Source organism: Oryzias latipes, chromosome 1 (assembly GCF_002234675.1).
Source record: "Oryzias latipes chromosome 1, ASM223467v1".
Lineage (NCBI taxonomy): Eukaryota > Metazoa > Chordata > Actinopteri > Beloniformes > Adrianichthyidae > Oryzias > Oryzias latipes.
The window spans coordinates 17,523,659-17,585,996 of NC_019859.2; the positions used below are offsets into that span (position 1 = coordinate 17,523,659).

General features: G+C 40.6%; 3 protein-coding genes and 3 long non-coding RNA genes across 6 annotated transcripts; 3 read left to right on the plus strand and 3 right to left on the minus strand.

The window, feature by feature from the left end:
* Positions 1-5,132: 5,132 nt before the first annotated feature.
* On the plus strand, positions 5,133-15,908 carry LOC101168523 (general vesicular transport factor p115-like). Its single transcript, XM_023953743.1, has 11 exons — positions 5,133-5,252; positions 5,911-5,918; positions 5,980-6,127; positions 6,315-6,433; positions 6,516-6,697; positions 6,770-6,891; positions 6,985-7,123; positions 8,389-8,543; positions 9,128-9,190; positions 15,252-15,260; positions 15,879-15,908. Exons 1-11 carry the CDS (start codon positions 5,133-5,135, stop codon positions 15,906-15,908), a joined length of 1,095 nt encoding a protein of 364 aa, XP_023809511.1.
* Positions 15,279-18,576, plus strand: LOC111947744 (zinc finger CCHC domain-containing protein 12-like). Its single transcript, XM_023957470.1, has 2 exons — positions 15,279-15,520; positions 15,879-18,576. Exon 2 carries the CDS (start codon positions 16,783-16,785, stop codon positions 18,367-18,369), a length of 1,587 nt encoding a protein of 528 aa, XP_023813238.1. The 5' UTR covers positions 15,279-15,520; positions 15,879-16,782; the 3' UTR covers positions 18,370-18,576.
* A 353-nt stretch (positions 18,577-18,929) lies between these two features.
* LOC111947748 lies at positions 18,930-20,055 on the minus strand. Its single transcript, XR_002873676.1, has 2 exons — positions 19,871-20,055; positions 18,930-19,008 (listed from the first exon to the last, which is right to left on the minus strand). It is a non-coding gene; the product is annotated as an uncharacterized LOC111947748 (long non-coding RNA).
* A 1,112-nt stretch (positions 20,056-21,167) lies between these two features.
* Positions 21,168-21,749, minus strand: LOC111947747. Its single transcript, XR_002873675.1, has 2 exons — positions 21,669-21,749; positions 21,168-21,338 (listed from the first exon to the last, which is right to left on the minus strand). It is a non-coding gene; the product is annotated as an uncharacterized LOC111947747 (long non-coding RNA).
* A 15,439-nt stretch (positions 21,750-37,188) lies between these two features.
* LOC111946307 (general vesicular transport factor p115-like) lies at positions 37,189-47,428 on the plus strand. The gene is made up of 9 exons (XM_023953823.1): positions 37,189-37,579; positions 37,767-37,885; positions 37,968-38,149; positions 38,222-38,343; positions 38,437-38,575; positions 39,834-39,988; positions 40,263-40,325; positions 47,267-47,275; positions 47,321-47,428. The coding sequence occupies exons 1-9, from the start codon at positions 37,502-37,504 to the stop codon at positions 47,426-47,428; spliced, it is 975 nt and encodes a 324-aa protein (XP_023809591.1). The 5' UTR covers positions 37,189-37,501.
* A 9,722-nt stretch (positions 47,429-57,150) lies between these two features.
* Positions 57,151-57,824, minus strand: LOC110014607. The gene is made up of 2 exons (XR_002289605.2): positions 57,725-57,824; positions 57,151-57,606 (listed from the first exon to the last, which is right to left on the minus strand). It is a non-coding gene; the product is annotated as an uncharacterized LOC110014607 (long non-coding RNA).
* Positions 57,825-62,338: the final 4,514 nt, after the last annotated feature.

The window sequence follows — 62,338 nt, forward strand, 5'->3', positions numbered from 1 at the left end:
ATCCTTGACACACCAGCATCCAAAAATTTAAAAAGGAGAAACTCTATGGTCTGTATTGATCTAATGTCCCTCCACAATCTCACTTGCATTTTTGTGATAATTGTGGCAGAAAAAACTGGAAGTTTCAGCTGTTTTTTTCTAAAAGATGTAATAAAAGTTAAGTTGGTTTTCAGTAATAATTTTCAACTAAATTATTTGAAATTTTACCCTCTTCCCCGTTCCAACGGTAAAAAACTGAGGGTTCGAACAGGGAAGTGAAACCTGAAGGAAGATCCGCCTTCCACGGTCAGAAAGGTCATTTCAGTTCATGTTCAACTGCTGTTAGGTGACGGAGGTGACAGTGCGTATGTCCACAGAATCAGCATGCCTAGGGCAGACATGAGGTTCCCCCCAGCCCCCCATCTCCTTACGCTCTTTGGATTTGTTGTCATCATCAATGAAGGGAAAAGACAATTGGATAAGTCGAATGCTGCGTGTCGACATTGTTACACAGAGATAGCGAATGCCACATTAATTTTTTTTCAGGCCAGTGTTAAGTTTTTGATTTCTGGCAGCTAATAGGTTTTCTTATTTTATGAAGCAGATCACCTGAATAAGTCAGTTTTATTTATTTTTATATAAAACCAATAAATGCATTTTGCAAGTAATTTTTTACTGCCTTTTTTGTACTGAAAAATAAAACAAAAATAGATAGAAAAAAACTTTATTAATCTCCCAAGGGAGAAATTCAGGCGTCTGACAGCAAAACACAGACAATAAATAACAATAAAATAATAGTTCATAAATAGCATTCATATCAGATTTGTTAAACAGCCGTACCGAACTAATTACACCCAAATGTGTATAAATACATACATACATACATACATACATACATACATACATACATACATACATACATACAATCTATATTAACAGGCTATCATTCTAACGGCAGAAAGATGATAAATTTGTTATTCTGGGAAATGTATATTACTCTGCAGCACAAAACAAAATCACGTTTTCAGACTTTACAAGCTCTGTTAAGGAACTTAACCAAAGATATCCTAACAGTAATCTCATCATTGGAGGTGATTTCAATATGGTGGAAGATGAATACCTTGACAGATTTCCTTCAGCATTTCAAAACCATCATTATAATCCTCTTCTTCATTTATGTAGAGATTTCAATGTTTCTGATGTCTGGCGCCGTGATAATCCTGATGTTCAAGCGTTCCCCTGGTTTAAACCAGACGGATCTGCTAAATCTAGGTTGGATTTTTGGTTGACATGAAAATCAACAGAATTTTACATCAATAGCTAAAACTTCAGCTGCACCATTAACAGACCATTCTATGATCAAGCTCATTATTCAATCTCGCAATAATCCTAAAAGCAAAGGTTACTGGAATTTCAACGCTAGTCTATTAGAGGAGGAATTGTATTCTCAGGCGATTATAAATGAAATCCAAAGGATAACTAACGACAGACAGTTCACCACTCAGAGGGAGAAATGGGAATTTTTCAAATTCAAAGCAAGACAGATTTCAAAAACTAATAGCAAAAGATTGAGCAGAGATGGTAAACAAAAAGAAATGGAAATGATCAGAGATATGAACTCTATTTGTTGTAAATCTCTATTGAGTGAAGGTGAGAAACAGAGAGTTGCATTCCTGCAAACCTCTCTGGATAATATGAACATCTCTAAAGCCAAAGGTGCTTTTATTAGATCTAGAGCTAAATGGGTTGAAGAGGGAGAGAAAAGTTCAGCTTACTTTTGTAGACTGGAAAAAAGGGGACAAGAGAAAAATGCTGTTAACAGATTGCTAATTAATGGCAGAGAAATTTTGATCATTTGAGATCAATATCCCTCCTCAACAGTGATTATAAAATTCTAACCAACATTTATGCATCTAGATTAAAAACAGGACTGAATCAGATCATCTCAGACACACAATCAGGGTTTTTAAAAGGACGTTCAATTCACAATAATAGTTCTTGATTTGATTGACTATATCAATAAATTGAAGATGATGGCTTCATTTTATTTTTAAATTTCTTTAAAGCCTTTGACACGGTTGAAAATGTTATCAATACTTATAAAAAAGCTCTGGTTTCTGTACACTCAATGTCCCGGGAGAACAGTTAGCCATCACTCAGCTGGCAGACGACACGGCCACATTCAAGAAAGACAGTCATCAAATACCAGAGATCATTCAGACTGTGGATTTCTTCTCTAAAGCATCTGGTTAAAACTAAATCTCAGCAAATATGAATTGTTGCCAGTTCACTATTCTGATCAGTCAGTTCTTCATAACACAGCTGTTAGGACTGTTGTGAAATATCTTGGTGTTCATATTACCAAAGATAGTCAAATAATGGAGGAAATGAACTTATGGAAAACTTTAGAGGAATGTAATGTCAATTTAAACATGTGGTCACATTTCTTTTTTGGGCAGAGTGTTTCTCACTAAATTAGAATGTTTATCCAGATTCATTTATCCAGCATATTCACTCCCAATTCCTAAATCTGCAAAGAAAGCAATAAACCAGGCCAAGTTCAACTTAATCTGGAAAAATAAAAATTATTACAAAAAAAGGAACTATAATTCAGGATTACAGTGAAGGTGGATTTAAAGCCATAGACTTTGAAAGTTTGGATGGTATGATTAAGATAAATTGGCTTAGGTCTTTTCTGCAAAATGGAAGAAATATTTGTTTTCATATTCCTTCAAACATTTTCTCTCATCTAGGGGCCACTGAGTTCCATCTAAAATGTGAAAAAACTTCCTATTAAACTTTCTACTTCTCATCAGCAAGTGTTACTGTACGGCAAACTCACATACAAACATAACTTTAGTCCACATAAAACTCCCACATGAGTGATAATGGAAACATTATCATTCTCTTTCCAGTAACTTTAAAATAAATGATAGAAAACAATAGAACAACGTGATCAAAGCAATCCTTCAGACTTTGATTAAAATGTCCTCCAGTTTGGTTCAAAATGTTCAAGTTCTGCTTTTCTCTCTGCTGTTCGATGGTCGACCGCTTAATTCAAAACTTCGAAGCTCATTTATACGATCTTTGTTTGTTAGATAATTGTTTCCAACATCTTACAAAAATCTTTCTATATCACGGCGTTACACAAGAGAGGAAATAAGCAAGTAAAGATCTCAGTTTATTAAATATCCAATTTTCCCAAAATACAAAGAAATCCATTTTAAAATAATGAATGCAGTCTATCCATGCAAGGAACTGCTACACATACGTTTTGGTTTTCCTGAAAATAACTGTTCTTTCTGTGACATAAATAATAAAACACTTGATAATCTGCTTTTTGAATGTATGTATTTTTACAGTTTTTGGGAGGATTTCTTTTTTTGGTGCTCCTCAAAGTTTCCCTTTGTCAAAGAGATCATGTATTTTTTTGTCTTTCAAGTATGTGTATACAGCTGGCAATGACATGAAGAAGACTGCAGTGTCAATATAAACTACATCTCTATCCTTCCACTAATGAAATAAAGAAAGAAAAAAAGACTACATACAAACATTATGTTGTTAACCAGCATAGATGAAGTGGGATTGCCACCAGTTTCTGGTTGATCTATAATCAGGCTTTTCAATTTAAAATATCACCAGGCTGCAAGGTTTGTTGGTTCTCTTTTCCTTCAAGGCTTTGAAATTCTGCGGCGACTGATGAGAAGTCAACACTACATGTTCCTGTTGAACCTTCACACTTGCAGAGCTTTTTTGAGGGAGGCTTAGCACCTTGAAGCTCTCCACTCTTTAGTAAAAGTGAAACCTTTGGGTGAAGTCAAGACATGTTTGTCAAAACATACAACTTCAGCCAATCCCCACCACCAACTTATACACAGAGATTTCTTATCTAACACAAGTTTATTATCTATGAATTGAGGGTTTTTTTTAACCCCGAAGGCAGCACACCTTCAGGAAGCCTTTATTTGCAATACCTCTTTGTGCCACGAGAGGTCCCTCTACACCAACTACTCAACCTGTTTACAGAATGAAAGGATGTAAGAGCTCCAACATTTTTTGGCCAAAAGTTTTCTTAATTCAGAATCCTTTTTGGGTTTCCCATTTTATTGCAGCAATAATCAAATCCAGCCATGGGGTTCCTTTGAATAAAACTCCTCTTCTAATCTTGAGAAAAGTGTTCAAAAGAACACCCAGACAGACAGAATTCATTCATTCATTTATCTTAACCGTTTTTTCCCTCACAGGGTCACGGGTCTGCCGGAGCCCATCCCGGCCACTTGTATATGATATGGCTTTTGTGTATTGTTATGCCATTGGTTAAACATAATTCTGTTAAAGAACTACAGGGTCGCATTGTTATGACGTCACAGCGGTGCGGGGGGCAGCGGGAAGGAGATGCTAAATGTGTTGACAGGGTGCACAAAAGCAGCAGAAAGTTTAAAACCAAATCACATCCAGACGTCAAACAGAGCAAATCGTGGAGGCCTCAACACAGTAAACCAAATGCACAGTGTCATAAGTGCGGCAGCTCATCACCCCATCCAAAACGTGAGTGTCCAGCTAATGAAACAGTATGTCATGCATGTGGAAAAAAGGGACATTACATGAGAGTGTGTAAAAATAGGAAGACTTTGAGTGAAGTGGAGGAAGATGTCAATGCCTTATTCCTTGGCAGTGTTACCAGCAACGGAGAGTCGTGGATGGTAAACATAATCATAAACAACAAAAGCGTGTCATTCAAAATAGACACAGGAGCTGATGTCACAGTATTGCCACTTCAGGTGTTCAAAGAAATCTTCAGAGACAGTTGCCCACCCACTCTTCAAAAACCAACCAAGCCTCTGTTTGGACCTGGAAGAAAGCCGTTGGAAGTCCTCGGGTTCACAGAGATGAGACTAAGGAAATGAGCTAAAGAAGCAAGAGATGATGTGTACATCCTGAAACACCTGCACACAGCATTGCTGGGGAGACCTGCTATTCACAAGTTGGAGTTAGTTACTCGAATAGACACTCTCAGCATCGAAACACTAAAAGTCAGCTACCCAAAGCTGTGCAGCGGTCTTGGTGAAGTGAAGCAGCCATACAACATCAAGTTAAGACCAGATGCTCAGCCCTTCTCATTAAAGACACCTCGGAGAGTTCCATTGCCGCTCATGGACAAAGTGAAGCAGGAACTGTCCCGCATGGAAGACTTAGGTGTGATAACCAAAATAGAGGAGCCAACAGACTGGTGTTCTGGCATGGTGGTGGTACCCAAAAAGAAAACAGACAAGGTGCGTATTTGTGTTGATCTCACACACCTCAACCTTTCTGTGTGTCGAGAAAAATACATCCTGCCATCAGTGGAAGAGACACTAGGCAAATTGGCTGGAGCCAGGATTTTCAGCAAATTGGATGCTAATATGGGATTTTGGCAAATTCCCCTTACAGAAGAGTCAGCCAAATACACCACCTCTATTACACCTTTTGGCCGTTACTATTTTAGGCAGCTACCTTTTGGTATTGCTTCTGCTCCTGAACATTTCCAGAACAGAATATGAAATGGTTTTTTTTTTTTGCATGTTTGGTTTTGTTTTATTCTTTAAAACATCCAAACTGTTTGGTGTTGGCTGTAATGGATACTAACACTTGGCATCATTTGACTGCCATAACGATGATTTCAAAACATTTGTTTACATTTATTATTTATAGGTGTGTTTATTATTTTTTGTTTGTTTGTTTGGCCTTCAGATGCTTATTAAGGCTAATTTCTTTCAAATATTTCCTTTTTCTGCTTGTTTTAGGGTTAGTTGTTAGTTGTTTTGTGCTTGAGCGCTTTAAAAAACCAAGGAGTTCATTTTGGAGTGTTCTGTGGTTGTGATTCGGTTGAGGTTTAGATGAACTCTGAACCCGATCGATTTTAACCCTTCTAACTTCCACTCCTGTGTTTAGTTCTTTGGGTCTGAAGTCTCTTTGTGTGAGCTGTCTAACATGCTTTTGATGCCTCTGCTCGCGTGTCAGAAGCTCCTCGTCAGACTCACTGTTTGGTTTTCTGCAGGGCAGCAAAGTCCAGACCAGGGTGGGCCTCCTCATGCTGCTGTGCACATGGATCAGCAACTGTCCCATTGCTGTCACGCACTTCCTGCACAACCAGGATAACGTTCCCTTTGTATCCTTCATCAAGACCTTTTTACCTTCTCCCCCCTTTGACCTCTGAGTCTACATTTCTGCTTAAATGCATCTTCACATCAAATCCGACCTCTGAGCGTAAAGAGGACCCATGTGTTTATTGCTGGGGAGGGAGCCCCTGTCCTCCACTGGCTTCTCTGCATGAGCCTTGACTCTGAGTCCTGCAGCTGACGGCTCAGATCTCTGAGAACCTGGGAGAAGACGAGAGGCTGGTGCAGGGCCTTTGTGCGCTGCTGCTCGGCATCTGTATCTATCATAACGATAACTCACTGGAAAACTACACCAAGTACGTGTCTTTGAGTCACTTTAACATTCTGTTAGACTCGATGTTTGAATGAAAACACAGATTTTCTTCCCGTCGTCTTCAGGGAGAAGCTAAAGCAGCTGATTGAGAAGCGCATCGGAAAGGAGAACTTTGTGGAGAAGCTGGGCTTCATCACCAAACATGAACTGTATTCGCGGGCGGCCCTAAAGCCGCAGCCCGTCTTCCCGTCGCCGGAGCAGATGCTGTTCGACCACGAGTTCACCAAGCTGGTCAAAGAACTGGAAGGTAAGGGAGGCCGCCGTCCTCATGTGCAAGTGATGGTTTGAGTCCCAGTTGACGTAACGCTGCTCATCACAGGGGTGATCACCAAAGCGGTTCACAAGTCCAGCGAGGAGGACAAAAAGGAGGAAGAGGTGAAGAAGACGTTGGAGCAGCACGACAACATCGTAACTCGATACAAGGAGCTGATCAGAGAACAGGTTTGTCGAATTTGGCTTCTAAAAATGTTGCCCATTAGTCGTGGATTTGCTGTAGTCTCCAGATAACATCAGAGTTTGGACTGTGTGACTCAGGATGCTCAGATCCAGGAGCTGAAGGAGCAGGTAGCAGCGCTGTCCTCCCAGCACGAGCAGATGCAGGCCACTGTCGCACAGCAGCTATCCCAGATCCAGCAGCACAAAGACCAGTACAACATCCTGAAGCTGAAACTAGGTCAGTCCTCGTCCAACACGCAAAAGCTCACTCTGACACTTTTACAGTTTCTATAACCTTTTTGTTGGTTTAGAAATGATGGAGACATTCATGTCTGATCCTTTTTGCGCTAAAGAGCAGCTTATGTTATTAAAGGAAATTCATTTTCTTGTCTCTTATCTGCCTTTGAGGGAAAAGCTTCCACTGTAGCTGAAGACTGGATTTGTAGGGTTTTTATTTACACTTTGAAAGGTTTGAGTCACACGTCCCACAGAAAAAGTCACTTTTCCCTGAGCTTTTTTCAGATTTTTAGTTTTTGATGATGGCTTTTGGTATGAAACGTTGCTGATTACTGTAGTCTATTTTATTTTTTCCTGTTTTCCAGAAATGTAAAAGAAAGTCACTTCTTGGTTTTCAAAGCTTAACTTTGTTCCGTCTGTCGTGTTGCAGCAGAAGCTTTTTATTGCAGTTAAGACACAAACATGAATAACAACACAATTTGCCATCAACTCCTGTGACCAATCACCTGCTTCCTGGCCCTTCTAGGCATTCTGGGTAGTGTAGTCATATCACATTACATGATATTTGTTACTGTGCCTGATTGGGAAAAAAAACAGCCAGTAATCTTAAAATATTTTCTTGATTTCCTTTGATGGTAAATAATATTTTCAGTCTGTAAATTCTCCCAATTGCCTTAATGGTGGTGTAGTGGTTAGCACTCTCGCCTCACAGGAGAAGGTTTGAATCCTGGCCGGGTTCTTTCTGTGTGGAGTTGGCATGTTCTCCCATGCATGTGAGGGTTTTGTGGCTTCCTCCCACAGTCCAAAAAGCGTCTTCATAGGTTCACTGATGACTCTAAAATGTCCCCAGGTGTGCTTGTGTGAGTTTGTGTACCTGCAACAGACCGGCGACATGTTCAGGGTTTTAACCGCGCCTTTGGCTTGTGACCCAAAAAAAGGTTTAGCAGCTTCTGATGATGGAAGAAAATTCTCCAAATCAAAGACTTGTTTAGCCTTTTAGAGTTCAATGAGACAATTTTGAGCAGACATTTTGATTTGAGAGATAAATCTTCATGTCTGCGAACCACAGCAGGTCTATAGTGCTGAATCAGCAGCTTCTATCTGACTCTCCTGTTTGTTTAAACAGAAACGGTGTTCCCGTCAGCCCTCTATAGAAATGAGACTCGTTTTACCTCAGAATGTAATCGATGCTTTAAGAACAGGTGTGTGGTATGTCTGAAGGGTTGGAGTGTTTTGGTATGTAATCATGTGTATTGTCATCTTCAGGTAAGGAGAGTCCGAGTCAGGGGGACGGCTCCCAGCAGAACGGACTGCAGACCGAGGAGCTCTCTCAGCTCAGAGAGGAGCTGGACGAGCTCCGCAAGCAGCACGCAGTCCTGCAGACGCAACTCGCCGAGCGAGACGCACTAATCACCACCCTGGTTAGTAGATCTAGAAGATTGAGTGAGTGAGTGAGTGAGTGAGTGAGTGAGTGAGTGAGTGAGTGAGTGAGTGAGTGAGTGAGTGAGTGAGTGAGTGAGTGAGTGTGAGTGAGTGTGTGAGTGTGAGTGTGAGTGTGAGTGTGAGTGTGAGTGTGTGTGTGTGTGTGTGTGTGTGTGTGAGTGAGTGAGTGAGTGAGTGAGTGAGTGAGTGAGTGAGTGAGTGAGTGAGTGAGTGAGTGAGTGAGTGAGTGAGTGAGTGAGTGAGTGAGTGAGTGAGTGAGTGTGGGTGTGGGTGTGGGTGTGGGTGTGGGTGTGAGTGAGTGAGTGAGTGAGTGAGTGAGTGAGTGAGTGAGTGTGTGTGTGTGTGTGTGCTGGGATGAGGAGGATTCTAAAAACGTCATGAAATAAACCAGTAAATAAAATAATTTCTGCTGATTTGAAAAGTGACATTTTTGTTCAGATCTGAAGAAAAACCATTGCATCCGTTTTTGTCACCAGCTGTAATCTACTTCAATTTGAAGGTTTAAATGTCTTGAAATGTGATTCCTGGTATTTAATGTTTATTTATTTCATTGTAACTGTAGCAGTCGAGCTCCCAGACGACAGAGAGCCCGGCAGGAGGATCAGACAACACAGAGCTGCTGCAGGTGAACTGGGACTTTTTTATGTGCTGATACGAGTTTGCTCCAGTTAGTACATGAGAACAACGCCAAACTGTAAAAAGATCCGGTTCATGTCATGTCTGTCATGGAGACTTTAAAAAAGCACGAATACAGATACGCCACAGGGCAGTGTGCTGAGCCCTCATCTTCTTCACTTTGCTCCCTGTTTTTACTTTGAAAGTCCTAATGGATGTGGACCATCAGAGCAAGTGGTGCTCGGACACAAACCTCATGGAAAAAGCCTTCAAAAGCAGACCTGAAGGATCTCCTGGTTCAGATCATTGCAGATCCAGTCTTGATGGTAGAAAGAAGAGTTTGCTGACTATCACAAGCTGGTTAAGACTTTTCTGCAATAAAGGTGTAAAAAACACAAACAAACCCCAAACTGCCTCCCTCCATCCTGTGAACATCTGCAGGAGCTCAGTTCCTCTTGACTGTTTGTCTGTCCGCTGCTGAAAGACCAGATCTTTCCCTAGAATTGTTGGAGTTGAGCATTTCAAACAATCTAAAAAGAGACGATCAGAACAGATGAACAGTTTGAACCGTTTCCATCTGGCAAACCGTTCAGAGCGCTAAAGTCTGGGACTAATGCTTTCTAAAGTCGTGCATTTTAACATAACTAAAATACTGCTATATTTTTCTCAAGTGATCGTTTTTTGTTAAGTCGCAAAGTCGGTTTGGTGAGATTTTTTTATCATTCTCACTGATCAGCTATCAGCTCAGTTTCAGTTTAGCTGTGTGGGACTTTGATCTCAGAGCTATTTAATACCCCGCCTGTGGTTTTTACACAAACCACCTGGGGCCTGTTTCAGAAAAGAGGTTAAGTGTAAACTCTGAGTGCATTAACCCTGAAATCAGGGAAACCCTGGGTTTTCTGTTTCAGAATGGGAGGTTTGTTAAACCAGAGAAAGCAGATTAAGTCAAACCCGTTTCTGAAAGAGAGGTAACTTACTCGGAGTCAGTGTCTATGGTTACTTATGCTGTGAACCTAACCTGGTCGGGAGCAGGTTTTACTCTGTAAACTAAAGGTTTCTGCCGGTCCCCTCCCCTTTTTAAAGACGAAGCGGTATGTTTCGCTTTAACCTTCATTGCCCACATTTCCGTCACACAGAGACGGTCTAAGTGACAAGAATGGCTTGTTCTTTCTTGGAGGACCCAATAGACGAGGAGGCTGCATTAATTCGTAGAGAATTATATTTACCTCGTACGAGGATTTTGAGAAGACTCGATTTTTTGTCATTTCCCCATACGTTTTTGTTTGAGCGTTACCGTTTTTCGTTGCAGTCAATTACATATATACAATGAAAACAACATTAGATATGTATTGCTATGTAGATGTTTCATATGTCAAATATTGTCAACAAAGCCTACATCCATGACATGCTCAAATTTGACCTGATTGAATCATGTTTTTATACTTCATTTTTAGCTGCTGCCATGTTCTTTTAATTCCTGCAGGATTGCATCTACATGAAAATGAAATCAGGGACATTGAATTAGATTAATGTAACAATTACTTTTTGGAAACACAATTTGCTAGTACTGCTTACTTTCTTATTCCCATATAAACCTATACCACTTGATCAATACAAGGGTAGTGTTGCAGCGTGTGTGTGCTGAGCGGGGTGCGATCCACGAGAGAGAAGGGGAGGGGCGATTGCAGGTGCAGATGGGGGGGGGGGGGTGAGCACGGAGCGGAGGTGTGTGCGTGGTATGTATTGTGTGTTCGGAGGACGGAGCACTTAGTTAAATAAAGAGAAGGTGTCATTCCTAGAATATCTGTTTTGGAGTCATTCTTAATCCGCTCTGGAGTTTGAGGGTTTCGAACGGAAGTGAACCCCGAAGGAGAATTCCCTTCGGCCCTGAAGGAAATCTCCCCTGCGCTTCTGACCACGGTCGGTCGGAAAGACGAGAGAAAAGAAAGGAGAAGTTTTCGCGCAGCGAAAGGTTCAACAGTAGACAACAGTTCACTTTTAAAAACACAATTGCATGTATTAATATTAAACTGACCAACGTTTGCAAGAGGGGAAGGTTAACAAAAAAGTCCTCTAAACATTACCGACGTTAAATGCATTTTCCCCCCAGATTGATTCTGTACACTATGCAGCATTTCATGCATTTACACCAGGAATGACACTTCAAAGGTACACCTAAATATCACCATTTTTTATTTCACTCCTTACGCTATTTAAAAAGTTATTACAGCCAATATTTTTTAACAATGATTTAAATGCAAACTTAGGCATTAACTTGAGCAGCTATGTTGTCCCACGCTAACTGTCTCTGTTTTGCAGATGCAGCGGTGTTGCTTTTCTTCTGGAATATATGCTCATATTCACTGTAACTCTGCAGCAGCACGTCAAGTTCAGCTGGAGAAAAATACGCAGACCTCTTTTTTTCACGGTTGCCATGGTGACTCGTGATATCTGCGCTCCATTGATAATGGCTTCTTATAGTCGCGGTGCGCACGCTCAACTCCGAATCAGTCCACTCAGAGTTGATTGACCTAACGTGGATCAGCTTCTCTGAAACAGAAAACTCAGAGTTGTTAATCTCCCGATTGACCAACTGAGTTTAAGTTCAACCTCAGAGTTGGTTGAACCTCCTTTCTGAAACAGGCCCCTGGTCTGAGAAAGTCTGTAGTTGTTCCAGCAGGAGGAGTAAACTCACCGCCTGTGAGGCATGACTTACAGAGGTACCTTTGGTGCTGAACCTTTATTTAACTCTCAGGAGTCTAAGGTGGAATTCAAAGTTTTTGTCTCCTTTGGAGTTTGATGTTTTCACCTTAAAAACTGTTGGTCATTTTTTTTCAGTACGACTTTACCAGGGTGTTTTAGTTGTCATTTTGCTGTATGGTATTAACGCATTTGACCTGAAATCATACTAAAAGAAACCCAAACTCATGCAGATTTATTTTTTTAGCTTGAAAATACAAATGTTTTGTATAATTTATGATTAACTATGTAGACATTGGGCAAAGCGTTCAATGCAAACAAACTGTCAGACCTTTCAGTACAGATATGGGTTCAACCAACTCTGAGGTTGAACTTAAACTCTGAGTTGGTCAATCGGGAGATTAACAACTCTGAGTTTTCTGTTTCAGAGAAGCTGATCCACGTTAGGTCAATCAACTCTGAGTGGACTGATTCGGAGGTGAGCGTGCGCACCGCGACTATAAGAAGCCATTATCAATGGAGCGCAGATATCACGAGTCACCATGGCAACCGTGAAAAAAAGAGGTCTGCGTATTTTTCTCCAGCTGAACTTGACGTGCTGCTGCAGAGTTACAGTGAATATGAGCACATATTCCAGAAGAAAAGCAACACCGCTGCATCTGCAAAACAGAGACAGTTAGCGTGGGAAAACATAGCTGCTCAAGTTAATGCCTAAGTTTGCATTTAAATCATTGTTAAAAAATATTGGCTGTAATAACTTTTTAAACAGCGTAAGAAGTGAAATAAAAAATGGCGGTATTTAGGTGTACTTTTGAAGTGTCATTCCTGGTGTAAATGCATGAAATGCTGCATAGTGTACAGAATCAATCTGGGGGGAAAATGCATTTAACGTCGGTAATGTTTAGAGGACTTTTTTGTTAACCTTCCCCTCTTGCAAACGTTGGTCAGTTTAATATTAATACATGCAATTGTGTTTTTAAAAGTGAACTTTTGTGTACTTTTGAACCTTTCGCGGCCCGAAAACTTCTCCTTTCTTTTCTCTCGTCTTTCCGACCGTGGTCAGAAGCGCAGGGGAGATTTCCTTCAGGGCCGAAGGGAATTCTCCTTCGGGGTTCACTTCCGTTCGAAACCCTCAACCTCCAGAGCGGATTAAGAATGACTCCAAAACAGTTATTCTGGGAATGACACCTTCTCTTTATTTAACTAAGTGCTCCGTCCTCCGAACACACAATATATACCACGCTCACCCCCCCACCCCCTCCTTTCTGAAACAGGCCCATGGTATCAGAAGAAAAAAGCTCTACAAAACATTTGTTGCCCTCCCTAAAGTGTTTTGTTTTTAATCTGAACACATATTTGGGAGTGTTCCGGTTCTGGGTTACACAACAGGACATGTGGCGTGCCTCTCTGCGAATACAACTATCTTCAAATTACTTAAAAAGTTGATTTTTCTCCAAAAAAGAATACGAAGACCTCAAAAAGTCTCTTGACATTATTCAAGAAACGCTGAAAAGTTTATGGATCAAGTGTCGGCTAAGCTAACGCCACTTTGGGATATGATGGAAGAGTTCCGAAGATTTCGGGCTCAAAACGAGCAGCGAGAAAACCGGGTCGAGATTCTGGAGAAAAGACTGGACGATGTGGAACAGCAAGTAAGGATGAATAATGTCCTTCTCACTGGAGTACCAATCAAGCCTCGAGCGAAGCTGAATACAGCTGGAGCTAGCACTGCTAATGCTAGCGCTAGCGTAGCTAGCAGTGCTAATACGGAGATCGGTGCAGAGTCTCTGGTGCAGCAAATACATTCATTTCTCACATCTAAAGGAATTTCCCTGGATCTCAATACCATCGAGACCTGCCACCTGCTCCCCAGGATAAAGGAGACGGATAAACCAGCGATCCTCATCAGGTTTGTGAATCACAAACACAAGCTAGCTTTGATGAATCAACGCAAAAATCTCAGAGGATCTGCTGTTTATCTGAACGACTATCTGACTAGAAGGAATGCTGCAATCTCAAAACATGCACGGCTTCTCAGGAAGCGTAAGCAGATTGAGAACACTTGGGTTAAAGGCTGCAGGATTTACGTCAAACCACTCGGTCCACTGGACCGGGCCAAGGTTGTGGTTGTGAACATCATGAAGGACTTTGAGAAGTGCTTGATTACGGTTGTCTGAAACAACGTGGAGTAATAAATCAAAGAGCCAAATAATTTCAAGAAATATGACGCCTGGATTCCTCACTTTCTCCATACGTCTGACGTCACCTGAATAACAGCAGAGTTCTGACCTGCAGACAACTTGACCTCAACTTTCACCGCAGCTGATATCAGCTGAAGGATATGGACCTGAATCTAATGTCTGCAGACATAGCATCGAAGAGAAATGTAAACTGTTTAAACCCAGAAGATCGGCTGTTATCAATAAAAGAAGAAATGCCAACCTTGGACAATTCGACAGTTTATGGACCCTTTTTATTTTTTCCCCTACAGCATTACTTTATTATAAAAAAAAATAAAAAAAAACAAAAAAATATATAAAAAGAGTAAAACAAATGATTAATCACTTTTGAAAATTGTTAAATTGATTGACTTTTGATATTACTTCACTAGCTCCTAAAATTGATAAATTGATTCAAAAATCTTTCCTAATGTAGCATAACTTTGCACGTTTTTAACTTTTGATACTTGATGAAATTTTGCTATGAAATTTCCTGAAACAGTGTTGTGTCTATTTTACTGATATAGTATTATGTTTTAAAGCATATGAATGACTTTTAAAAGTAACATAATTTGCATATATTTCAGATGACTGATCTGCATTTGTCATGTTGATTTCTAAAATAGTTATTTTTGACGTAGTACTTAAGTAATTCATCTTTGGCATGTGCTTTATTGATACCTTATGATTGTTAATTCTGTCTGATAAAACCTAGGAACCGGATATTGATAAATCATGTAATAAAATGGTTATAGTATAACGGGGTGGGATTATATAAGTTCGCTTCCTTCCACTCCCTTTCAAGCAATATTTATTAATTATGTTTAATTATCCTAAGTTTGATTAGTTATTGTATGAATGTATAACTGATGATTATATTGCTTTTGTGTATTACTTCTATTTGATTGCTTGAAATAAACCATTTCAAATCAAAATATTTGGCGAACATTAAAGCCATTTTTAAGCAGCCAGAAATGCCTTCTCAAATTCTCTGAAATTCACAGACTTTTACCCATAATCCTTTCATCAATCCCTTTCCAAGAAAAGACTGGTTAATGCTAGACGTGTCAGGTTTTAGACACAAATAGTTGTATTTCTTTACAGTCATCAAGGCGCTAATGGGAGTTCCTTGTTTGTCTTCTGTTGCTGCAGGAGCTGGAGGCTATTTTTGTTTAAAAGGAGAAATTGTTTTTTTTGTCGATAAAGTTCAAGTTTTTTCAAGAGCCCTCCCCAACCTGTGCGGCGCGTAGCGGAGAGATAGGCCTGTTTAGGGCAGAGACAGCAAGCACGCGCAGCAAAGTAGCCATTAGCTGAAAAACTACGGTGAAAAACTAAAATAACGGTGCAAACCTGTTGTCTAGCTAGACCGGAAGAGGGGTGTGAGCCAAATAAGATTTTATGCCATTACGAGACGAGTTTTGGTGAGTTTTGTTTTGTATTTTGCCTACTTTTGTGGCGTGGGTTTTGCCGTGATGAGGCGAGCCCAGTTGAGACCAATTTAAGTTGTGAAAAGACGACAAAACAGTACTTTTGAGTTATTTATAATTTTTTTTTGACACTTCGAAACATGAATGTATTTTATTTGATGTATTTTGGGTATATTTTGTGTGAAAAGAAGCTAATTTTGCAAGTAGAGTTGGATGTATGAAAAAGAAAAAAGAGCAGCCGCCATTTTAAGTTCTAAAGAGTCACGTAGCCTTCTAGTGCGGCTCCGCTTTCATTTTGGAGTGGTTTTATTTTGCATATGGACTAAAATTATTTTTATGGCCTGTCCTGCAGGCCAGGTTTTTGATTCCCCCCCGAGAGTAATTGGGAGATGGTTCCGGACCGGATCGTTCTGGACTTCTCCTGATCCATGGATGGCGAGCCTACCCAAGGAGCACAATAATCCGGACTGGCTGTAGAGCATCACGTGGTCCTTTACTTTTCCTCACTACTACAAAATCTCTGCCAAGGTCGCGGTAGGAGATTGAACACTAACTGTGGATCCAATACACTTTAAAGGAGCACTACCAAAAACTGGATACATCTGCTAACAAACTTTAAAGGGTTTTGCTAAGCAATTGGACATTTAGAAAAACAGTTCTTTGTTTGCTTTGCATATTGAATTGTCTTTTGTTTGATATCTGATATTTTGTAACTTTAAAGGATACTTTTGGTGTAAATTTAAAGTGACAAAACTGATTTTAAAAAAAAGTGAAAAGGGTAAATACAGTGAACTCAAAAGAAAGCTTAAAACTAAATTTAAGTTAAATAAATTTAGTTCTGTAACTAAAATCCCTTTAAACTAAATGACCGGTCATCTTTAATTAAAATAGATTGAAACTGAAATTAACTTGAACAAAACCTTTTATTTGAACTTTAACTGAAAAAGTAAAGGAACAAAACAACATAAAGGGTGTTTAAGAGGTGTCTTAACATTACTTAAGAACCATATTTGTATGTTTATTGTTGTTTGTCAATTGTTCAGTAAACTGCCGGCTTTTTCTTTTCCATTCTACCTTTTATATTGATTCTTGGCTCTTTTATTCAATACACACCACTCCGTGCGAACCTATATCTGGTCCAGTAGCTTGACTACCTCTGCCTAATAGCATAGGTGCTACAAATACTTGGCGAGCCAGCCAGGAGTGGTTCGTATATAATTTTCAGAGCTCAAATTTGACTAAGAACTGAACAAAAAATGGAAGCCGTGCAACGAAGTAATGTTAAGATGCCAAACTCACTTCTTATTACTGGTTTAACTGACACTGAATCTGATGAAGAGCTTTTTGACTTCCTCAAACAATATGGGTCCATTCAGACAATGGTACCTGTAGATCCCCCGTGTCCAGAAAAGGGCAAGCAGTCCTTTCTTGAGTACGCGTCCAGTGCACCAGTGCAGGCATTATCTAGCTTACTGCCATACAGATTCTCACCCAAGAACAAACCTGACATACTTTACCTTGTCGAGGCATTAAGCTCAGTTTACAGCCCCGTAGTTAGCAAGGCAGCTACTCAGACTTACCTGACTGAACTGAGAGACATTGCAAGACTGATAGGTAAAGACTTTGCAGACTTACTAGACGAACTTTCCTCTACAAGCCAAGTAGTTAACCCTGACGAAAATGACTCAGGTGACCGCCAGGACTCACCCCAAGTCCCTGACACGAATGCTCCTCTCAGTCCTCTGCAAGAGAACCCACCAACTCTTGAACCAGTCCACCCACTGATCCAAGCTCCAGTTGAGAATCCCCCACAAGTGCAGGTCAATGTTAAGACACCCACTCTCAAACCTTCTGAAGTAAACCCACCAGAGCTTCAGAAAGTAATAGTGGAACATGTGCTGAGAACTGAAGACTTCAATGCTCAGATGAACACTCCTTTCAGATTGAGACCCTTTTCAGGGCGCTGTCCCCACCCAAACAACGAAGTCGACTATGAGAGCTGGCGCTCGAGTGTGGAACTCCTTTTAAAAGACCCCAGACAGCCTGATTCATGCAAATCCAGGAGGCTCTTGGAAAGTCTCTCTTCACCTGCTGTCGATCTGGTAAAGCACATACCTACCGAATCACCTCCTTCCACCTACTTGAAAATACTCGACTCTGCCTTCGGTACGGTTGAAGATGGAGACGACCTCTTTGCCAAATACTTGAACACTGTGCAGAATAATGGTGAGGCACCATCGTCTTACCTCCAGCGTCTTCAAGTCATGCTGAACACCACGTTCATAAGAGGTGGTGTTCCTGCTGGTGAACTGGACAAGCAGAAAAGGCAAATTCCACCTAACTTTTCCGAACTTCTTCTCATGCTCCGGACTGCTGAGAAACAGCACTTGAATACAACAAAACCAAAAGTGTTTTCCAACTACCAAGGCGCTCAGTCCCAAAGTCCAGAGCGAGATACATCAAAAACTGTTGACCCCCTTTCTGAAATACAAGACCTCAAGAAGCAGATCGCCAATCTGCAGTCCCATCTTGCATCTCTAAAGAACAAAAAAGACTCAAACAGTAAAGTAAAGTCAAAATCCACAAACTCGACCAAGACAAAAGTCCCCCCTGAAAGCCTTAAAACTCCAAAGCCACAGCCTTCAGAACAAAAATCAGAACCTCATCCAAGAAATCGTCCAAAGCCCTGGTACTGCTTCAGATGTGGGGAGGACGGGCACATCAAGCCCCAGTGTGAAAATGAGCCAAACTCTCCCCTAGTTGCTGAAAAAAAGAAACTCTTAAGAGATAAGCAGATAGCATGGGACAAAGTGAATGGACAAGAACCTACTTTTTTAAACTAAAGAGGGCTCCAGTTGTGGGACAAATTGGAGCTGAACCAAAGACAAAGAAAAAGAAACGCGTCTTGAACTTCCACACACAAGCTGAAATGTCACTTTCTCTTCCAAAAGGTCTTGTTGGAGCACTGCCCAACAAGACTGCCCAAGTAGCCATTGACGATCAAGTGTGCAGCTGTCAATTTTTTTTTCAAATTCAACAACAAAGATTTTTTTTTCCAATTTCTTTTTTTCAACTTTAACGACAAACAAAGATTTGTTTTTCAAATGTTTTTTTTCAAATTCAACAACAAACAAACAACAACAAAGATTTTTTTCTTAACATTTTTTTCCAATTTCAATAACAAAGATTTGTTTTGTTTTTTCAAAACAATTTTTTTTTCAAATTCAACAACAAACGAACAACAAAGATTTTTTTCTTTACATTTTTTTCCGGTTTCAACAACAAAGTTTTTTTTTGTTTTTTCAAAAATAAAAATTTTAATTTCAACAAAATGTTTGTTTTTTAAAAACATTTTTTTTTTCAAATTCAACAACAAAGATTTTTTTTTGTCCAATTTTTTTCTTAAAGCGGGCTGTGTATTCAAATCGGCGGCGCCTCTCCTTGTCGGTTGTCGCTAAGGCCAGGAGCCTTCGAAGGAGAGCCTGACGACAGAATAAAATCAACAAATGACTTCACAAGGAAAAACTGGAAACAATCTGCGTGTATAAAATTGTTTAAATAAAAAAATGACTAGAATTTTTTTGGGGCTTCACACAAAGCATTTCCATTGTATTGATTTCTATCATTCAATTCAAACTTACAGGAAAAAAGTTTCCAATGAGATTATGTTTCCATTATCATTCATAATATGTAATAATGACCAAATACCATTATCGATCTAATTTTTGTAAAAATGTTGATTTGTTCCTACATAAATTATACCGGCAGCTCCATATGGGAGTGTTATGTGGACTAAAGTTATGTTTGAATATGAGTTTGCCGTACAGTAACACCTGCTGATGAGAAGTAGAAAGTTTAATAGGAAGTTTTCTGTAATCAAAATCACATTTTAGAAGGAACTCAGTGCCCCCTAGATGAGAGAAAATGTTGGAACAAATAAGAAACCAAATATTTATTTCATTTTGCAGAAAGACCTAAGTCAGTTTATCTTAATCATACCATCCAAACTTTCAAAGACTATTAAGTCCACCTTCACTGTAATCCTGAATTATTGTTCCTTTTTTAATATAATGAGTTTTGTTTTTCCAGATGAAGTTAAAATTGGCCTGGTTTATTGCTTCCCTTGCAGATTTAGGAATTGGGAGTAGAACTGTGACTGTGTCTGCGCGTTGCGTCTTGTGTAGGACTAGGAGAAAGAAGCGCGCACACGTGTGTTGGGGGGTGCGTGTTGATTCTTCTGCCCTCTGGCTGCATGTGAGGCTTCGCCTGTGCTCTCTGGTACAGACATCTTCCCAGAATATTAGATATTGCCCAGTAATAAACAGACTGCAGACACTTTGTCACCTCTCCGGTAGTCGTGAAGCCTGACACCCATGAAGAACGCGGGGCAGGAGGCTCCGCCGTTGTTTATTCAGACACGTAACTTTGCTGCAAACAAAATAGTTCCCAACAAGAAAATGTAGTGATATTCATGGAAATCTAACAGCGTGTGTTCATGTTTGGTGTTACAGAGTGACTGAGATCAGTAATCCCCCCCCCCCCCCCCCCAACACAAAATCCTCCGTTGGGCGGCCGTGTCGCGCACTCAAGAATGCACGCAGCTTGTAATGGAAATGAATACAATGGAAATGAATAATTAGAACGCAGCAAATATGTCGTATTTCCTCGCAAGACACAAACTTATGTAGAATGAGGACATGTGTGTTTCTGAAACAGCGCACGTGCCGCGTGCTTCTCTGAGACAGTGACAGCCGCGGGCGCGCGCAGGCGGGTGCGACGAGGAGAGAAGAAGAGTGATAAAAGGTTTCCCATATAGAAACCATGGAAGCGATTATGTAGCATATATAAAAAGCAAAGTCAAAACCAGAAATGCTTTTTAATTTTCAAAATGAAGCTGCATTTTTTGACTCAAAAATAAAATGAAAAAGCAATATTTCAAAATGCTTTTTCATTTCTTTCCTCAACACAGCTTATTCTGTCACTTAATTAAAATTAAAATGAAAATGTTATTTGACATTTCATTTTCAAGACGTTCTCTGGTAAATGTGTAGCATAATTCATTTAGAAATGTCTAATTTGACAGTTAAAATGGACCTCATTTTGATGACCTCATCACCGCGTTGATGCGGTTATCGTCACAGCCCTAGATCTAACATAACTTTTTTAAGCAAAAAATGACAAATGTTTCTATTCAAAAAAATGAAAAATGTTTCTATTCGTACATAAACTCAATTAAAAAGGTGTTCAAATCAGAAATATACATTTCTAATTATTACTGAAACGTCCACATGCAAATTGTTTTTTAAAAATGAGACAAAAATGTGTTTTTGAGTAAATAATAGGAATTCGTTGATTTGAAAAACCTAGTTTTTCTATTTTTTTCAAATGTGTAATAATTACTGGTGATGGTTCTCTCATGCGTTTATTAATAAATTGTATGAGTATTTGGCAAAAACCTTAAGTTGGTTTCAGGCTTGAAGTATCCAGTAGAAACAAGAAAATCTATCGTTTTTTGACTTAAATAAAATGTTGATTTCTTTAAATGAGCTAATAATATCATAAAAGAGAACAAAAACTGTAGGTCAATCCTTTCTTTGAATTATTATTTAATTATTTTCTATTTTGTTTTGTTTTGTTTTTGGATTTCTTTTTTTTAATGCACATTTGATTGAAAAATAACATCACCGACTCATCTGTTCACACACAACAAGCAGGAGTCAAACTTACAATTTTAGTTGGAACCGTAAATTCTCAGGAGGCGGCGCCTCTCCTCCTCGTTCCGCGCCAATGGGAGCAGCCTCCTCAGAAGAACCTGACGACAGAATAAAAAACAATATTTGACTTCACAAGGAAAAACTTCAGACAATCTGCGTGTATAAAATTGTTTAAATAAGAAAATGACGTGAAATTTTAAACGTTGGGCCTACACAAAGCATTTCTACATAGGTCAGTGTAATAGACGGGAAAAGTTTAATGATGAAAACTCTAAAAAGGCTAAAATGTGTCTGTTTTCATTTGAAATCAATTTTAAAAGAGTATTTGTAACTATAAATTGTACTTCTTTGAAAAAAAATCGTGGAGAAATGAGGTGTGTCGTATGTGAGAAAGATGACATGTTTTTGAGCAAACACTTCCAACTCACCTGATTTTCCCACGCGATTCTTTGGTCGCGCCTCGCCCGAAGTATGGCGGAGTGCCAGACTAGGGGCCTGGGGACAGGGTTGGGGGCAGGTTGGGGGTTCCTTGGAGGGGGTGGGGGTGGGGGTTATCTTCCTGGGGGGTGGGGGTGGTGGGGGGATTTTGATGTTCCATTTCTTTCTGTTATTCTGCAAAAATGCATGAAACGGTTAACGTTGAAGTATCTACAAGCTGAGTGGTTAGCTTACATTTTATTGTACAATGGGCAAAGAAAAAAAACACTGAAAGCATATTTATCTAACAAACAATGTATCTAACTATAGTTTGTTTCCACACACAACAAATTGTAATATCAAGACAAATGTCTCACCTTGACGGGGTTCTCTTCTGTGATTTGCGTCCGTTAGTTTGAAAAGAAAACAAATATATTGTTAGCATTGTCGTTATTAATTGTAACTATGGATGTCACATCCAGCAAAATTATATCTATTGTAATGATCCGGCCGGACCGTCACTTTAGTGGGGTAGCGAAAGCCAACTGCTCATTTGGATGGCTTCGTTGGAGAGCTGTCCGTGCCCCATACACCGCACGACCCCGGACAGTCTCAAGCAGAATAAACAGGAGGAGAGACAATGTTAGCTTTTAAGCAACAAGCAGTAAGCAGTAAGCAGTAATACCCCCCAACACAAAATCCTCCGGCGGGCGGCCGTGTCGCGCACTCAAGAATGCACGCAGCTTGTAATGGAAATGAATACAATGGAAATGAATAATTAGAACGCAGCAAATTTGTCGTATTTCCTCGCAAGACACAAACTTATGTAGAATGAGGACATGTGTGTTTCTGAAACAGCGCACGTGCCGCGTGCTTCTGAGACAGTGACAGCCGCGGGCGCGCGCAGGCGGGTGCGACGAGGAGAGAAGAAGAGTGATAAAAGGTTTCCCATATAGAAACTATGGAAGCGATTATGTAGCATATATAAAAAGCAAAGTCAAAACCAGAAATGCTTTTTAATTTTCAAAATGAAGCTGCATTTTTTGACTCAAAAATAAAATGAAAAAGCAATATTTCAAAATGCTTTTTCATTTCTTTCCTCAACACAGCTTATTCTGTCACTTAATTAAAATTAAAATGAAAATGGTATTTGACATTTCATTTTCAAGACGTTCTCTGGTAAATGTGTAGCATAATTTATTTAGAAATGTCTAATTTGACAGTTAAAATGGACCTCATTTTGATGACCTCATCACCGCATTGATGCGGTTATCGTCACAGCCCTAGATCTAACATAACTTTTTTAAGCAAAAAATGACAAATGTTTCTATTCAAAAAAATGAAAAATGTTTCTATTTGTACATAAACTCAATTAAAAAGGTGTTCAAATCAGAAATATACATTTCTAATTATTACTGAAACGTCCACATGCAAATTTGTTTTTTAAAAATGAGACAAAAATGTGTGTTTTTGAGTAAATAATAGGAATTCGTTGATTTGAAAAGCCTAGTTTTTCTATTTTTTTCAAATGTGTAATAATTACTGGTGATGGTTTTCTCATGCGTTTATTAATAAATTGTATGAGTATTTGGCAAAAACCTTAAGTTGGTTTCAGGCTTGAAGTATCCAGTAGAAACAAGAAAATCTATCGTTTTTTGACTTAAATAAAATGTTGATTTCTTTAAATGAGCTAATAATATCATAAAAGAGAACAAAAACTGTAGGTCAATCTTTTCTTTGAATTATTATTTAATTATTTTCTATTTTGTTTTTGTTTTGTTTTTAGATTTCTTTTTTTTTAATGCACATTTGATTGAAAAATAACATCACCGACTCATCTGTTCACACAACAAGCAGGAGTCAAACTTACAATTTTAGTTGGAACCGTAAATTCTCAGGAGGCGGCGCCTCTCCTCCTCGTTCCGCGCCAATGGGAGCAGCCTCCTCAGAAGAACCTGACGACAGAATAAAAAACAATATTTGACTTCACAAGGAAAAACTTCAATCTGCGTGTATAAAATTGTTTAAATAAGAAAATGACGTGAAATTTTAAACGTTGGGCCTACACAAAGCATTTCTACATAGGTCAGTGTAATAGACGGGAAAAGTTTAATGATGAAAACTCTAAAAAGGCTAAAATGTGTCTGTTTTCATTTGAAATCAATTTCAAAAGAGTATTTGTAACTATAAATTGTACTTCTTTGAAAAAAAATCGTGGAGAAATGAGGTGTGTCGTATGTGAGAAAGATGACATGTTTTTGAGCAAACACTTTCAACTCACCTGATTTTCCCACGCGATTCTTTGGTCGCGCCTCGCCCGAAGTATGGCGGAGTGCCAGACTAGGGGCCTGGGGACAGGGTTGGGGGCAGGTTGGGGTTCCTTGGAGGGGGTGAGGGTGGGGGGTTATCTTCCTGGGGGGTGGGGGTGGTGGGGGGATTTTGATGTTCCATTTCTTTCTGTTATTCTGCAAAAATGCATGAAACGGTTAACGTTGAAGTATCTACAAGCTGAGTGGTTAGCTTACATTTTATTGTACAATGGGCAAAGAAAAAAAACACTGAAAGCATATTTATCTAACAAACAATGTATCTAACTATAGTTTGTTTCCACACACAACAAATTGTAATATCAAGACAAATGTCTCACCTTGACGGGGTTCTCTTCTGTGATTTGCGTCCGTTAGTTTGAAAAGAAAACAAATATATTGTTAGCATTGTCGTTATTAATTGTAACTATGGATGTCACATCCAGCAAAATTATATCTATTGTAATGATCCGGCCGGACCGTCACTTTAGTGGGGTAGCGAAAGCCAACTGCTCATTTGGATGGCTTCGTTGGAGAGCTGTCCGTGCCCCATACACCGCACGACCCCGGACAGTCTCAAGCAGAATAAACAGGAGGAGAGACAATGTTAGCTTTTAAGCAACAAGCAGTAAGCCAGTAATACCCCCCAACACAAAATCCTCCGGCGGGCGGCCGTGTCGCGCACTCAAGAATGCACGCAGCTTGTAATGGAAATGAATACAATGGAAATGAATAATTAGAACGCAGCAAATTTGTCGTATTTCCTCGCAAGACACAAACTTATGTAGAATGAGGACATGTGTGTTTCTGAAACAGCGCACGTGCCGCGTGCTTCTGAGACAGTGACAGCCGCGGGCGCGCGCAGGCGGGTGCGACGAGGAGAGAAGAAGAGTGATAAAAGGTTTCCCATATAGAAACTATGGAAGCGATTATGTAGCATATATAAAAAGCAAAGTCAAAACCAGAAATGCTTTTTAATTTTCAAAATGAAGCTGCATTTTTTGACTCAAAAATAAAATGAAAAAGCAATATTTCAAAATGCTTTTTCATTTCTTTCCTCAACACAGCTTATTCTGTCACTTAATTAAAATTAAAATGAAAATGGTATTTGACATTTCATTTTCAAGACGTTCTCTGGTAAATGTGTAGCATAATTTATTTAGAAATGTCTAATTTGACAGTTAAAATGGACCTCATTTTGATGACCTCATCACCGCATTGATGCGGTTATCGTCACAGCCCTAGATCTAACATAACTTTTTTAAGCAAAAAATGACAAATGTTTCTATTCAAAAAAATGAAAAATGTTTCTATTTGTACATAAACTCAATTAAAAAGGTGTTCAAATCAGAAATATACATTTCTAATTATTACTGAAACGTCCACATGCAAATTTGTTTTTTAAAAATGAGACAAAAATGTGTTTTTTGAGTAAATAATAGGAATTCGTTGATTTGAAAAGCCTAGTTTTTCTATTTTTTTCAAATGTGTAATAATTACTGGTGATGGTTTTCTCATGCGTTTATTAATAAATTGTATGAGTATTTGGCAAAAACCTTAAGTTGGTTTCAGGCTTGAAGTATCCAGTAGAAACAAGAAAATCTATCGTTTTTTGACTTAAATAAAATGTTGATTTCTTTAAATGAGCTAATAATATCATAAAAGAGAACAAAAACTGTAGGTCAATCTTTTCTTTGAATTATTATTTAATTATTTTCTATTTTGTTTTTGTTTTGTTTTTAGATTTCTTTTTTTTAATGCACATTTGATTGAAAAATAACATCACCGACTCATCTGTTCACACAACAAGCAGGAGTCAAACTTACAATTTTAGTTGGAACCGTAAATTCTCAGGAGGCGGCGCCTCTCCTCCTCGTTCCGCGCCAATGGGAGCAGCCTCCTCAGAAGAACCTGACGACAGAATAAAAAACAATATTTGACTTCACAAGGAAAAACTTCAATCTGCGTGTATAAAATTGTTTAAATAAGAAAATGACGTGAAATTTTAAACGTTGGGCCTACACAAAGCATTTCTACATAGGTCAGTGTAATAGACGGGAAAAGTTTAATGATGAAAACTCTAAAAAGGCTAAAATGTGTCTGTTTTCATTTGAAATCAATTTCAAAAGAGTATTTGTAACTATAAATTGTACTTCTTTGAAAAAAAATCGTGGAGAAATGAGGTGTGTCGTATGTGAGAAAGATGACATGTTTTTGAGCAAACACTTTCAACTCACCTGATTTCCCACGCGATTCTTTGGTCGCGCCTCGCCCGAAGTATGGCGGAGTGCCAGACTAGGGGCCTGGGGACAGGGTTGGGGGCAGGTTGAGGGTTCCTTGGAGGGGGTGGGGGGTTATCTTCCTGGGGGGGTGGGGGTGGTGGTGGGGATTTTGATGTTCCATTTCTTTCTGTTATTCTGCAAAAATGCATGAAACGGTTAACGTTGAAGTACCTACAAGCTGAGTGGTTAGCTTACATTTTATTGTACAATGGGCAAAGAAAAAAAACACTGAAAGCATATTTATCTAACAAACAATGTATCTAACTATAGTTTGTTTCCACACACAACAAATTGTAATATCAAGACAAATGTCTCACCTTGACGGGGTTCTCTTCTGTGATTTGCGTCCGTTAGTTTGAAAAGAAAACAAATATATTGTTAGCATTGTCGTTATTAATTGTAACTATGGATGTCACATCCAGCAAAATTATATCTATTGTAATGATCCGCCGGACCGTCACTTTAGTGGGGGTAGCGAAAGCCAACTGCTCATTTGGATGGCTTCGTTGGAGAGCTGTCCGTGCCCCATACACCGCACGACCCCGGACAGTCTCAAGCAGAATAAACTGGAGGAGAGACAATGTTAGCTTTTAGCAACAAGCCTGTTTATTCCAGCACACATACATCCCAAACAGCATGGACGGTCACTTCAGCTTCCAGCCCTCTGACTCAAGGTTTCACCCTTAAGGCCCGTACACACCGGGACGAATATTCGCCAGGCGTTATTCGCCAGCGTTTTTCGCCACGTTTTTTGTGTTCACACCCAGGCGATTTTCGCTGACGATGAGTGGAGTGAACATGCAATTTCATTCCCTGACATTAGATGGCGCTTAATGTAAAACAGAAATACTCCTGTACACAAGGTGGCGCTGCGCAACTTTACGCTTCTGAAAGTCGCTTTTCACTCAGAAGAAGAGAGCAAGTATTTACACGCTTGTCAGAATCAAACAAAGAAAACATGAATATTTCAAGCACCAGTAGCTCCAACTGGTGCTTGGTTCGGGATATTTTAGAATGTCCGTCATTATTGCTTCGCGGCTGTGTGTAGACGCTACTTGGCGCCTTATCCTTCGCTGGTATGTGTGCTCAGCAAGGCAGTTTTGTGTTTGAGCGCCCCCAAGTTGTGTTTTACTGTAACTTCAGAAGCTCCAGACACGTGAGCAAAAGCGCCATTCTCATTGGTCGAGTAGATTTCGACGCGATGCGTCGAAAAAAAAAAACGAACCCGAGGCGTTTTTTTTTTTGACGCTTTAACGCCTGGCGTTTTTTCGCGTCGGTGTGCACACTCTCGTTGGTGCCCTTTGTTTAGTCACGAGGCGTTAAACGTCGGCGAAAATCGCCGGCGAAATTCGTCCCGGTGTGAACAGGCCTTTAAGCTCCCCACTTCCCATGAGCCTTTGGGGCTGAAGGCAGCGCTAACCCCCGGGTCGCTACACTATCTATATTTATTAGGGGTGTAACAATAAGCTAAAATTCTCAATAATTTGGTTGGATTCAGAGTTCGGTTCCATGCGGTTCGGTACAGGCCACGGCTGTTAACAAATCCGCTTGATAGAAGTTACTATTTGGGAACCATAAATCTTAACTCTTTCTATTTTCCATCTAACAATCTAAGCATAGTTTACACACACAAAAAATTGTAATCAATGAAACAGAAAAATATAGCTCACCAACTGTATGCCTGGGATGTCAGTCTGACTCTGAATCGTTTTTTCAGCCGTTGGTATTTTATATATAACTGACAAAATACCCGCGTGCCGTTGATTCGGAACATACCATCTGCACGGATATGACTGCTTTGTAACTGTATCTGAAGGATTACAAATCCCGGGTAACATTTCAAATAGTTTAGTTGAAAATTATTACGGAAAACTAATTTGGAATTTGTTGCCCTCTAGTGATAAAAGTCATTAGTAACAGGAAGATTTGTTTTAACCCTTGTGCTATCTTAGATGACCCCACCCTTACATTGACCTGTTCTCCCTACCATGACAAAGGTGGATAAAGGTGGAAAGATTTCATGTAATTCATGGACACCAGTGAAGATCACAAATCATTGAAGAAAAAAGGTTCAGAGCACTGTCCAGTGGGTCTAGAGGCCCACTCCCGATGGTAAAGTGATAGCACAAGGGTACCAAAAACAACTATTTTATTTTTAATTAAATCCAGCTTTCTAGTTTAGCATTACTTTGCCTTTTTTAAGTTCTTGCTGTTTGTTATGCAACAATTGTGATCAAATTAAAGATGTTTTACTTTTCTTGATAGTCAGAGCGCTTCTAGACACACCTGTCCACACTGGAAGTTATGAAAGAAGTCCGACGACCCTGGACTTCTTTTTTTAAACACTGCAGAAGAGAAGAAAATTAAAACGTTTTTGCTATGGAACCGTCCTACATAAATGAATCTTCATAGATAAGCTGCAGTAGAGGTTTCCCCTGGAGGAAGACATTTATTTGAACTTGTTTTAAAAATAAAATACTGTTTATCAGGCCTGACCTTAGTAGATTAATATATTCTTGAATATACCGGTAGTCAGATTCAAGAAAGGCTCTTCAGAAGCATCATAGCTAGAACAAAAGTCTTTTAATGGCGTTTCTCAAAACCTATTACTGGGCCCCCTTTGTATTCATCTACAAACTCATGTAGGTGCTTCAAGTAAGAACTGAAACATTAAACCAATAAAATATTATTTGTTTTATACATAACCCCTTAAAAGAAGACTGGGGCTGGGGGTTAATTTAGACAAAAATGTTTTTACTAAATTAATCAAATCAGATGGAAAAATACCATTATAAAACATGAATGATGTATTAGACATTTTTTAAGTAATCCTTTGAAATACAAATAAAAAATGGAGAGAAAAAACAAACATAAGATGTTCTATTAGATGTATGAACTGCTTTGATAATCTTAAATCAAGATACAGTCAATATAAGTCTCACTTTGGATTTATTAAAATTTAATAAACAAATAATCCTCCATAGGGCCCACATTTAGATTATTTTATTCATTTCAAGGTGGCTCGTAGATTGATAAGTTACACAATATCATACAGAAGCTGGATACCAGTACTGAACAAGAACGCTGCAAAAAGAATCCATTTCTCTGACTGGTGGGTGTTTGCAGCATGTTGCAGAGCGGCTGGCCTGAGCTATGAAGGGGGATTGCAACTCTATGCTTGGAATGCCGACGTCACCCCGACAACGAGGGCGGAGCAATCCAGGATGCAGAGGCGTGGCGTGTCGCAGGTAATCCTCACCGGCGCATCCGTCACTTTTCTAATCTGGGCTCATAAATTGGGCATCATGACGACCCTTCTGTGTTAAAATGAACACTTCTGCTCATTTACTTGATTTTATAATGAACAAAAAACATAATGAATAAAGTCGATGAGATGAAAGCACTGAAATTGCTAAACGGCACAGAAAGTGGAACTGTTGGCAAACTTTAACAGAAAAAACAAGTGCATGTAATGCGCCAAGACAAAGGAAAATGAAGACAGCGCGGCAGCTGGGAAAGAAACTGCTTCCATGACTAGTGTTGAGTTTCTTCTGATGCGTTTCTGCAAAGTCTTTTCTCCCTCCATTCTTTGTTATTAATCATCTTCATCCTCCTCCTCGTCATCATCATCTGACGTCTGGTCCTTGGTGTCGAGGTCGTCTTCATCTTCCACCTGGAAGGAGAGAGTCACGGTCTAACTACAGCAGAGACGACACAAAGCTGAGTGACATCTTTCACCAGCTGAAACAGCTCACTGAAAGTCAGAAGAAAACCTTCAATGGCGCTGCTGAACACTGACGCCGACCTAAAACCACCATGTGCCTTGCCCAAGGGAACTTCGACAGATGGGATGGCAGACCGGGAACTGAACCTGAGGCTCTCCAATCAGAGGTCGACCACTACAAACCGTTTTCAGGAGAAATGATCCGAAGCGACGTTTAAGTTTGGTTTACTGCTCGAGTTAACCAGGAAGTCGACAGAAAAACCGCTGAGTGTGACTTTGTTTCAAGTGACAGATATCTTTATTGTATTTTAAAATCTTTGTGTTTTGCTGATTCTGATCTCCTGTTTTACATTAAGCTATAAATGTTGGTGATTAAATGCTTATTTGCATGAATAATAAAATTCATTTATTTTATTATTTGCATTTATTTTTATTATTATTACATTCTTTTTACTTTGTTTATTATTTTAACCAATATAATATATATATATATATATATATATATATATATATATATATATATATATATATATATATATATATATATATATATATATATATATATATATATATATATATATATATATATATATATATATAAATAATCCCAGTGAGAAATTTTGGTGGAGGAGGAATTATGGTGTGGGCCTGTTTTTGCAGGACTACTTAGACTACTTTCCTTCCTCTTTATTGTTTTTTGTCAGAACGGGACGTTTCATCTGGAGGAGGAGGCGTATGTGACAGTCTTTACTTCCGCATTGGTGTTTGGATGACAGGTTCACGACGTAAGGTGACAAGGGTGTGTGAATGAAAAGGAGAATAAAGGCTACACCCAAACACAATGAGTTATATCGCCAGAGGAGACCACGTGGCTCCTCATGGGAGGAGAGCACCGTCATCTTGGAGTTACTGCTGCAGTGCATGCATGGGAACATTGCTCCACCACCTTCAGCCAGGCTTCCCAAGTGGGCGTTTCTCCTCTAGCTCAGTGTTTTTCATCCTTTTTTGAGCCAAGGCACACTTTATCCTTGACAAAAATCCCGTGACACACCAGCATCCAAAAATTAAAAAAGGAGAAACTCTATGGTCTGTATTGATCTAATGTCCCTCCACAATCTCACTTGCATTTTTGTGATAATTGTGGCAGAAAAAACTGGAAGTTTCAGCTGTTTTTTTCTAAAAGATGTAATAAAAGTTAAGTTGGTTTTCAGTAATAATTTTCAACTAAATTATTTGAAATTTTACCCTCTTCCCCGTTCGAACGGTAAAAAACTGAGGGTTCGAACAGGGAAGTGAAACCTGAAGGAAGATCCGCCTTCCACGGTCAGAAAGGTCATTTCAGTTCATGTTCAACTGCTGTTAGGTGACGGAGGTGACAGTGCGTATGTCCACAGAATCAGCATGCCTAAGGCAGACATGAGGTTCCCCCCAGCCCCCCATCTCCTTACGCTCTTTGGATTTGTTGTCATCATCAATGAAGGGAAAAGAGAATTGGATAAGTCGAATGCTGCGTGTCGACATTGTTACACAAAGATAGCGAATGCCACATTAATTTTTTTTCAGGCCAGTGTTAAGTTTTTGATTTCTGGCAGCTAATAGGTTTTCTTATTTTATGAAGCAGATCACCTGAATAAGTCAGTTTTATTCATTTTTATATAAAACCAATAAATGCATTTTGCAAGTAATTTTTTACTGCCTTTTTTGTACTGAAAAATAAAACAAAAATAGATAGAAAAAAGCTTTATTAATCTCCCAAGGGAGAAATTCAGGCGTCCGACAGCAAAACACAGACAATAAATAACAATAAAATAATAGTTCATAAATAGTAGTTCATATCAGATTTGTTAAACAGCCGTACCGAACTAATTACACCCAAATTTGTATACATACATACATACATACATACATACACACACACAATCTATATTAACAGGCTATCATTCTAACGGCAGAAAGATGATAAATTTGTTATTCTGGGAAATGTATATAACTCTGCAGCAAAAACAAAATCACGTTTTCAGACTTTACAAGCTCTGTTAAGGAACTTAACCAAAGATATCCTAACAGTAATCTCATCATTGGAGGTGATTTCAATATGGTGGAAGATGAATACCTTGACAGATTTCCTTCAGCATTTCAAAACCATCATTATAATCCTCTTCTTCATTTATGTAGAGATTTCAATGTTTCTGATGTCTGGCGCCGTGATAATCCTGATGTTCAAGCGTTCCCCTGGTTTAAACCAGACGGATCTGCTAAATCTAGGTTGGATTTTTGGTTGACATGAAAATCAACAGAATTTTACATCAATAGCTAAAACTTCAGCTGCACCATTAACAGACCATTCTATGATCAAGCTCATTATTCAATCTCGCAATAATCCTAAAAGCAAAGGTTACTGGAAGTTCAACGCTAGTCTATTAGAGGAGGAATTTTATTCTCAGGCGATTATAAATGAAATCCAAAGGATAACTAACGACTGACAGTTCACCACTCAGAGGGAGAAATGGGAATTTTTCAAATTCAAAGCAAGACAGATTTCAAAAACTCATAGCAAAAGATTGAGCACAGATGGTAAACAAAAAGAAATGGAAATGATCAGAGATATGAACTCTATTTGTTGTAAATCTCTATTGAGTGAAGTTGAGAAACAGAGAGTTGCATTCCTGCAAACCTCTCTGGATAATATGAACATCTCTAAAGCCAAAGGAGCTTTTATTAGATCCATAGCTAAATCGGTTGAAGAGGGAGAGAAAAGTTCAGCTTACTTTTGTAGACTGGAAAAAAGGGGACAAGAGAAAAATGCTGTTATCAGATTGCTAATTAATGGCAGAGAAAGTACAAATATGGAAAACATGAAGAGAGATATTTTCCAGTTTTACAGTGGGTTGTACTCTTCTTCTTATTCATTTCAGGATGCTGATCGCTTCTTCAACCACATCAAGGGTTTGGCTCCGAAAGTGGATGAAAATTTTAAACAAGTGTGTGAAGCAGAAATCACTATGGAAGAAGCAGAAAAAGCCATGAGAAGTTTAGCTGTAGATAAATCTCCAGGATCTGATGGGCTTATCATGAACTTTTACAGACATTTTTGGGAACACTTGAAAGAGCAGTTTTTGTTGGTCATAAGTTGAGTTGAACATCCTTCCAACTACCATGAAGCAGGGTGTCAGTACCCTGATTCCTAAACCTGGGAAAGACGCCAGACTAATTGATCATTTGAGATCAATATCCCTCCTCAACAGTGATTATAAAATTCTAACCAACATTTATGCATCTAGATTAAAAACAGGACTGAATCAGATCATCGCAGACACACAATCAGGGTTTTTAAAAGGACGTTCAATTCACAATAATAGTTCTTGATTTGATTGACTATAATCAATTAATTGAAGATGATGGCTTCATTTTATTTTTAAATTTCTTTAAAGCCTTTGACACGGTTGAAAATGTTATCAATACTTATAAAAAAGCTCTGGTTTCTGTAAACTCAATGTCCCGGGAGAACAGTTAGCCATCACTCAGCTGGCAGACGACACGGCCACATTCATGAAGGACAGTCATCAAATACCAGAGATCATTCAGACTGTAGATTTCTTCTCTAAAGCATCTGGTTAAAACTAAATCTCAGCAAATATGAATTGTTGCCAGTTCACTATTCTGATCAGTCAGTTCTTCATAACACAGCTGTTAGGACTGTTGTGAAATATCTTGGTGTTCATATTACCAAAGATAGTCAAACAATGGAGGAAATGAACTTATGGAAAACTTTAGAGGAATGTAATGTCAATTTAAACATGTGGTCACAGCGTGACATTTCTATTTTGGGCAGAGTGTTTCTCACTAAATTAGAATGTTTATCCAGATTCATTTATCCAGCATATTCACTCCCAATTCCCTAAATCTGCAAAGAAAGCAATAAACCAGGCCAAGTTCAACTTAATCTGGAAAAATAAAAGTTATTACAAAAAAAGGAACTATAATTCAGGATTACAGTGAAGGTGGATTTAAAGCCATAGACTTTGAAAGTTTGGATGGTATGATTAAGATAAATTGGCTTAGGTCTTTTCTGCAAAATGGAAGAAATATTTGTTTTCATATTCCTTCAAACATTTTCTCTCATCTAGGGGCCACTGAGTTCCATCTAAAATGTGAAAAAACTTCCTATTAAACTTTCTACTTCTCATCAGCAAGTGTTACTGTACGGCAAACTCACATACAAACATAACTTTAGTCCACATAAAACTCCCACATGGAAGTGTCGGTTTAATTAATGTAGGAACAAATCAACATTTTACAAAAACTGGATTGATAACGGTATTTGGTCAATACTACATATTATGAATGATAATGGAAACATTATCTCATTGGAAACTCTTTCCAGTAACTTTAAAATAAATGATAGAAAACAATAGAACAACGTGATCAAAGCAATCCTTCAGACTTTGATCAAAATGTCCTCCAGTTTGGTTCAAAATGTTCAAGTTCTGCTTTTATCTCTGCTGTTCGATGGTCGACCGCTTAATTCAAAACTTCGAAGCTCATTTATACGATCTTTGTTTGTTAGATAATTGTTTCCAACATCTTACAAAAATCTTTCTATATCACGGCGTTACACAAGAGAGGAAATAAGCAAGTAAAGATCTCAGTTTATTAAATATCGAATTTTCCCAAAATACAAAGAAATCCATTTTAAAATAATGAATGCAGTCTATCCATGCAAGGAACTGCTACACATAGTTTTGGTTTTCCTGAAAATAACTGTTCTTTCTGTGACATAAATAATAAAACACTTGATAATCTGTTTTTTGAATGTATGCATTTTTACAGTTTTTGGGAGGATTTCTTTTTTTGGTGCTCCTCAAAGTTTCCCTTTGTCAAAGAGATCATGTATTTTTTTGTCTTTCAAGTATGTGTATACAGCTGGCAATGACATGAAGAAAACTGCAGTGTCAATATAAACTACATCTCTATCCTTCCACTAATGAAATAAAGAAAGAAAAAAGACTACATACAAACATTATGTTGTTAACCAGCATAGATGAAGTGGGATTGCCACCAGTTTCTGGTTGATCTATAATCAGGCTTTTCAATTTAAAATATCACCAGGCTGCAAGGTTTGTTGGTTCTCTTTTCCTTCAAGGCTTTGAAATTCTGCGGCGACTGATGAGAAGTCAACACTACATGTTCCTGTTGAACCTTCACACTTGCAGAGCTTTTTTGAGGGAGGCTTAGCACCTTGAAGCTCTCCACTCTTTAGTAAAAGTGAAACCTTTGGGTGAAGTCAAGACATGTTTGTCAAAACATACAACTTCAGCCAATCCCCACCACCAAGTTATACACAGAGATTTCTTATCTAACACAAGTTTATTATCTATGAATTGAGGGTTTTTTAACCCCGAAGGCAGCACACCTTCAGGAAGCCTTTATTTGCAATACCTCTTTGTGCCACGAGAGGTCCCTCTAACACCAACTACTCAACCTGTTTACAGAATGAAGGATGTAAGAGCTCCAACATTTTTTCCCCAAAAGTTTTCTTTATTCAGATTCCTTTTTGGGTTTCCCATTTTATTGCAGCAGTAATTTAATCCAGCCATGGGGTTCCTTTGAATAAAACTCCTCTTCTAATCTTGAAAAAGTGTTCAAAAGAACACCCAGACAGACAGAATTCATTCATTCATTTTTCTTAACCGTTTTTTCCCTCACAGGGTCACGGGTCTGCCGGAGCCCATCCCGGCCACTTGTATATGATATGGCTTTTGTGTATTGTTATGCCATTGGTTAAACATAATTCTGTTAAAGAACTACAGGGTCGCATTGTTATGACGTCACAGCGGTGCGGGGGGCAGCAGGAAGGAGATGCTAAATGTGTTGACAGGGTGCACAAAAGCAGCAGAAAGTTTAAAACCAAATCACATCCAGTCGTCAAACAGAGCAAATCGTGGAGGCCTCAACACAGTAAACCAAATGCACAGTGTCATAAGTGCGGCAGCTCATCACCCCATCCAAAACGTGAGTGTCCAGCTAATGAAACAGTATGTCATGCATGTGGAAAAAAGGGACATTACATGAGAGTGTGTAAAAATAGGAAGACTTTGAGTGAAGTGGAGGAAGATGTCAATGCCTTATTCCTTGGCAGTGTTACCAGCAATGGAGAGCCGCGGATGGTAAACATAATCATAAACAACAAAAGCGTGTCATTCAAAATAGACACAGGAGCTGATGTCACAGTATTGCCACTTCAGGTGTTCAAAGAAATCTTCAGAGACAGTTGCCCACCCACTCTTCAAAAACCAACCAAGCCTCTGTTTGGACCTGGAAGAAAGCCGTTGGAAGTCCTGGGGTTCACAGAGATGAGACTAAGGAAATGAGCTAAAGAAGCAAGAGAGGATGTGTACATCCTGAAACACCTGCACACAGCATTGCTGGGGAGACCTGCTATTCACAAGTTGGAGTTAGTTACTCGAATAGACACTCTCAGCATCGAAACACTAAAAGTCAGCTACCCAAAGCTGTGCAGCGGTCTTGGTGAAGTGAAGCAGCCATACAACATCAAGTTAAGACCAGATGCTCAGCCCTTCTCATTAAAGACACCTCGGAGAGTTCCATTGCCGCTCATGGACAAAGTGAAGCAGGAACTGTCCCGCATGGAAGACTTAGGTGTGATAACCAAAATAGAGGAGCCAACAGACTGGTGTTGTGGCATGGTGGTGGTACCCAAAAAGAAAACAGACAAGGTGCGTATTTGTGTTGATCTCACACACCTCAACCTTTCTGTGTGTCGAGAAAAATACATCCTGCCATCAGTGGAAGAGACACTAGGCAAATTGGCTGGAGCCAGGATTTTCAGCAAATTGGATGCTAATATGGGATTTTGGCAAATTCCCCTTACAGAAGAGTCAGCCAAATACACCACCTTATTACACCTTTTGGCCGTTACTATTTTAGGCAGCTACCTTTTGGTATTGCTTCTGCTCCTGAACATTTCCAGAACAGAATATGAAATGTTTTTTTTTTTTGCATGTTTGGTTTTGTTTTATTCTTTAAAACATCCAAACTGTTTGGTGTTGGCTGTAATGGATACTAACACTTGGCATCATTTGACTGCCATAACGATGATTTCAAAACATTTGTTTACATTTATTATTTATAGGTGTGTTTATTATTTTTTGTTTGTTTGTTTGGCCTTCAGATGCTTATTAAGGCTAATTTCTTTCAAATATTTCCTTTTTCTGCTTGTTTTAGGGTTAGTTGTTAGTTGTTTTGTGCTTGAGCGCTTTAAAAAACCGTGGAGTTCATTTTGGGGTGTTCTGTGGTTGTGATTCGGTTGAGGTTTAGATGAACTCTGAACCCGATCGATTTTAACCCTTCTAACTTCCACTCCTGTGTTTAGTTCTTTGGGTCTGAAGTCTCTTTGTGTGAGCTGTCTAACATGCTTTTGATGCCTCTGCTCGCGTGTCAGAAGCTCCTCGTCAGACTCACTCTTTGGTTTTCTGCAGGGCAGCAAAGTCCAGACCAGGGTGGGCCTCCTCATGCTGCTGTGCACATGGATCAGCAACTGTCCCATTGCTGTCACGCACTTCCTGCACAACCAGGATAACGTTCCCTTTGTATCCTTCATCACAACCTTTTTACCTTCTCCCCCCTTTGACCTCTGAGTCTACATTTCTGCTTAAATGCATCTTCACATCAAATCCGACCTCTGAGTGTAAAGAGGACCCATGTGTTTATTGCTGGGGAGGGAGCCCCTGTCCTCCACTGGCTTCTCTGCATGAGCCTTGACTCTGAGTCCTGCAGCTGACGGCTCAGATCTCTGAGAACCTGGGAGAAGACGAGAGGCTGGTGCAGGGCCTTTGTGCGCTGCTGCTCGGCATCTGTATCTATCATAACGATAACTCACTGGAAAACTACACCAAGTACGTGTCTTTGAGTCACTTTAACATTCTGTTAGACTCGATGTTTGAATGAAAACACAGATTTTCTTCCCGTCGTCTTCAGGGAGAAGCTAAAGCAGCTGATTGAGAAGCGCATCGGAAAGGAGAACTTTGTGGAGAAGCTGGGCTTCATCACCAAACATGAACTGTATTCGCGGGCGGCCCTAAAGCCGCAGCCCGTCTTCCCGTCGCCGGAACAGATGCTGTTCGACCACGAGTTCACCAAGCTGGTCAAAGACCTGGAAGGTCAGGGAGGCCGCCGTCCTCATGTGCAAGTGATGGTTTGAGTCCCAGTTGACGTAACGCTGCTCATCACAGGGGTGATCACCAAAGCGGTTCACAAGTCCAGCGAGGAGGACAAAAAGGAGGAAGAGGTGAAGAAGACGTTGGAGCAGCACGACAACATCGTAACTCGATACAAGGAGCTGATCAGAGAACAGGTTTGTCGAATTTGGCTTCTAAAAATGTTGCCCATTAGTCGTGGATTTGCTGTAGTCTCCAGATAACATCAGAGTTTGGACTGTGTGACTCAGGATGCTCAGATCCAGGAGCTGAAGGAGCAGGTAGCAGCTCTGTCCTCCCAGCACGAGCAGATGCAGGCCACTGTCGCACAGCAGCTATCCCAGATCCAGCAGCACAAAGACCAGTACAACATCCTGAAGCTGAAACTAGGTCAGTCCTCGTCCAACACGCAAAAGCTCACTCTGACACTTTTACAGTTTCTATAACCTTTTTGTTGGTTTAGAAATGATGGAGACATTCATGTCTGATCCTTTTTGCTCTAAAGAGCAGCTTATGTTATTAAAGGAAATTCATTTTCTTGTCTCTTATCTGCCTTTGAGGGAAAAGCTTCCACTGTAGCTGAAGACTGGATTTGTAGGGTTTTTATTTACACTTTGAAAGGTTTGAGTCACACGTCCCACAGAAAAAGTCACTTTTCCCTGAGCTTTTTCAGATTTTTAGTTTTTGATGATGGCTTTTGGTATGAAACGTTGCTGATTATTGTAGTCCTTTTTTCCTGTTTTCCAGAAATGTAAAAGAAAGTCACTTCTTGGTTTTCAAAGCTTAACTTTGTTCCGTCTGTTGTGTTGCAGCAGAAGCTTTTTATTGCAGTTAAGACACAAACATGAATAACAACACAATTTGCCATCAACTCCTGTGACCAATCACCTGCTTCCTGGCCCTTCTAGGCATTCTGGGTAGTGTAGTCATATCACATTACATGATATTTGTTACTGTGCCTGATTGAAAAAAAAAACAGCCAGTAATCTTAAAATATTTTCTTGATTTCCTTTGATGGTAAATAATATTTTCAGTCTGTAAATTCTCCCAATTGTCTTAATGGTGGTGTAGTGGTTAGCACTCTCGCCTCACAGGAGAAGGTTTGAATCCTGGCCGGGTTCTTTCTGTGTGGAGTTGGCATGTTCTCCCATGCATGTGAGGGTTTTGTGGCTTCCTCCCACAGTCCAAAAAGCGTCTTCATAGGTTCACTGATGACTCTAAAATGTCCCCAGGTGTGCTTGTGTGAGTTTGTGTACCTGCAACAGACCGGCGACATGTTCAGGGTTTTAACCGCGCCTTTGGCTTGTGACCCAAAAAAAGGTTTAGCAGCTTCTGATGATGGAAGAAAATTCTCCAAATCAAAGTCTTGTTTAGCCTTTTAGAGTTCAATGAGACAATTTTGAGCAGACATTTTGATTTGAGAGATAAATCTTCATGTCTGCGAACCACAGCAGGTCTATAGTGCTGAATCAGCAGCTTCTATCTGACTCTCCTGTTTGTTTAAACAGAAACGGTGTTCCCGTCAGCCCTCTATAGAAATGAGACTCGTTTTACCTCAGAATTTAATCGATGCTTTAAGAACAGGTGTGTGGTATGTCTGAAGGATTGGAGTGTTTTGGTATGTAATCATGTGTATTGTCATCTTCAGGTAAGGAGAGTCCGAGTCAGGGGGACGGCTCCCAGCAGAACGGACTGCAGACCGAGGAGCTCTCTCAGCTCAGAGAGGAGCTGGACGAGCTCCGCAAGCAGCACGCAGTCCTGCAGACGCAACTCGCCGAGCGAGACGCACTAATCACCACCCTGGTTAGTAGATCTAGAAGATTGAGTGAGTGTGTGAGTGAGTGAGTGTGTGTGTGTGTGTGTGCTGGGATGAGGAGGATTCTAAAAACGTCATGAAATAAACCAGTAAATAAAATAATTTCTGCTGATTTGAAAAGTGACATTTTTGTTCAGATCTGAAGAAAAACCATTGCATCCGTTTTTGTCACCAGCTGTAATCTACTTCAATTTGAAGGTTTAAATGTCTTGAAATGTGATTCCTGGTATTTAATGTTTATTTATTTCATTGTAACTGTAGCAGTCGAGCTCCCAGACGACAGAGAGCCCGGCAGGAGGATCAGACAACACAGAGCTGCTGCAGGTGAACTGGGACTTTTTTATGTGCTGATACGAGTTTGCTCCAGTTAGTACATGAGAACAACGCCAAACTGTAAAAAGATCCGGTTCATGTCATGTCTGTCATGGAGACTTTAAAAAAGCACGAATACAGATACGCCACAGGGCAGTGTGCTGAGCCCTCATCTTCTTCACTTTGCTCCCTGTTTTTACTTTGAAAGTCCTAATGGATGTGGACCATCAGAGCAAGTGGTGCTCGGACACAAACCTCATGGAAAAAGCTTTCAAAAGCAGACCTGAAGGATCTCCTGGTTCAGATCATTGCAGATCCAGTCTTGATGGTAGAAAGAAGAGTTTGCTGACTATCACCAGCTGGTTAAGACTTTTCTGCAATAAAGGTGTAAAAAACACAAACAAACCCCAAACTGCCTCCCTCCATCCTGTGAACATCTGCAGGAGCTCAGTTCCTCTTGACTGTTTGTCTGTCCGCTGCTGAAAGACCAGATCTTTCCCTAGAATTGTTGGAGTTGAGCATTTCAAACAATCTAAAAAGAGACGATCAGAACAGATGAACAGTTTGAACCGTTTCCATCTGGCAAACCGTTCAGAGCGCTAAAGTCTGGGACTAATGCTTTCTAAAGTCGTGCATTTTAACATAACTAAAATACTGCTATATTTTTCTCAAGTGATCGTTTTTTGTTAAGTCGCAAAGTCGGTTTGGTGAGATTTTTTTATCATTCTCACTGATCAGCTATCTGCTCAGTTTCAGTTTAGCTGTGTGAGACTTTGATCTCAGAGCTATTTAATACCCCGCCTGTGGTTTTTACACAAACCACCTGGGGCCTGTTTCAGAAAAGAGGTTAAGTGTAAACTCTGAGTGCATTAACCCTGAAATCAGGGAAACCCTGGGTTTTCTGTTTCAGAATGGGAGGTTTGTTAAACCAGAGAAAGCAGATTAAGTCAAACCCGTTTCTGAAAGAGAGGTAACTTATACTCGGAGTCAGTGTCCATGGTTACTTATGCTGTGAACCTAACCTGGTCGGGAGCAGGTTTTACTCTGTAAACTCAAAGGTTTCTGCCGGTCCCCTCCCCTTTTTAAAGACGAAGCGGTATGTTTCGCTTTAACCTTCATTGCCCAATGTCCGTCACACAGAGACGGTCTAAGTGACAAGAATGGCTTGTTCTTTCTTGGAGGACCCAATAGACGAGGAGGCTGCATTAATTCGTAGAGAATTATATTTACCTCGTACGAGGATTTTGAGAAGACTCGATTTTTTGTCATTTCCCCATACGTTTTTGTTTGAGCGTTACCGTTTTTCGTTGCAGTCAATTACATATATACAATGAAAACAACATTAGATATGTATTGCTATGTAGATGTTTCATATGTCAAATATAGTCAACAAAGCCTACATCCATGACATGCTCAAATTTGACCTGATTGAATCATGTTTTTATACTTCATTTTTAGCTGCTGCCATGTTCTTTTAATTCCTGCAGGATTGCATCTACATGAAAATGAAATCAGGGACATTGAATTAGATTAATGTAACAATTACTTTTTGGAAACACAATTTGCTAGTACTGCTTACTTTCTTATTCCCATATAAACCTATACCACTTGATCAATACAAGGGTAGTGTTGCAGCGTGTGTGTGCTGAGCGGGGTGCGATCCACGAGAGAGAAGGGGAGGGGCGATTGCAGGTGCAGATGGGGGGGGGGGGGGCGTGAGCACGGAGCGGAGGTGTGTGCGTGGTATATATTGTGTGTTCGGAGGACGGAGCACTTAGTTAAATAAAGAGAAGGTGTCATTCCCAGAATATCTGTTTTGGAGTCATTCTTAATCCGCTCTGGAGGTTGAGGGTTTCAAACGGGAAGTGAACCCCGAAGGAGAATTCCCTTCCGTCCCCTGAAGGAAATCTCCCCTGCGCTTCTGACCACGGTCGGTCGGAAAGACGAGAGAAAAGAAAGGAGAAGTTTTCGCGCAGCGAAAGGTTCAACAGTAGACAACAGTTCACTTTTAAAAACACAATTGCATGTATTAATATTAAACTGACCAACGTTTGCAAGAGGGGAAGGTTAACAAAAAAGTCCTCTAAACATTACCGACGTTAAATGCATTTTCCCCCAGATTGATTCTGTACACTATGCAGCATTTCATGCATTTACACCAGGAATGACACTTCAAAAGTACACCTAAATATCACCCTTTTTTATTTCACTCCTTACGCTATTTAAGAAGTTATTACAGCCAATATTTTTTAACAATGATTTAAATGCAAACTTAGGCATTAACTTGAGCAGCTATGTTTTCCCACGCTAACTGTCTCTGTTTTGCAGATGCAGCGGTGTTGCTTTTCTTCTGGAATATATGCTCATATTCACTGTAACTCTGCAGCAGCACGTCAAGTTCAGCTGGAGAAAATACGCAGACCTCTTTTTTTCACGGTTGCCATGGTGACTCGTGATATCTGCGCTCCATTGATAATGGCTTCTTATAGTCGCGGTGCGCACGCTCACCTCCGAATCAGTCCACTCAGAGTTGATTGACCTAACGTGGATCAGCTTCTCTGAAACAGAAAACTCAGAGTTGTTAATCTCCCGATTGACCAACTCAGAGTTCAAGTTCAACCTCAGAGTTGGTTGAACCTCCTTTCTGAAGCAGGCCCCTGGTCTGAGAAAGTCTGTAGTTGTTCCAGCAGGAGGAGTAAACTCACCGCCTGTGAGGCATGACTTACAGAGGTACCTTTGGTGCTGAACCTTTATTTAACTCTCAGGAGTCTAAGGTGGAATTCAAAGTTTTTGTCTCCTTTGGAGTTTGATGTTTTCACCTTAAAAACTGTTGGTCATTTTTTTTCAGTACGACTTTACCAGGGTGTTTTAGTTGTCATTTTGCTGTATGGTATTAACGCATTTGACCTGAAATCATACTAAAAGAAACCCAAACTCATGCAGATTTATTTTTTTAGCTTGAAAATACAAATGTTTTGTATAATTTATGATTAACTATGTAGACATTGGGCAAAGCGTTCAATGCAAACAAACTGTCAGACCTTTCAGTACAGATATGGGTTCAACCAACTCTGAGGTTGAACTTGAACTCTGAGTTGGTCAATCGGGAGATTAACAACTCTGAGTTTTCTGTTTCAGAGAAGCTGATCCACGTTAGGTCAATCAACTCTGAGTGGACTGATTCGGAGGTGAGCGTGCGCACCGCGACTATAAGAAGCCATTATCAATGGAGCGCAGATATCACGAGTCACCATGGCAACCGTGAAAAAAAGAGGTCTGCGTATTTTTCTCCAGCTGAACTTGACGTGCTGCTGCAGAGTTACAGTGAATATGAGCACATATTCCAGAAGAAAAGCAACACCGCTGCATCTGCAAAACAGAGACAGTTAGCGTGGGAAAACATAGCTGCTCAAGTTAATGCGAAAGTTTGCATTTAAATCATTGTTATGAAATATTGACTGTAATAACTTTTTAAACAGCGTAAGGAGTGAAATAAAAAATGGCGGTATTTAGGTGTACTTTTGAAGTGTCATTCCTGGTGTAAATGCATGAAATGCTGCATAGTGTACAGAATCAATCTGGGGGGAAAATGCATTTAACGTCGGTAATGTTTAGAGGACTTTTTTGTTAACCTTCCCCTCTTGCAAACGTTGGTCAGTTTAATATTAATACATGCAATTGTGTTTTTAAAAGTGAACTTTTGTCTACTGTTGAACCTTTCGCTGCGCGAAGACTTCTCCTTTCTTTTCTCTCGTCTTTCCGACCGTGGTCAGAAGCGCAGGGGAGATTTCCTTCAGGGACGAAGGGAATTCTCCTTCGGGGTTCACTTCCGTTCAAAACCCTCAACCTCCAGAGCGGATTAAGAATGACTCCAAAACAGTTATTCTGGGAATGACACCTTCTCTTTATTTAACTAAGTGCTCCGTCCTCCGAACACACAATATATACCACGCACACACCTCCGCTCCGTGCTCACCCCCCCCCCCCATCTGCACCTGCAATCGCCCCTCCCCTTCTCTCTCGTGGATCGCACCCCGCTCAGCACACACACGCTGCAACACTACCCTTGTATTGATCAAGTGGTATAGGTTTATATGGGATTAAGAAAGTAAGCAGTACTAGCAAATTGTGTTTCCAAAAAGTAATTGTTACATTAATCTAATTCAATGTCCCTGATTTCATTTTTATGTAGATGCAATCCTGCAGGAATTAAAAGAACATGGCAGCAGCTAAAAATGAAGTATAAAAACATAATTCAATCAGGTCAAATTTGAGCATGTCATGGATGTAGGCTTTGTTGACAATATTTGACATATGAAACATCTACATAGCAATACATATCTAATGTTGTTTTCATTGTATATATGTAATTGACTGCAACGAAAAACGGTAACGCTCAAACAAAAACGTAAGGGGAAATGACAAAAAATCGAGTCTTCTCAAAATCCTCGTACGAGGTAAATATAATTCTCTACGAATTAATGCAGCCTCCTCGTCTACTGGGTCCTCCAAAAAAGAACAAGCCATTCTTGTCACTTATACCGTCTCTGTGTGACAGAAATGTGGGCAATGAAGGTTAAAGCGAAACATACCGCTTCGTTTTTAAAAAGGGGAGGGGACCGGCAGAAACTTTGAGTTTGGAGAATAAAACCTGCTCCCGACCAGGTTAGGTTCACAGCATAAGTAACCATGGACACTGACTCCGAGTATAAGTTACCTCTCTTTCAGAAATGGGTTTGACTTACTCTGCTTTCTCTGGTTTAACAAACCTCCCATTCTGAAACAGAAAACCCAGGGTTTCCCTGATTTCAGGGTTAACGCACTCAGAGTTTACACTTAACCTCCTTTCTGAAACAGGCCCATGGTATCAGAAGAAAAAAGCTCTACAAAACATTTGTTGCCCTCCCTAAAGTGTTTTGTTTTTAATCTGAACACATATTTGGGAGTGTTCCGGTTCTGGGTTACACAACAGGACATGTGGCGTGCCTCTCTGCGAATACAACTATCTTCAAATTACTTAAAAAGTTGATTTTTCTCCAAAAAAGAATACGAAGACCTCAAAAAGTCTCTTGACATTATTCAAGAAACGCTGAAAAGTTTATGGATCAAGTGTCGGCTAAGGTAACGCCACTTTGGGATATGATGGAAGAGTTCCGAAGATTTCGGGCTTTAAAACGAGCAGCGAGAAAACCGGGTCGAGATTCTGGAGAAAAGACTGGACGATGTGGAACAGCAAGTAAGGATGAATAATGTCATTCTCACTGGAGTACCAATCAAGCCTCGAGCGAAGCTGAATACAGCTGGAGCTAGCACTGCTAATGCTAGCGCTAGCGTAGCTAGCAGTGCTAATACGGAGATCGGTGCAGAGTCTCTGGTGCAGCAAATACATTCATTTCTCACATCTAAAGGAATTTCCCTGGATCTCAATACCATCGAGACCTGCCACCTGCTCCCCAGGATAAAGGAGACGGATAAACCAGCGATCCTCATCAGGTTTGTGAATCACAAACACAAGCTAGCTTTGATGAATCAACGCAAAAATCTCAGAGGATCTGCTGTTTATCTGAACGACTATCTGACTAGAAGGAATGCTGCAATCTCAAAACATGCACGGCTTCTCAGGAAGCGTAAGCAGATTGAGAACACTTGGGTTAAAGGCTGCAGGATTCATGTCAAACCACTCGGTCCACTGGACCGGGCCAAGGTTGTGGTTGTGAACATCATGAAGGACTTTGAGAAGTGCTTGATTACGGTTGTCTGAAACAACGTGGAGTAATAAATCAAAGAGCCAAATAATTTCAAGAAATATGACCCCTGGATTCCTCACTTTCTCCATACGTCTGACGTCACCTGAATAACAGCAGAGTTCTGACCTGCAGACAACTTGACCTCAACTTTCACCGCAGCTGATATCAGCTGAAGGATATGGACCTGAATCTAATGTCTGCAGACATAGCATCGAAGAGAAATGTTAACTGTTTAAACCCAGAAGATCGGCTGTTATCAATAAAAGAAGAAATGCCAACCTTGGACAATTCGACAGTTTATGGACCCTTTTTATTTTTTCCCCTACAGCATTACTTTATTATAAAAAAAAATAAAAATACAAAAAAATATATAAAAAGAGTAAAACAAATGATTAATCACTTTTGAAAATTGTTAAATTGATTGACTTTTGATATTACTTCACTAGCTCCTAAAATTGATAAATTGATTCAAAAATCTTTCCTAATGTAGCATAACTTTGCACGTTTTTAACTTTTGATACTTGATGAAATTTTGCTATGAAATTTCCTGAATCAGTGTTGTGTCTATTTTACTGATATAGTATTATGTTTTAAAGCATATGAATGACTTTTAAAAGTAACATAATTTGCATATATTTCAGATGACTGATCTGCATTTGTCATGTTGATTTCTAAAATAGTTATTTTTGACGTAGTACTTAAGTAATTCATCTTTGGCATGTGCTTTATTGATACCTTATGATTGTTAATTCTGTCTGATAAAACCTAGGAACCGGATATTGATAAATCATGTAATAAAATGGTTATAGTATAACGGGGTGGGATTATATAAGTTCGCTTCCTTCCACTCCCTTTCAAGCAATATTTATTAATTATGTTTAATTATCCTAAGTTTGATTAGTTATTGTATGAATGTATAACTGATGATTATATTGCTTTTGTGTATTACTTCTATTTGATTGCTTGAAATAAACCATTTCAAATCAAAATATTTGGCGAACATTAAAGCCATTTTTAAGCAGCCAGAAATGCCTTCTCAAATTCTCTGAAATTCACAGACTTTTACCCATAATCCTTTCATCAATCCCTTTCCAAGAAAAGACTGGTTAATGCTAGACGTGTCAGGTTTTAGACACAAATAGTTGTATTTCTTTACAGTCATCAAGGCGCTAATGGGAGTTCCTTGTTTGTCTTCTGTTGCTGCAGGAGCTGGAGGCTATTTTTGTTTAAAAGGAGAAATTGTTTTTTTTGTCGATAAAGTTCAAGTTTTTTCAAGAGCCCTCCCCAACCTGTGCGGCGCGTAGCGGAGAGATAGGCCTGTTTAGGGCAGAGACAGCAAGCACGCGCAGCAAAGTAGCCATTAGCTGAAAAACTACGGTGAAAAACTAAAATAACGGTGCAAACCTGTTGTCTAGCCAGACCGGAAGAGGGGTGTGAGCCAAATAAGATTTTATGCCATTACGAGACGAGTTTTGGTGAGTTTTGTTTTGTATTTTGCCTACTTTTGTGGCGTGGGTTTTGCCGTGATGAGGCGAGCCCAGTTGAGACCAATTTAAGTTGTGAAAAGACGACAAAACAGTACTTTTGAGTTTGTAGCCTGGCGAATTCAAGCCTGCACAGGACACAAAACTGTCTTTGGGTTCTTTATTCCAAAACAAAAATGTAACTCAGGATTTCAGATTTAAAAAAAATGGTAATCAGGAAGATAAAAAAAAACAAAAACAAAATGTGGATCTATTATGCCATCTAGATGCTTCTTTTAGCCAGTCACTTTCCGATCTTCCAAAATCACGAAAGAAAACAAGTGTAAACAAAACAAAAATGGAGAAAAAGATCAAATTTAAGAAAAAGAGTACACAAGAATAACTACAGCAGGTGCTCTGTGGCCCGAACTGTAACAGGAATGACGGCAAAGTTGATCACCAGTCACAACATTGGCTCCGTCGAGCACTGCTGTAAAACACACGTAAAATGCAGCGACAATTGTACAAATCAAATTACTAATTTCATCAAATTTCTTAAAACAGAATACTTTTACAACAATTACAGTAAACACAACTTCTTTTTTTACCTTTTTATGTTTGTTTACCCTCTTAACGACTCTTCACGCCAGGTTTCAAGCGCCTTTAATCCGCAGATCAAAACAACCGTCAAACAACTGTCAAATAACGGTCCCCAGAACACACCACCTCCTCACTGAACTGTTCACCGAAAACCCAGGAAGCGCCCTCTAGTGACACAACCCTGTACCTACACCTTCTCCACCTGGCTACATTCTCCCCTGCTTTCCAGGCACCGCCCTCGGTGACCTAATTTACACACTTTCCTTCATTCATTGCTTCTCTGAAGAATGCTGTACCCACATTGATCAACAGCTGTGACAATACATCAGGACTTAAAGAAATAGCATTACAGGTTGATCTGGGGAGATGATGTGGATTTGAATGTAATCCCGCGGTTGCTCTCTGACTCCGGCGAGGGGCTGGAACCGGCACCTCGGTCTCAGCATCTCTTCCAGACATGCTGTTTGTCACAATGTCCTTTAGTTCTGAACCTGGGAGAGGTGTTCCACCATCAACCGTTCCACCAGTGCTCCAGGACTCCAAGACCTGGCAATCAGGAACACCATCAGTGTCTGTGTTCAGTTCTTGGTCCAAATGTGGATAAGTTGTTTCCTCCAACAGTACATAATCTGGGTCTGACTCCAGATTCTCTTTACGAACTTCCACAGGAGCAGCTAAAGTAGAAGTGGAAGTGTCCTTTTTCAATTTCCTTGGTGCTGGAACTGGGCCTGGACAGGGTCTTAGGTTTACTCGATGGACCCTTTTGATGGGACCACCCTCCAATGGCTCCACAGTGTGTGTGCTGTCTTGCACATCCAGGACCCGGTAAATCACTGAACTCCAGGCATCCTGAATTTTGTTTCTACCCTGGGGCCACTGACGGAGATAAACTAATTGACCTATTTCCACAGGAGGACAGTAAACTTTGCTCTTCTCCAGTTCAAGCCGTTCTGCAGCTTTTTGTTCAGAATACTGCCTAGTTCTGTTATGGGCCTCATGCAGACGTTCCTGATGAACCACCAACCAGTCATGTTTTCTATCTACCACCTGATCTTGATTTAACAACGCATCTACAGGGAGGTGTGGATGTACCCCATACAGGAGATAGTACGGTGAGTACCCCGTGGTGGCGTGTGGAGTTACATTGTAGGCATAAATCAACTCTGGCAAATACTCAGGCCACCTACGTTTTTTCTCTGGTGGGAGCGTACGCAGGAGGTCATGCAGAGTCCTATTAAAACGCTCACACTGGGCATTACCCTGGGGATGATGGGGTGTGGTGCGCGTTTTCTTAACTCCATACAATTTACACAGTTCCTGAATGACCTCACTCTCAAAGTTCCTTCCCTGATCGGAATGTAACCTCTCAGGTACCCCATACTTCATAAACCACTCTCTGAGCAAGACCTTCGCAGTGGTATCAGCTTTTTGATCTCGTGTTGGAAACGCCTGTGTAAATTTGGTGAAAACATCAGTTACAACTAACACATTCTCTCGACCATCGGAAGCTGGCTCCAACAACGTAAAATCCACTGCAACTACCTCAAGAGGGCGTGTAGCAAGAAAATGTTTCATAGGGGTACGTATGTGAGGTTGTGGCAGTTTGGTGAGTATACATCTTTCACACTGTTTCACCCACCGCTCGACATCTTCATACATCCCAACCCAGAAACACCTCTGTTTCAAAAGGTTCTGCGTGCGCTCTATTCCTTGATGACCCATCTGATTATGCACACTTTCAAGTACTGAGTCTTTCAAACATTCAGGCAAAAGAAGTTGTTGACACTCAAGTTTGTGATCATCCTCAATAACACGATATAACAATCCATCTACATCTATAATTCTTGACCACTGTCTGAGCAGGGAGATGACGGGTTTAGCTAAACTCCTCCTTTGCTGATAAGTGGGTTTTGTCTTCTGATCCCAAAACTGACAAAAGGACTTAATGGTTGGGTCTGTTTGTTGAAACTGCCTCAACTCCTCTTTTGAGTAACCTGGCAGAGTTGGCGTGTTACCTTGAAGATCTTTGTTCTCAACAACCTGCTCAGCAGCTGTAGCCCGCATCTCTCTAACCTGACAGCACTTGATACCTTCACACACTAAATCTGGGTCAAGGGATGTGCCTCTCTGAATCATGTTGCAAATGGATATACATCCATCAAACTCATCGTCACCATTTGTTTCCGGCTCCCCTGCTAACGGCTGCCTAGACAGTGCATCTGCTGCTGCGTTACATCTCCCAGGGCGATAACGAACGTCAAAGTCAAACGGGGCCAACTGTGCTATCCAGCGCTGTTCAACGGCGCCCAACCTTGCTGAGTCGAGATGACACAGGGGATTATTGTCTGTCATCACAGTAAATTTGGCCCCCAAAAGATAACCTCTGAACTTTTCAGATACAGCCCACTTTAAAGCGAGAAGCTCAAGCTTCATGCTGCTGTAATTCCGATCATTCTTCTCTGCACCTCTCAGTCTCCTACTGGCATATGCTATAACACGCTTCTCCCCATCTTGAATCTGATAGAGGACTGCTCCTAGTCCTAAACTGCTGGCGTCTGTCTCCAAGATAAATGGGAGGGAAAAGTTAGCATACCCAAGTAGAGGGGCACTGGTCAGTCTCTCTTTAAGCTCCTCAAAGGAATCTTGACATTCTGCAGTCCAAACACTTTTAAACAGATTTTTCGACCTAGACATGTTACTCTGATTCAGGCAGGTATTGACCGCATCATGTAAGGGACCTGCCAGTTGCGAAAAACCCTGCAAAAACCGGCGGTAGTAACTGCAAAAGCCCAAAAATGATCTCAACTCTTTAACGGAAGCTGGAACTGGCCATTGCTTAACCGCCGCCACCTTATCTGGATCTGTGCCTATTCCATCAGCGGAAATCTGGTGGCCCAGAAACCGCACGCTTGATTGGAGGAAATTACATTTTTCCACCTTCACCTTTAATCCTGTTTCCCTGAGCCTCTGAAACACAGTCTGTAACCGAGTCAAATGCCCATCGAACGTTGGTGAGTAGACCAAAATGTCATCCAAGTACACAAGCATGATCTGGAACACTAAGTCACTCATAGTAGCCTGCATGAGTCGTTGAAAAGTTGCTGGCCCATTGCAGACTCCAAAAGGCAGTCTAGTGTACTCAAATAGCCCAAAAGGTGTTATAAAGGCTGTTTTGTGCCTGTCATTCTCATGTACTGCAACCTGATGATAGCCACTAGCGAGATCGATGGTTGAGAAAAATTTTGCCCCGTGCAAAGCATCAAAGCACTCATCGATCCGAGGCAATGGAAAGGCATCGCGTCGGGTTTTGGCATTGAGGCGTCTGTAATCCACACACAGTCTCAAGCTGTTGTCTGCTTTTCGCACTAGTACAATCGGGGACGCATAAGCACTGGTACTTTCTTGGATTACCCCCTTCCTTAAAAGTTGTGCAATATGATCTTTGACCTCCTTGTACTGAGTGGGTGGTACCCGCCTGTAGGGCTGAGTAACTGGGACATCATCGGTTAAGTGAATTTCATGTTGTATCCTGTCAGCATAGCCAAGGTCCTCATCACTCAACGCGAACACATCAGTGTACTGAGAAATAAGTTTTGCCAGCCTGGTCTGCTGTTCCGTGGTGCCACCAATTTTCAGGTGATCCAACAACAGATGTGGTGCATCTTCCGAAACACTAGCCTCTTTCTGTTCTATCGTTACTTCCTCATGATCTGCAGAGATGCGATTGAAAGACACCTCAGCTGCTGGTTCAACACACTCCACTTTGGAAAGGATCCCCAGTCTAGTTTTCGGTGATAACCATAAGTCCTCTTCAGAGAGGTTCACCACTTGTACAGGAAACACACGTTTAGCAACGTCCACCAAGGTAGGGATCACAATCAGGCCACTGGGCATGGGTGTGTTCGTTGGCTCAAGCAACAGCAGCCCATGAGAGTGTTTTGTGCCCCTTTTAGCATACACGGTGGCTACCGAAGCTGCTGGCACATGGGTGGCATTTTTACTTGCCACCCTAGCTGCAGAAACTTTTTCTGCCCCATCATCCATTTGCAACTTTTGCAGCGTTTCTTTCCAAGCTGAATCTAACTGGCCTCCAAGTGTGGAGTCCAAACTGGCAATAGACAACTCTTTGCATCTCTTTATCACATTCATCCCTATAAGCAGTGGAGGATTATTTTTATCCAGCTGCTGGGTTTCATTTGTCATTGTGCTGACCCTATCTGAAACTAAACCGCTGTTCTGCATCCTCACCTGCTGCTTATCAGGATCCCTCACTACCAAAAATCCACACTCTGTAACAGTTAATCCCATAGTCTTCACATCTAACTCCACGTAACCTATGTAAGGAATAGGCAGTGAATTAGCAGCTGTTAGTTTAAGCCACTTGGCTGTGGGAATTATATCCTCATCCTCACCAAGCAGGTGCTGACGAAAAAATGACTCAGAAAGGGTGCTGACCTGACTTCCACTATCTAATATACATCTAGTCTTGACTCCACCCACCTCAACTTCAACTTCGGGACATGAGCCCACAGCACGTTCTAGGAATCTCTCTCGAGTAAGAATCTGAGAGCCTTTACTTCCACCTCGGATTGCCTGGCTCTTGGCAACCGAGGGTGTTAGTTTCCCTGGGCGGGTGTTTCAGAAGTGGTAGGTTGACTTCCCTTTTTGTGTGATCTGCACTCCCGAGCGATGTGTCCCACTCTGTTGCACTTAAAACAAATAGGTTTGCCATCATCCGTATACTGGAACTTTGTTTTTACTCTCTCATCTCTGTGGGAGCTTCCCCGGAAAACAACTCCTTCTCTAACCACATTAACCAACTCCCCTATAGCTTTGCCTTGTTCAGAGACCACTTTAAGAATATCATCTAATGTGGCAGTTGACCTCTCGGGTGTACTACGTGTAGGTTGGCTTCCATCGCTCCCATCATTGCCCAATATACTCCTGCTTTTTACAACTCTAGTGTTAATGGGCCTGTCCTCTGCTGACCATGAAATTGCTTCCTGGCGCACTTCGAAGAGCGAGGAATCTGGTTTGTCTCTAAGCATTCTGCGGAGCTCCCTTCTGAGTGCGGAATCTCTTATTCCTTCAACAAACTGGTCTCTGACTGCCATCTTTGCATCAAGAATTGCATCTGGTTTTTGTTTTAAAACTGAGCGAAGGATCTGTGACAGTGTTACGCCCCCTTTTATGTCTAGGGGTGCTAGGGGGGGCATAACATAAAAAAGTAAAGGTTTGACTAATAAATTAACTGTAACAAATACACCAAACGAATGTCTCCATAAAAATATAAGAACTTTATTTACAAATTAACAAACAACCAACAAGAACTAATAGTGAAGCTAAAAGGCTTCAGGGTGAACCCAGGCCAAAATAACAAACGAAACCCCAACTAACTGAAACATGTCATCTTACCTGTAAATGAAAGGAAAGGGAAATAAATGACAAAACTCTAACCTCCCTAACCTAACAAAAACAGGAGAAAACATGTTCTAAACAAAATGGCGGTTCACCCCTACAGCTTCACTTAAACAAATAACTATAAACCAAAAGACTAATCAGAGTGGGCACAGACAAAACAAACTACGAAGAACTAAGAATACAAAATACAAAAGTGCACAACTAAACAAGAGGTGAAATCAAAAACAAAATGGAGAAGAGGGCCAAGCTGCATTGGAGACTGTTGCAGCAAGGCTCCCCTCTCACGGTGTGGAGGTCCATGTGGTGGTTTTGAAAGGCTGCCTCCACCAGCTTGTCCAATTGGAGGCCACACCTACATGAACCACACCTGGGAATAATTAGACACAAACAGACACACAAAGATCCCCAAAAAACACAAGTCCCACTCTGATACAGAAATAATACAAAAAACACAGAACAGAACAAAACAAAACCAAATAAAACCAAATACGGCCACAGCCGTAACACCCCCCTACCCAAGATAAAACTTCTTTCCTGAAAGAAGTATTTACCCTGAGTGGAGCACACACACAAAGTGGTGGCTCTTACAGCACACCACACAAACACAAGATGTGCCACACAAACCTAAGGCACTACACAATACACACCACAGAAACTCGGGACGCGTACCCCTCTGGGCACGCGACCGTCAAACTCGGGGTGCGTGCCCCACAAGACACGCACCCGTCAACTCGGGGTGCGCGCCCCACAAGACACGCACCCGTCAACTCGGGGTGCGCGCCCCACAAGACACGCACCCGTCAACTCGGGGTGCGCGCCCCGCAAGACACGCACCCGTCAACTCGGGGTGCGCGCCCCGCAAGACACGCACCCGTCAACTCGGGCGCCCGCCCCGCAAGACACGCCCCCGTCAACTCGGGGTGCGCGCCCCACAAGACACGCACCCGTCAACTCGGGGTGCGCGCCCCACAAGACACGCACCCGTCAACTCGGGGTGCGCGCCCCGCAAGACACGCACCCGTCAACTCGGGGTGCGCGCCCCGCAAGACACGCACCCGTCAACTCGGGGTGCGCGCCCCGCAAGACACGCACCCGTCAACTCGGGGTGCGCGCCCCGCAAGACACGCACCCGTCAACTCGGGGCGCGCGCCCCGCAAGACACGCACCCGTCAACTCGGGGCGCGCGCCCCGCAAGACACGCACCCGTCAACTCGGGGTGCGTGCCCCGCAAGACACGCACCCGTCAACTCGGGGTGCGTGCCCCGCAGGACAAGCACCCGTCAACTCTAGTCACCAAAGACTAGTCACACAAAACAAACTCCAAATTAAAACAAAACAAATGTGTTTCAAACAAAATTCAACACAAGTTTGGTTAACAGTTTTTTTTTTTTTCTTCAAAATGCTGGCAATGTGCTTGAAGCACTACTTCCAATGTTTTTGGCCAGGCCAAAGACGCCACAATGCACTCAAACCAAGAGAGATGTTTTTACTCACAGACATGATGAGCAGTTGGACATCCTGTGTGGCAACCCCAGTCTGGAGCAATAGAGTTGGGTCTGGCCCCCTCCTTAACCGGCTACGGCAGCAGGAACCTCCGCACCTGCCTCCGCCCGAGCGGGGTTAGTAGCACTGGCAACATCTGCAGTTGCCTCCACTCCCACACCGTTGCCCACACCACCTCCAACCAATGCGTCCAGCCAAGGTCTGCCCGAGGGTTGGAGCACTCCTGCTCAGACAACTGCTCTTGGTCTCCAAAGAAACAGGCCAAACTTCAAATGCCAATGTTATGGCCAACAAACAAACAAAAAAAAAGTGGCCAACCAAGACTACGAAGTGAACCAAAAACTGTTAACCAAAGTCTCCATGCCAATCAAAACTGAACAAAATCCCACATAGAACAAATCACAAATGATGTGAACTGAAACGGTTTCAAACATCCCGGACGAGCCCCCAATTATGTTACGCCCCCTTTTATGTCTAGGGGTGCTAGGGGGGCATAACATAAAAAAGTAAAGGTTTGACTAATAAATTAACTGTAACAAATACACCAAACGAATGTCTCCATAAAAATATAAGAACTTTATTTACAAATTAACAAACAACCAACAAGAACTAATAGTGAAGCTAAAAGGCTTCAGGGTGAACCCAGGCCAAAATAACAAACGAAACCCCAACTAACTGAAACATGTCATCTTACCTGTAAATGAAAGGAAAGGGAAATAAATGACAAAACTCTAACCTCCCTAACCTAACAAAAACAGGAGAAAACATGTTCTAAACAAAATGGCGGTTCACCCCTACAGCTTCACTTAAACAAATAACTATAAACCAAAAGACTAATCAGAGTGGGCACAGACAAAACAAACTACGAAGAACTAAGAATACAAAATACAAAAGTGCACAACTAAACAAGAGGTGAAATCAAAAACAAAATGGAGAAGAGGGCCAAGCTGCATTGGAGACTGTTGCAGCAAGGCTCCCCTCTCACGGTGTGGAGGTCCATGTGGTGGTTTTGAAAGGCTGCCTCCACCAGCTTGTCCAATTGGAGGCCACACCTACATGAACCACACCTGGGAATAATTAGACACAAACAGACACACAAAGATCCCCAAAAAACACAAGTCCCACTCTGATACAGAAATAATACAAAAAACACAGAACAGAACAAAACAAAACCAAATAAAACCAAATACGGCCACAGCCGTAACAGACAGTGCGTGGGAATATTCAAAAAAATCTTCACCCTCTACCTGGTGGCGGCTGTAGAAAGTCTGTAAAAGTTGTGCTACACTGCGTTTCTCCCTGTAAGCATCCCTGAGTAAGTTGACAATTTCATCAGGTGCCTTAAACTCATCTTCTGTGCACAACTTGACCTCCTCCAGTGCTGACCCTCTAAGATGTGACATAATGAAATCCACCTGATCTTCCTCTCCCAGACCTCTAGCTCTAATAGCTCGCTGGATTTCATCTAAAAATTCATCAACAGAGCGGCCATCGGACTGTTGAATCACCACTAAACGGCTGAATAGGGCGTTCCCTAGGCAAGTAAATGTATGATCGGTTTGTTCCATTACTCAGAGCGGCTATCTGAGCCATAGCCTGGTCATGCTTACAACTTAGTTCTGATAACTGCGTCTGCAGTACAGTGACAGGGTCTATTTCTGAGTCTATGTTGGAGACTGGCTCATTCTCACTGCCTTCCTGCAACATGGCTGAATGTGTTCGAGCGAAGGTCAACAGCTGGATGTCAGGTGTTACTCAGATGCAGGTCCAGATGTGTTGGTCCGATGACTCTTCCTCGTCCCAGGATGAGCTGTCGTCTACCGGGCTGCAGGAAGTTGATCTCCGGTGATGTGGTCACTCCCACGACGATCCTGCCAGGTCTCCGGTGCTGTGGTCACTCCCACGACGATCCTGCCAGGTCTCCGGTGCTGTGGTCACTCCCACGACGATCCTGCCAGGTCTCCGGTGCTGTGGTCACTCCCACGACGATCCTGCCAGGTCTCCGTTGGTGTGATCAATCCCACGACAATCCTTTTAATGGTTTCCTCCTCACCAGGCACTTAAGCTGGTGCAACTATAGTTATTCTGTGTACTCTTTACAAATTTTTTTTTTTTTTTTTTTATATGTTTTTTATTATATTGAAAAAACTCCTGAGTTTCTAATTTTGCAGAACCCCACTCCTGGTACCAAATTGTGTAGCCTGGCGAATTCAAGCCTGCACAGGACACAAAACTGTCTTTGGGTTCTTTATTCCAAAACAAAAATGTAACTCAGGATTTCAGATTTAAAAAAAAAAATGGTAATCAGGAAGATAAAAAAAACAAAAACAAAATGTGGATCTATTATGCCATCTAGATGCTTCTTTTAGCCAGTCACTTTCCGATCTTCCAAAATCACGAAAGAAAACAAGTGTAAACAAAACAAAAATGGAGAAAAAGATCAAATTTAAGAAAAAGAGTACACAAGAATAACTACAGCAGGTGCTCTGTGGCCCGAACTGTAACAGGAATGACGGCAAAGTTGATCACCAGTCACAACATTGGCTCCGTCGAGCACTGCTGTAAAACACACGTAAAATGCAGCGACAATTGTACAAATCAAATTACTAATTTCATCAAATTTCTTAAAACAGAATACTTTTACAACAATTACAGTAAACACAACTTCTTTTTTTACCTTTTTATGTTTGTTTACCCTCTTAACGACTCTTCACGCCAGGTTTCAAGCGCCTTTAATCCGCAGATCAAAACAACCGTCAAACAACTGTCAAATAACGGTCCCAGAACACACCACCTCCTCACTGAACTGTTCACCGAAAACCCAGGAAGCGCCCTCTAGTGGCACAACCGTGTACCTACACCTTCTCCACCTGGCTACATTCCGTGATGAGGCGAGCCCAGTTGAGACAATTTAAGTTGTGAAAAGACGACAAAACAGTACTTTTGAGTTATTTATAATTTTTTTTTGACACTTCGAAACATGAATGTATTTTATTTGATGTATTTTGGGTATATTTTGTGTGAAAATAAGCTAATTTTGCAAGTAGAGTTGGATGTATGAAAAAGAAAAAAGATCAGCCGCCATTTTAAGTTCTAAAGAGTCACGTAGCCTTCTAGTGCGGCTCCGCTTTCATTTTGGAGTGGTTTTATTTTGCATATGGACTAAAATTATTTTTATGGCCTGTCCTGCAGGCCAGGTTTTGATTCCCCCCGAGAGTAATTGGGAGATGGTTCCGGACCGGATCGTTCTGGACTTCTCCTGATCCATGGATGGCGAGCCTACCCAAGGAGCACAATAATCCGGACTGCCTGTAGAGCATCACGTGGTCCTTTACTTTTCCTCACTACTACAAAATCTCTGCCAAGGTCGCGGTAGGAGATTGAACACTAACTGTGGATCCAATACACTTTAAAGGAGCACTACCAAAAACTGGATACATCTGCTAACAAACTTTAAAGGGTTTTGCTAAGCAATTGGACATTTAGAAAAACAGTTCTTTGTTTGCTTTGCATATTGAATTGTCTTTTGTTTGATATCTGATATTTTGTAACTTTTAAAGGATACTTTTGGTGTAAATTTAAAGTGACAAAACTGATTTTAAAAAAAGTGAAAAGGGTAAATAAAGTGAACTCAAAAGAAAGCTTAAAACTAAATTTAAGTTAAATAAATTTAGTTCTGTAACTAAAATCCCTTTAAACTAAATGACCGTCATCTTTAATTAAAATAGATTGAAACTGAAATTAACTTGAACAAAACCTTTTATTTGAACTTAACTGAAAAAGTAAAGGAACAAAACAACATAAAGGGTGTTTAAGAGGTGTCTTAACATTACTTAAGAACCATATTTGTATGTTTATTGTTGTTTGTCAATTGTTCAGTAAACTGCCGGCTTTTTCTTTTCCATTCTACCTTTATATTGATTCTTGGCTCTTTTATTCAATACACACCACTCCGTGCGAACCTATATCTGGTCCAGTAGCTTGACTACCTCTGCCTAATAGCATAGGTGCTACAAATTCTTGGCGAGCCAGCCAGGAGTGGTTCGTATATAATTTTCAGAGCTCAAATTTGACTAAGAACTGAACAAAAAATGGAAGCCGTGCAACGAAGTAATGTTAAGATACCAAACTCACTTCTTATTACTGGTTTAACTGACACTGAATCTGATGAAAGCTTTTTGACTTCCTCAAACAATATGGTCCATTCAGACAATGGTACCTGTAGATCCCCCGTGTCCAGAAAAGGGCAAGCAGTCCTTTCTTGAGTACGCGTCCAGTGCACCAGTGCAGGCATTATCTAGCTTACTGCCATACAGATTCTCACCCAAGAACAAACCTGACATACTTTACCTTGTCGAGGCATTAAGCTCAGTTTACAGCCCCGGTTAGTTAGCAAGACAGCTACTCAGACTTACCTGACTGAACTGAGAGACATTGCAAGACTGACAGGTAAAGACTTTGCAGACTTACTGAGAGACGAACTTTCCTCTATAAGCCAAGTAGTTAACCCTGAGAAAATGACTCAGGTGACCGCCAGGACTCACCCCTCTCGTCCTCTGCAAGAGAACCCACCAACTCTTGAACCAGTCCACCCACTGATCCAAGCTCCAGTTGAGAATCCCCCACAAGTGCAGGTCAATGTTAAGACACCCACTCTCAAACCTTCTGAAGTAAACCCACCAGAGCTTCAGAAAGTAATAGTGGAACATGTGCTGAGAACTGAAGACTTCAATGCTCAGATGAACACTCCTTTCAGATTGAGACCCTTTTCAGGGCGCTGTCCCCACCCAAACAACGAAGTCGACTATGAGAGCTGGCGCTCGAGTGTGGAACTCCTTTTAAAAGACCCCAGACAGCCTGATTCATGCAAATCCAGGAGGCTCTACGAAAGTCTCTCTTCACCTGCTGTCGATCTGGTAAAACACATACCTACCGAGTCACCTCCTTCCACCTACTTGAAAATACTCGACTCTGCCTTCGGTACGGTTGAAGATGGAGACGACCTCTTTGCCAAATACTTGAACACTGTGCAGAATAATGGTGAGGCACCATCGTCTTACCTCCAGCGTCTTCAAGTCATGCTGAACACCACGTTCATAAGAGGTGGTGTTCCTGCTGGTGAACTGGACAAGCAGAAAAGGCAAATTCCACCTAACTTTTCCGAACTTCTTCTCATGCTCCGGACTGCTGAGAAACAGCACTTGAATACAACAAAACCAAAAGTGTTTTCCAACTACCAAGGCGCTCAGTCCCAAAGTCCAGAGCGAGATACATCAAAAACTGTTGACCCCTTTCTGAAATACAAGACCTCAAGAAGCAGATCGCCAATCTGCAGTCCCATCTTGCATCTCTAAAGAACAAAAAAGACTCAAACAGTAAAGTAAAGTCAAAATCCCAAAATCGACCAAGACAAAAGTCCCCCTGAAAGCTTAAAACTCCAAAGCCACAGCCTTCAGAACAAAAATCAGAACCTCATCCAAGAAATCGTCCAAAGCCCTGGTACTGCTTCAGATGTGGGGAGGACGGGCACATCAAGCCCAGTGTGAAAATGAGCCAAACTCTCCCCTAGTTGCTGAAAAAAAGAAACTCTTAAGAGATAAGCAGATAGCATGGGACAAAGTGAATGGACAAGAACCTACTTTTTTAAACTAAAGAGGGCTCCAGTTGTGGGACAAATTGGAGCTGAACCAAAGACAAAGAGTCCAAGAAAAAGAAACGCGTCTTGAACTTCCACACACAAGCTGAAATGTCACTTTCTCTTCCAAAAGGTCTTGTTGGAGCGAAGTGCACTGCCAAAGTAGCCATTGACGATCAAGTGTGCAGCTGTCAATTTTTTTTTCAAATTCAACAACAAACGAACAACAAAGATTTTTTTCTTTACATTTTTTTCCGGTTTCAATAACAAAGTTTTTTTTTTGTTTTTTCAAAAATAAAAATTTTAATTTCAAACAACAAAAGTTTGTTTTTTCAAAACATTTTTTTTTTCAAATTCAACAACAAAGATTTTTTTTTCCAATTTTTTTTTTTTCAACTTTAACGACAAACAAAGATTTGTTTTTCAAATGTTTTTTTTCAAATTCAACAACAAACAAACAACAACAAAGATTTTTTTCTTAACATTTTTTTCCAATTTCAATAACAAAGATTTGTTTTGTTTTTTCAAAACAATTTTTTTTTCAAATTCAAACAACAACGAACAACAAAGATTTTTTTCTTTACATTTTTTTCCGGTTTCAACAACAAAGTTTTTTTTTGTTTTTTCAAAAATAAAAATTTTAATTTCAACAAAATGTTTGTTTTTTAAAAACATTTTTTTTTTCAAATTCAACAACAAAGATTTTTTTTGTCCAATTTTTTTCTTAAAGCGGGCTGTGTATTCAAATCGGCGGCGCCTCTCCTTGTTGCTTGTGGCTAAGGCCAGGAGCCTTCGAAGGAGAGCCTGACGACAGAATAAAATCAACAAATGACTTCACAAGGAAAAACTGGAAACAATCTGCGTGTATAAAATTGTTTAATAAAAAAAAATGACTAGAATTTTTTTGGGGCTTCACACAAAGCATTTCCATTGTATTGATTTCTATCATTCAATTCAAACTTACAGGAAAAAAGTTCCAATGAGATTATGTTTCCATTATCATTCATAATATGTAATAATGACCAAATACCATTATCGATCTAATTTTTGTAAAAATGTTGATTTGTTCCTACATAAATTATACCGGCAGCTCCATATGGGAGTGTTATGTGGACTAAAGTTATGTTTGAATATGAGTTTGCCGTACAGTAACACCTGCTGATGAGAAGTAGAAAGTTTAATAGGAAGTTTTCTGTAATCAAAATCACATTTTAGAAGGAACTCAGTGCCCCTAGATGAGAGAAAATGTTGGAACAAATAAGAAACCAAATATTTCTTTCATTTTGCAGAAAGACCTAAGTCAGTTTATCTTAATCATACCATCCAAACTTTCAAAGACTATTAAGTCCACCTTCACTGTAATCCTGAATTATTGTTCCTTTTTAATATAATGAGTTTTTGTTTTTCCAGATGAAGTTAAAATTGGCCTGGTTTATTGCTTCCTTGCAGATTTAGGAATTGGGAGTAGAACTGTGACTGTGTCTGCGCGTTGCGTCTTGTGTAGGACTAGGAGAAAGAAGCGCGCCACACGTGTGTTGGGGGTGCGTGTTGATTCTTCTGCCCTCTGGCTGCATGTGAGGCTTCGCCTGTGCTCTCTGGTACAGACATCTTCCCAGAATATTAGAATATTGCCCAGTAATAAACAGACTGCAGACA

Excerpts from the sequence above, each read along its gene's own strand:
- LOC101168523 (XM_023953743.1), top strand. The coding sequence starts at position 5,133 with ATGGACAAAGTGAAGCAGGAACTGTCCCGCATGGAAGACTTAGGTGTG. Across the intron at positions 6,892-6,984 it reads AGGAGCTGATCAGAGAACAG|GATGCTCAGATCCAGGAGCT; the intron begins GTTTGTCGAATT and ends TGTGTGACTCAG. Across the intron at positions 7,124-8,388 it reads CATCCTGAAGCTGAAACTAG|GTAAGGAGAGTCCGAGTCAG; the intron begins GTCAGTCCTCGT and ends TGTCATCTTCAG.
- LOC111947744 (XM_023957470.1), top strand. The coding sequence starts at position 16,783 with ATGGAAGCCGTGCAACGAAGTAATGTTAAGATGCCAAACTCACTTCTT.
- LOC111946307 (XM_023953823.1), top strand. The coding sequence starts at position 37,502 with ATGCTGCTGTGCACATGGATCAGCAACTGTCCCATTGCTGTCACGCAC. Across the intron at positions 37,886-37,967 it reads TCACTGGAAAACTACACCAA|GGAGAAGCTAAAGCAGCTGA; the intron begins GTACGTGTCTTT and ends CGTCGTCTTCAG. Across the intron at positions 38,576-39,833 it reads CATCCTGAAGCTGAAACTAG|GTAAGGAGAGTCCGAGTCAG; the intron begins GTCAGTCCTCGT and ends TGTCATCTTCAG.